The following is a 61,265-nucleotide window of genomic DNA, read 5'->3' as shown; positions in this document are numbered from 1 at the left end:
TCAGCAGCTACAGTGCAGCAGGCAGAGACCAGTTCTCACTGACCCTACGCTCTGCCAGGCTGTGCAGGGTCTGGCCCCTAGCTTCTCCCACCTGGCTCACTCAGCAGTGGTAGCAGTTGGCAGACACCTGCAGCCCCGAAGCCCCCCATAGCAGCTGTATGGCTCTGGGCACAGAGTGCTGGGCTCAGCACTGCCCATCCAGGCTGGGGCTGCGCTTGGTCACAGCCACTACTCCAGCCCGGCAGGGGTGGGAAGTCCCATCCCTGCATGCCTCATCTGCCACCCCCCTGGAAGATTCCTGGACCACTGGACCAGACCCTGCACAACCTGGTGGAGCGCGGGGTCAGTGGGAACCAGCTTGGGCTGCTGCACTGCAGCCATCAAGCTCTGCCCTGCTCCAGCCACCCAGCCCTACTGTAGCATTTGTCTAGGTCCTGGGGTCCTGATCTTTTCTTTTTTTCCCTCCAGAACGCATCCCCCTTCCCCCTGGTACTGCCGCTGGCCTGCCACCACCTGAGCTCTGAGGAGGTCAATCCTGTTTGGAGCTTAGGCAGGGGCAGTGTGTGCACGTGGAGGGGGGAGACCCTCCAGAGGAAAAAAGGATCGAGCCTCTCGAGCTCAAGCAGTGAGCCAGTCCTTTTTCTAGCTCCTAGTTCTGACCTCACTCACCAAGCCTCTAGTGACAAGTCACAGCTGTGTGGGTAAAGGACAGGCAGAGATAGTTTTTTGTCATAAGGTGTGACTGCTCCACTAAGCGGAACAACACTAAGCCAATTAATACTTGTTCAGCTTACAGAATAAGGTGTAACAAGGCCTAGTTCCAATGCCTCATCTGCACTTTAGGGCTAAACTCATAACACCACCGCCAGCCCATAAAACCAGGGCCTGTCATCGGATGTTGCATGGTCTAGGGACTAGACTTTAAAAGGTGTGTGCCCCAAAACAGAGGTACCCCATAAGACCGTCAAAGACAGTAGGCTTCTTAACTGACATTCTTGCATCCTGAAGACCAATGATTCTTAATCAGGGTGCCATGAGCTCCTTTTAAGGGTGCCACAGGGTGCTGTGCAGTATTAGCACTGGTAGATGTACAAACACAGAGATACAATTTGTAAGATTAAACCCAGAGCTTTCAAATAGGAATTCAGTGTCAAAAAACATTCTGATTGGTTGCGGTCTCTCATCTGTTGAAGTGAATTTGGATTCATGAAAGCTTGTGCTTCCTCCTGCCGCCCTCTCTATTAGTTTATAAAGGTGCATATATCTACCCTGCCTTTGAGTTTTTTGCAATAGAATTTCGCTGTTGTTTTTTTGTATTAAAAATGAGTGAAAGCTAAGAGCTGACATTTTCCCAGGTTGTCCTGACTCCAAGAAGATTGAGAACCACAACTGTAGAGAGCCCCTTTCACATGTGAAGCAGACACAAATTTCATAGATTTCATAAATTTCACAGAATTGTCAGACTGACCTAGGGAACAGCAGCTGTTAATTGCTGTGCCCAGCAGGTCAAGAGCTTAACTGAATCAGCACAAAGAGCTGAAGCATTTAATGCAAATAATTCTATAATAAATGTGTTTATAATTAAAAAGGATTATTTTCTACAATCAATTTGCTTAGGGCATTGTACACAAGAAACATTCTGGCTCTTAGAAGCCTTCCTTTATAAATACATTTCCTCTGGCAACATTTGCAAAATGTGTTTCTTCCCGAGTCTCCAAGAACAGCACATTTGCTTTGCCTTAGGAGTGGGCACAGTAGGTTATAATTTGTCTACAATGTCCATTCTCTAAATATCCAGGAAAAAATGTGCATTTAGAAGGGAGATGTCAGGTAGTGGTATAATACGATTCTTCTGCAGAAGCAGGTGAACTCAGTATTGTAACAGCAACTTTAGCTTTGCCTGAGCTGAAACAGAATCTGTCACGGGCAGGATACGGCAGTAGACATTTGTGAAACAAGATAATTATATCCATGACAAAGCTCCATCCCACTCATGGAAATGGAGACATAGTCCCAGACAAACCTGTAGCAGCAGAAGGCAAAAGCCTGTTCACAATGCTCCCAATGTACAGGTTGGTGTTGTAGGCTAAAGCACAGGCAGATTTATTCTGTTCACAGGCATCATGTCACCCTTGCAAACCACATGGCTCTGACATCTCTGCACAGAGGGAAAGGTCAAGGTTGCTTTCAGACCCCTCTGCATGCACCTAGCCTGGGTTGGGTCTAAGGTGTAAATGGGCAGCTATGCACCCTGCGTGGCAGTGGGTCATGGGACTGCTGTTGTCACTGGGTTGGTGATGGTGACAGCCAAGTCAGTGGCTGCTCTTTCCTCCCCTGCCACAAGTCAGAGCCTGGGGCTAGTGCCCTGGTTGACCTCCTCCCTTAGTTACCTCTTGCCCTAGATGTAATTCAGAGTGGTCTCAGTGCTGCTATCATGCTGTTTTTATGGTCCTCAAAGCAGGGTAGACTAGCAGGCCATGCTGGCCTTCCCCTTCCCTGTGGGGAGCTGCTTAGCAGTCAGATTCTGGCAGGGCTCTCAAAGGAAGCATACTGCAGCCTGGTTTCCCTGCAGGGCCCAAGCTGGTAGGCTGCCTCAGAGCACATCTCGCCCACATGCATATGTGTATTTGAATTCCTACACAGCCAGACTGTGCCTGGCAGAATGACAAGTTCCCAAGGTGCCTGAAGTTTGGCACTTGCCTGAGCAGCTCAGTGCCTACCTCCTACCCAGGCCAAAGCGAGGGGCTTGCAAATCAGGCACTGCTCTGCCTGCATCCTTAGAGCAGGTCCAACATGTGCCAGCAGGACTGGGCTCTACACAAAATGGAGTTCTGGCCACTTTCAGAAGGGAGCTGGAAGAGAAAGTGGTGATGCTCACCTCTGATGCTCTAGCCACAGGGTTAGAGCACACATTCAGGACATGGGAGACCTCCATTTCCTTCCTCAAGGGGTTCAAGCTGCATCTTTCACCTCCCAAGACTATCAGCCTTGGGTACCCTCTGCCCTTCCTGTTGAAGGCAAGTCACTGCACAGAAAGGAATGCAGGGTCCATGGGAGCAGAAGGGCAGAGCACAAGAGAAAGCCGGACTAGTGGCCTAGTGGTTAGGATATTCCCCAGGGACAGGAAGGTCCTGGTGTCTGGTATTTATGGTAAGGGCTGCTTCTGTATTTTACCCTTCAGTCACTGCTGAATGTGAAGCATCATCTTAGGAGTGCCTAGAGGCCTTGGCCAGGCCAGAACTTTTTTTAATGCAGGGCTGATGATATTTCATAGATTTCATAGACATTAGGGCTGGAAGGGACCTCAGAAGATTGAATCCAGCCTCCTGCCCCAGGGGCAGCAGGTCAGCTAGAGTCAAACGATCCCAGCAAGATAGGCATCCAAATGTGTCTTAAAAGAGTCCAGAGTAGGTGCTTGCACCACTTCTGTGGGGAGTCTATTCTAGGCTTTGGGGGCTCAGACAGTAAAATTTTTCCTTATGACCACCCTGAAAAGGCCTTGGAGGAATTTGTGACCGTTTGACCTTGTCATCCCATGGGGCACTCTGGTGAACAGGCGTTCCCCCAGATCCTGATGTACACACTTTATATACTTACAGGCAGCCACTAGGTCCCCCTGAGCCTGCGCTTTTTCAGGCTGAAGATTTCCATGGATCTCAGCCTCTCATCATAAGGCCTGTTCTCCTGCCCTTAAGGAATGCAGTCTGCTCTTCCTTCAGGAAGCAAAGTTTGTTTTTCATTACATCCCTTAGTGGAAGTAGCCTGGGGCCCTTTCTCTGCATTTGTGGAAGGATTCATCTTATCCCAAGACTGCAGTACACTGTACTTCTATGAGAGCACTTTCACCATTCTGGGTATAAAAATTCCCCGAGTTGGATAAACTGACACAGTCCATGGGAAGCAGAGGCAAAATAACCAAACTGAATTCCAAATAACCCAAGTTTTGTTTTTTTTAAACCTTGTTTCCACATTATCAGAACAAGCTCCAAGTAGAGTCATTAAAAGTAGCTAATTAACCCTGTTGCCATCTTCAGTCTAAAAGTCTTCTACATTTCCCCAATTAGACTTTCCGCAGTAGCAGTTATGGACCTTCAAATCAAAAATGTGGTATCGATCATCTTCAACCCATAACCTCTGTGGCATTAATTAGCCCAGAAACTTGGGTACGTTTTTTATCACTTTTAATGACAGGCTGTTCACAGAACTTGCAGAAGAGAGCAATAAAAGGCTACGTCAGATCCCAGGAGATTTTGTGCGTGGGTGTCAGGGATCTGAGTCACTCTGAAGCAAACATAACAGCAAATAAAAGAAATTTGTTCTGTCTGCCAAATGCTGTTCCTGCTTCTTTGGTTTTTCATTAGCTATTATTTTTGGGCATTATCTGGAGCCTTTCCAGAGCCCTAGATCCCAAAAGCCTTGCTTTAGACAAAATTGTAAGATTTTCAAACAGATGCATCTTGTTACAGGGCAATGTTAAAGTGCCTGAGGCCCAAAGTCATCTGAATCTAGCCCTACACATACTCCCAGCTGAACTCAATTGGTGTTGCTTCTGAAAATCAGGTTATTCACACAGGTACTGAAATATGGCCCTAAGAGCCTTTTTTGTAGATGCCCCAGTGCTCAATAAATAAGAAAACAGGCAGAAATTAACTTATTCTACAGCAGAAGTTTTACTTACTCTGCTGAAGGTTCAGAGGCGTGTTTTTAATCCTTCTGCTTGCTTTGCATGTCACCAATTAAGCAAGTATCTGCTACCAGGAGAAAACATGCTTCACTCTTGCAGTGGATGACGACTGCAGTGGAGCAATTCAGCTCCTGTTTTCCAGTACCTTGAAACAGACCTGTGAACAAAGACCCTTAGAGATTTGTGAGGTTTCATTCATCTTCACCCCAGTGAACCCTTTCCCCTTCCACAGATTCTAAAGGGAGAAGGGGCCAAGTTGATCATTTTGTTGAACCACCTGCACAACTTGTCAGAGAACTCCACCCAGCAATTCCTGCTGCAAGGGGAAATTATTTACACCAGATACTTGCATGAGGTCAGGATAAAGGGGCTACTGGCTTATCCACTGTGCAGTGGGGTTTCATGCAAGTTATGTCTTCATGCATTACATATCCATGACATCAGTTTAACAACCAGCCAAGGGATGTTTGCCATTTGAACTTCACTCCATCTTTCTAACTGCTATTCCAAACATTAACTCAGATAGATATTCCCCATCTCTTCAGTAAGGATGGTGAGGAAGGGGTGGGTTGAACTAGAGTTAACAAGAGCTCATTTTTTGTGTGTGTGGAATAGGAGACCGGAACACAGGTTAGGCACTTGGCACTGCTACCACAGAAATCTGAAATATTTCACAAATGTCGTAATTAACTTTTGTGTGGGCTTGCTCTCTGCGCACTTTCCATATCTGCCTCTGTGTCTCTCACATGCACACACCAGAATTTCCTAGTGCAGCAGGAGACTGTACTTCCCCTGATGCTCTTAAATTAAATCACAGATTTTGAACACCGTGCTACAGAAATGACTTCAGCATACCATAAACCAATGCACCCTTCTGATCGACTGGGCAAACATGGCATCAATGGCAATTCTGAACCAAGAGACAAACATTTTTTTCCCCTGTGCAATTCCTCTATTCTTTTTCCATCTGGTTCCCCTCTTTGAATACTATCCATTTGGTAATATTTGAAGGAGAAAAAGCTGTCACACTTTTGTTTGGTGCTTTGGTGTAGAAGAATGACTTGGGTAGTATTCAACTAGCATTAAAAAAGCACTCATCTTCAATAATTCAAAAGATGTCAGAAGCATCTCCATGTTAGCAACAATAACATTCAGACAAAAACCAAGTGATATGACAGACAAACTAAGGGTCTTGCCTATCCGGCCTTTAGCCTCTCTCCTACCGGTAAAGTCACCTTCCATTTAATATTTACCAAACCCTTCATCTTTAGCCACAGCCATCAAGAGAGGAAGAGCAGCAACTCTGATTAAAAGGTCTGTATTTGTATTTAGTAAGACACAGTCCCAAGCTACATTTGCCCATAACCTTAGCACGGCCTACCTGGGTTACAACTGATCATGGGATACTAGAAGTTCATAAGATAAAAGCAGCCCAGTTGGCTGAGGTGGTGGGAAGGAAGGGAAGTCCAAGTAAAACCATCCCATTTTCTCCTCACTCCTATCTGCCCCATACTCCTGCAAGTATTTGTATAGGAATGAGTGTCTTGTTTCATTTTGCTTTTTAAAAAGATTGTTTAATGAGAATGTCAGTCCAGACCCATTATTAGAAATTGCCTTGTGTAGTTCAAATGGAGTAAGAGCCAATGAACAGACAAGAGGTCCTAATCTCAGAGCAGTAACAGGCCAGTAGAATGAGTCTCTCTCCTGCTGTCCTTTCAGTTGCACCCCACATTCTTTAGTCTATCTTCTTGCGTTTCCTCTGGCCCCTAGATGGTTTGTAGGAGGGTAAGGGCACAGAGAGGGTGCCAAATTTGTGATCCTCATCAGCTCCAAGTCCAGAAAGCGTCCCCTTTCTGGAGATCTTCAGCCTCATAGCTTTAGCAATGTCGAGCATTCTGAAAAAGGCAGAATCACATTCATCAGCAAATACAAGAAGGTGCATGCATCATCCCTGGTGTCAGACTGCAGATCTGCAAGAGAACAAACTGGCCTCTCCCTCCAGAGAGAAGGCAACAGTAGCCACAGGCAAGCAGCAATGTGGCCCTATGCCTGTTTTCTCTGAAGCAGTGATGGCTCTGCTGCGCAATAAGGGATCTATTTCTAGAAAAGTTCAGGGTGGCCACAGCTCAAGGATTTAGATGAAACACAGCAAGGGCATGCTCTGGAGGACACCAGGCTTGCTATGCCTCCCACTAGGAAACAGTTTTATCCTTTTCCTTTATTTAGGGTCTCTTTTACACAAATGGGATGACATTATACAATTCACATTAGTTTGGTATTGGAGGGACAAAGAGACCCCCACTGGTACTTCTAAAAGGAAAAATAGGAGCAAGAGCTGACCAGCCTAGAGAGTACTTGGGGGCTGTTTGGTAAACATGCCAAAGGTTTGCTCAGAAAATTATCTTGCTTTTTAGTATAACAGTCAGAACAAGTGCTCCTTCATCCCACAGCTGAGGGGGCATGTGCAAGTAAGTAACACAGCCACCTTGTTATCAGGAACTACAGAATCTTGCTAGCACACATTAGACCACATTTTGACTTCCCACTGGGCTGCCTGGCTGACCCCAGTGCAAGCCAGGTGGCCCATGTTCCAACACACAGCAGAGTCAGTGAGAAAATTGAAATAAGGCCATAAAAGGCAGCACAATCTTTCCAAAAGCCTATTGCTTCATCTTTAAAAACAGGGTCTAATTGACCTCAAACACTGCCATTAAAGCCATTATCCCACATCAGTTCTAAAGAGCAAAATTATTGGAAAGTGCATGACAGTTCACTGCAGCAACATGTACAATTAAAGCATCAACTGTAAAGCTGGAGACAACAAACAGGTCAAATCCTTTACAATTTTCATTGGAATTTCGTATATTTCATAGACATTAGGGCTGGAAGGGATCTCGAAAGATCGAGTCCAGCCCCCTGTCCAAAGGGCAGGAAGTCAGCTGGGGTCATAGGATCCCAGCAAGATAAGCATCCAATTTACTTTTGAAGGTGTTCAGTGTAGGTGCTTGAACCACCTCTGGTGGCAGGCTATTCCAGACCTTGGCGGCTCAGACAGTAAAGAAATTCTTCCTTATGTCCAGCCTGAAACAGTCTTGCAGTAGTTTATAAGCAAACGTTCGATCTCATCCTTTGGGGCGCTCTGGTGAACAAACGTTCCCCCAGATCCTGGTGGTCACCCCTGATAAGCTTATAGGTGGCATCAGATCACCCCTGAGCCTGCGTTTTTCCAGGCTAAAGAGCCCCATGGCTCTCAGCCTGTTGTCGTAAGGTCTGTTTTCCTGACCTTGGATCACGTGCGTGGCTCTCCTCTGCACTCTCTCAAGCTTCTCCACATCCTTTTTGAATTGTGGGGCCCAAAACTGGACACAGTACTCCAGCTGCGGCCTCACCAAGGCCGAGTATGAGGGGAGAATGATGTCCCAGGATTTGCTTGAGAAGCATCTACAGATGCAAGCCAGAGTTTTGGTCGCTTTACTAGCCGCAGCATCACGTTGCAGGCTCATGTTCATCTTGAATTTGGTTTGTGTGGTCAGAAATAATTTTATTACTTATTTATTATTATATAGTATTATATTTATTTCATAGGATTTTGTGACAAGGGCTAATTCATTTCTTGGGCAAGTGGTTCATTCTGAGGAATACAGATTTTGAGATGGATCTCATTGCTGCATCAGTCAAACTCTCAGTTGAAGAACTGAAAACAGGCTCTCCTTCCATGCCACCATCCCACTTGCCCCTCTTCAACGTTGCAGGTCTGCAGTCATTAACTGCACCAGTACTCTCACCTGCTCTCATGGAGTTTCATGTCCCTCTGTAAGAGTGTCAGGTCTGTCTGGAAGTTGTTCATGTGCAAGGCCAGAGCTATGACGTATGCTGTGATTTTAGCCTTCATCGAAGCAGAGATTAAATTCTGGATCCTGGAGAATAAAAAGTCACAAAGGAGGAAAAATTTAACAAAGCCAAAGCATAAACCACTGGGGACTGTGTCTACAAACAGAATGTACGCAGAACTGGAATCAGACCCCAGGAAAATGCGGCCAGTTTTGCCTGCTACAACTTTGAAAGCGTTGTAAATGCTCAAGGGTGTCTGGCCCTAACTGGCCTGCAGAACAACTTTAAGTGGAAACCACATCTGTTCGTCCACAAGTCACTTTTACTAAAGTTAAGAGTGAAGGTGAAATTACTGTATTTACCTCACACAGCACACACACTTTGCTCCCAAACAGCCCTCCAAAATCAGTGTGAGTGTTTTAAGTTGGGAAGTTGATTTTTCTTCATGGGAATAAAAGCATGCACATACTGTGCTCTGATGCTACCAAGAAGGTTACCTTTGGTCTGGCCATAGCAAGCAGAATGGGTGGAGTCCCATGTTAACCCATGCATGGCTCTCTGTAGTTCTTGGACAAGAACTGTAGCTTGTGTCTGAAGCAGCAACTGAGCCAGCTGAGGGCCAGTGAATCGCTACATGCATTCTGTAGCATCTTGAAGAGGCTTGGTATTATTTATAGGAACTTACATACAAAGAGCTGTTTACAGCAAAGAATTAACAGTCTTGCTACTGCTTTTGCAGGGGTCTACAGCCTACACTTATTGCTGTCCAGCTACACCAAAAAGTCCTGCTGCCTTAACCAGATTGTCTCCTGGGATGCTATACTTCCTTAATATCCTGTTTCGAGAAGGGCTACTTTATGTCACACAGTCAGTCATGACTCTGGAAAAATCTTTTCTCTACATCCTGCCTTCCAAAAACAAGGTATGTCTTGTATTTGTAGGCATCTGGTATGCAATGCGATACAGTGATTGCTTTCCAGGTGTCAGGGACCTTCTGGAAGCCTTTCAGGATGCAAAAGACTAACTATTCCTAACAGAAATGTTTGGATTGAAATGGCTCCGTTTATTTGATATTTCCTTGCACAACAATGCAAAGGTTATGAAAGGACAACCATGCTGTTATGGGCAGGACAAAAAGTTGTCACGTTCTCAATGGTTAAGAGAGTTTTTGTACAGAACATGGGAAATGTTAAATCCAGGGCAGTATTCTGGCACCGCCTTCTGGCAACAGCTCAGTTGCTGAAAGGTTTAGCTGTGGCAAGTGGCAACAGAACCCAGAGCCCAGAGGGAGCCACGGCTCCAACACAGAAGAACTTTACTGCTTTGATCAAAACAACCTCTCTGTTCTAGCAGCAAGCTGGGAGAGGCAGCCCCAGCTGGGAGATCTTGGAACCGCAACACGGAGTGGAGCGGTGAAGAGGTGTACCTTGTTAATGTGAGCTTGATGATCTGAAACCAGCCTGTACAACTGAGGCCAGCACTGAGCAGAAACTAGTTACTGGTGACATTTCTCTCAAGTTTTCAAACAATTTTAGTTTAAAGAAGCACTGATTTTGAAACACAAGTCCAGAGTCTCCTTACACACCAGATTGACTCCTCTGACCTTACTCAGGGAGCTAAGAATAATTTTTATACAGATATAAGGATCACCTTTCTGCACTAAAATCCAAAGGCATTAAACAGAGAAGACACCAACGATTCAGATTCCTACAAAGGGCATATGGCTCAAGAGATGCTTTCCCTGTCATGTGTATAGTGGTAGTTTTTTCACTTGAACTTTCCTGTCTACCCCTCAGAAATATGTTAGAGAAAACCCATTCTCTACCTGCCACTGTTGTACGTTAGTGCACTGAAATTTTTTGAGAGTTTTTTGTTAATGATGCGTGGACAATCGGGCCCCATCGGATCTAGAACAAAGAGAATTTTTTCAATTAAGAGATAAATACAAGCAGATTCACAATCATTTTAAGAATTAAAATTAATTAAACAATACTATGCTGGTTTCATACACCTCTTAAGAATACATATATCAATATTTAGTCCAACTTGTTATAGCATTTACAGTAAGACTCAAAAGCAGCTTAGGCACAGTGCTACAATATCCTATGGGTAGGGACTTAGCAAATTCATGGTAGAAGTGGGGTGCACTGTGGCTCCTTTAATTTTGCAGATTCTCCTGCACACCCTTCCACCACTGATTGGTGGAGAGGCCATGCTTACAGCTTGCTCCCAATTGGCAGGGGGGCAAAAACAGCAGTTTTAAATATGGCGCCATTTTAGCCTTCCGCTGCCGATTGGCTGAGGGGCCCCAGAAGCCCTAATGCTTGCTGCTGACTGGCGGAGGCAAAAAACACACCATATTTAAAACTGGATTTTGCTTCTCTGCCTATCAGGAGGGAGTTGTGGGTCCCCTCTGCCAATCAACAGCAGGAGGGGAGGGGTACACCTGGGAACATTAAAGATTAAAAGAGCTGCTGTGCATCCCACTTCTGCTGTGAACTTGGTAGGTCCCTACTTACCGGCTTTCAATCAGACTTTGGAAACCAGTGACCTAAATCATACTTAAAAACAGGACCTCAGAAATGCCTGAACAGTCAGAAATAAATACATGTCATTCGACAGTTTTTTTTTTTAAAAAAAAATTAAAATGACACAGCTTAAAAAAATTCTCATTTCCTTTTTACTTCTCAGACTGTTTACAGAGGTGGTTAGCGGTGCAAGTCTGAACTTGGGCAGAGTAGGGCAAGGTGGCACCTTAGAGACTAAGTGGTTCAGAGAGACATAAACTTTCATAGGCAATGAACCCACTTTGATGAACCTCTGACATCGGCATCTGGCAAATAGCATTGGACAAAGTAGGTTTATTGCCTACGAAAGCTTACGCCTCTCTAAATCAGTTTCAGTACCATCCTGCCCTACTTTCTGCCTTAAAACTGGTTAGTTTTACTTTTGTTTTCAAGCCACCTGTACCACTGCCCATGAGTCAGAAAGTCAATGACATTCCTTCTGGATTCCCAACACACTGGGGGGAGAACAGGGGGAGCAGGGAAGGGAGGTGCAGAATTTCATTATAACGTAGCTTGTTTGTTTAAAAAAAGAAAATGTTTCGTGCTGAAGTTTTCAGAACTGCCTAGGGAATTTTACCTGCACAATTCCCACTGATAATGATGAGAGTTGTCCATTTAAATTCCTTTTGAAAAATCTCAACCTAAAGATTTTCTCTGGAGCCATCAAGAACTGCAATTATTGCATCTTTAAAAGCAAAATCCTTCAGGATGCCATGCTGAGCAAGCTCCATTAGCTGGAAGCAGTGGAACTGAAGCTGGCTGGAGACTAAATATGCAAATGAAGTGGGTCTGCAAGCAGCTGCAAGGGAGCACAGCAAGTGTTGCCACCTGTCAAGACCATATTGAGTTTCTCATGATGTTTGATTTCCAACCAGTTCCAGTCATTACTTTTGTCTTTTGCAGGTTTTAGTGAATCCTGTGGAACATTCAAGATTAGGAAGTCTCATTCACAGGAGCGAGGTACTGCTAAGAATATATACATAAAGTATGAGAAAATTATTGCATGAAAATAGTTTTGGGGGATTCAAGTCCGTGTCCTGACTCATTTACAGGACAGGACTATTTAACTGATAAGGAAAAAGGAACTGCTCAGAGGTAGACAGGATTAAGTCTAATAAAATTTTAACATCAATGAAGAAAAAAGGACATCAAGTTTCTCTGTGTAACTGCCTTAAGGAAAAGAGCTACCAGTCTGTAGATGTTGCCATTTTTCCAAAGACAAAGAAAACTGCAAAGTCTTCAATAATTGTGGCTTTTTCATTTTAAGACTTACTTTTGGCTCACAAGAAAATGCACTTTATATTCCTAAACAGAAGGTTGTTTCATCACTTAAAATATGCCAACATGCAAGCACAACATGCTTCATCACCTGCTTGTGTGTGTGTTGTGGGGGGGAAGATTAGTTGGGAAAGAGACCTTTTAAATCACATTACTTATAGGCTAAGATTCTTAAAATCATTCTAGGGGGATTGAACACCTACATTCCACTAGATGGGATTAAACTCCTTTGACTGCTTTGAAAATATCATCTTAGTACAAAAAATTAGCTTTGTCTGACAGATGCCTGTTACATTACGTCTGTCATCTTGATAGAATTCTAATTTTTCTGGACAAAGGAATCCATTTTACCACATGAATCCCAATGCATTGCTGAAAGGTACATGGGAGAGAAAGTTCTTTTGTTATCAACTTACATTTCTTCTTAATCATCTTCTTGTAACTGAACTTGATAAGGGTATCCAGGAACCACAGGCACCGTGCCTTATGGTCTCGGCTGCTCTCATCTACAGGCATAGACTTCAGTTCTTCTAGAACAAAGGAACAGGGTCTAGAAGAAAGAGGAGACATGCATTAGAACATGAAGCATAAGGAAGAGACCACTATTTTTGGCTCAACAAGACGTTTAGACATCCTTACCTTTCTTCTTCTGGCTTCTTAAGGATCTCTTCAGAAGTAAGATTAGTAAGTGCTGCAGCTGGAGCCTGCAGGGCTTCATATTCAGCAGAGGAGATGACTGGAGAAGTTTTAAGAAACAATAAAGAATAACACCTTGCCCTCTCCTCTGAGGATTAAGAGGCTTTCAAACAGTGAATGTCACTATGCCCCTCTGAGACAAGTTAGTAGCACATATGTAAAAGACAGAAAAGAGTTTGTTTTGTTCATTGCTGTACAGCTTACATCAACAATTTACATCAGTGAGGAATGCTGTTTCCAGCCCTGCTAGCTGGGGAAGACAGTCTATGGGTACGGGAAATGTAATCGTGGGAACTGGGAATTAGGTAAGATGCATGCCCCTGTAGAATTTAGATGTATTCAGAAATTTCTCTTGGCTCACCAGTCCAAATTCTAGCCCTTGCTCTCCATAAATCCATCTGCCATTATAACTGCTTTGGTGCCTACTCAGCAGGTACCATAGGGAAAGCAGAAAAATGACTTACACTAGAAGAATCAGCCCAAGAAGGAAGACAGTGATTTGTAGGTAAATACCTCATAGCAGCATGAAAAATCCTCCACCCCCCGCTCATTGTTCATAAATGGAACTGACTCTCCTCAGCAGACTCATAAAGCACTGTCAGGACCTTCCTTTTCTCCCTGGAGTTTAAACCTTTACCCTGATATGCTCTGGTGAATAAGCAGCATGATGACCCAAAAAGGATACGGTCCTCAAACCTGTAGATGTTCTCTGGTTTGTCAGCCTCTTCATGACACGGAGGCAGGAAGACAGAGACCTCCTCCACATCGTCCTGAGCTGCATCACTGACCAAAGCTTTCAAAGTAAGAGGGAGACAAGAGTGAATACTAATACTTCGCTAATAAGGAATGGAAGAGAAGTTCAAACCAAACACTTCCTTTTAACTCAAAGGGAATTCCTTGCTTAAAACGTGAGGATTGTGGTCTGTGTAACAGAAGCTTTCTATATAAGTTAATAAATCAACTTCTCAATGGTATTTTTCAAAACTTCCATCTTTTTCCTCGCTAAGTATAGAAGAAGGCAGGGCAGAGATGCAGCTTATAGACTAATTCACAGATGCATAAGCAACAGGTCACTTCATCAGAAGTTAACCTCTCCCCAAGCAGAGTTACTTACAGTACACAGAGCATCTTGCATACACAGAACACAGCAATGCATTTCTGACAACTCTCTGGAAGAGGAATCCATCTTTTGGTGGGTGTTTGTCCACAGTGGGGCCCCAATCCCTCATTAAAGTGTCTAACACCACAGTAATTTATGTTTAGAAACTTAAGTCATATATATGCTACTCCAGTTTTATTGCCAGTATTGTCCCTCCACTGCTATTACACCTAAGGATTTGCAATCCCCACTAGGGGCTATGAAGGGAGATTGAGAAGCAATACTTCAAGCCAGCACATAAGAAGAGTCTAGGTTTCTACTGTCCATCTGACTGATCTAAACCTACACTGAAAGAATGGATTATCTGCAGGTTTTAATGTTTCTGGAACAACTGGTCCTTCATGCAGATCTAAAGCAGTATCATTCTTAAGAACTTAGCAAGTATTGTCAGCATGATGGACTGGTCTTTCTATGAGACTAGGTCATGCAAAAGATGGCGAGACTGATTTTCCAAAATCTCATAGTTGGATGCAGGGACTAGTAAGAAAAAAAAAAAAAGGTTCTTTCATGGCTGTTCAAATTTCCCCAACGCCACTCCTAAAGAACAGTGGTTCTTATGGCCTGCAGGTTAAATCTGGCCAACCAAGCAATCATAGAATCACAGAAAATTAGGGTTGGAAGGGACCTGCTCCAGTGCATTACTACCCTCCTAGTGAGGAAGCTTTTCCTAATATCAAACCTAAACTTCCCTTGCTGCAACTTGAAATCAATGCTGCTTGTTCTGTCATCTGCCATCACTAAGAACAGTCTCTAGCTCCATCCTCTTTGGAACCCGTGTTCAGATAGCTGAAGGCTGCTATTAAATCCCCGCTTTGTCTTCTCTTCTCTAGACTACATAGGCCCAGTTACCTCAATGTCTCCTCATAACTCATGTCCCCCAGCCCCTTCACCATTTCTGTTGCCCTCCACAGAACTCTCTCCAATTTATCCACATCCTTTCTGTAATGGGGGCCCAAAACTGGACACCATACTCCAAATGCGGCCTTACCTGTGCTGAACAGAGGGGAATAATCACTTCCCTTGATCTGCTGGCAACACTCCTGCCAACGTAGCCCAGTATGTCATTAGTCTTTTTGGTAACAAGGGCAAATGTTGGCTCATATTCAGCTTCTTGTCCACTGTAACCCCCAGGTCCTTTTCTACACAGCTGCCGTCCAGCCAATCAGCTCCCAGTCTGTCCCAGTGCATGGGACTGTTCTGTTCTAAGTACACCTGTCCTTATTGAACCTCATGAGATTTATTTTGGTCTAAACCTGCAAACTGTCTAGATCTCTCTGAATCCTAACTCTACCCTCCAGCATATCTATTTCTTGCCGCAGCTTGGTGTCATCTGCAAACTTGCTGAGGGTGCACTTCATTCCATCTTCCAGGTCACTGATGAAGACAGTGAACAAAACCAGCCACAGGACTGACCCCTGGGGCATTCCACTTGATACCAGCTGTCAACTAGACATCAAGCCATTGACTACTACCCTCTGAGCCCTGATGATCCAGCCAGTTTTCTATCCACCTTACAGTCCATTCATCCGACTTATGCTTCCTTAGCTTGCTTGTGAGATTGTTGTGGGAGACCATATCAAAAGCCTTGTTAAAGTCAAGGTACACCACATCCACTGTTCTCCCCACATCCACAGAGCCAGTCATCTCATCACAGAAGGCAATCAGGTTGGTCAGGTATGACTTGCCCTTGGTGAACCCATGCTGACTGTTCCTAATCACCTTCTCCTCCAAATGCTTAGAAATGGTTTCTTTGAGGACCTGCTCCATGATTTTTCCAGCAACTGAGTTGAGGTTGACAGGTCTGTAGTTCCCTGGATCCTCCTTTTTTTCCTTTCTTAAATACAGGCACTATATTTGCTCCTTTCCAATCATCTGGGACCTCTCCCAATTGCCATGAATTTTCAAAGGTGACGACCAGTGGCTCTGCAATTACAATTGGCCAACTCCTTCCAGTGCATCCCGTCTGGCCCCATGGACTTGTATATGTCCAGGTTTCCTAAATAGTCCCAAACCTGTTCTGTTGCCAGAAGACTGAGGTACTTCAGCCTTTTCTACATTCTCTGTCACTAGGTTATCTTTCCCATTCAGTAACGGACTCGCACTTTCAATGATCCTCCCTTGTTACTGATCCAGCCTGTGAAACTGGGACCCCTTTGACAATTTGGAGACAGGGGATGTCCATGGCATTTCTGGGGAGGTTGGCACAGCTAGGAGGGAAAGCAAGTGGTAGCACTGAGAGCAGTGGTAGCACTTATGACCATGTTGGCCTGCCTTTGGACTTAGCTCTGTTAAGACGGCCCAAGGCTTCAAAAGACTGCCAATGTCTGACACATTTCATACTCCTGACAAACCTGCCTTCTTCCTCCAATCCTTGGGGTCAGTATACTCTCATAGCATATAGGGGGAAAGAACAGATGCACTGAATCATAAAAGTATTCAAAGATTTTTCTCTATTATTCTCATCACTTACCAGCTACACCCTTTGCATCAATGATGTTTTCTGCTGCTTTAGTTACAGCTATGTTTAAAGTCTCACTGCCAACTCGGTTCATTCTTCGAGAGTTCAGGGCTCGTTTTTGCTTGGTGGTACCAAAAGCTTCAATGCATGAATCCACCTGTATGAGAAAGAAATGCAAATTATTGTGCCTAGAAAAGAAGGTACACTCTTTGGAAAGCTTTGGAGGGAACCTTAGGGAAAACACATCCTGAACTGGAGAAGCTGCCAAGGGGTGGGCAATTATTTCAGCTGGAGGGACACTAAACACATTTTGGAGACCTGTAACTTGCTTCATCTGTTCTCTCATTTCCTCCCTTCTCCCTGCCTCTCTCTGCTCTCCACACCCCCCTCCCTGTCTCTCTCCCCCTTTTTCTTCTCTCTCTATTCCCCCCTCCCCAGTCTCTCCTCTCCTCACCTTTCTCCTCCCCACTCTCCCCTGTCTGTCTACTCCCCCCACCATGCTCTCTCCTCACACACTCTCTCTCTCTCTCTCTCCACTGCCCCAGGATGGGGGTGGGTCAGCTGTGGATGCAGCTAGCAAGTTCTGTGTCTGGGCTCCCAAACCTGCCTGTGGTGTCCACAGCTGACACTGCTGCCCATCAGCTGGGACAGAAGCCCTGCCTGGGTTCACAGCTGATGCTTGATGCTGCTGGGTGGAAGCAGTTTTACCTGCCTGGCACCATGCGGAGGCTGGAACCACCAGCAGCCCAAGAGCTAGTTCCAGTTAATTGGTGGCCATCCACTCATTGGCCAGGTCGAATCTGTTGGCAGGTCAGATTCAGCCCATGGACAATATTTTGCCCGCCTGATATGAAAGAAAGTTCACCCTCTTCCTCTCTTGGAATGAAATACATTTCACAGTCAAAGTTATAAGTAAATAAAGTCAGCTTTAAATCATCATATAAATATCAACCAGAAAAGAAAATATATTGATTAGCTATATTACAAAAGAGTAATTACTATCATGGGGTAGAAATAAGTTAATAAAAATGAACTTAGGACATACAATATCTTGTGAGTAGACAACTCCCATATTGCCCACTCTAGAAAATCTGAACAGTACCCTGCAAATTTATTATTTCATAACCAGACCCAGGTTAGCAAAACTACAGAAGCCCATACATTTTGATGGGATGCAAAACCACTGGTTGGAGCTGGTTGCAGGACCATGGCCAACAGCCCAGATTAAGCGGGCCATTATCTAATGAAATGGTAGATTAGACATGTAAACAGGGATTTCCTACACTAGCACTAAACTAACCAAATACACAACACAGTGGATGAGCTAATGCTCCTTGTTATTAAGCTCCAAACCATTTTTTAGCTGTGCACATGCATGAGGGTTTAATATTTATTACTTCCGATATTGCAGCAGTTTGCTATGTTTGCAAAGAGCCTTCTTTGGGGAAAAGTGCTTTTCCTCAACATGCACTGTGAAAAGTCCCATTATCTCTGAAATTACACACCACAAGTTAGACATGTAAATTTATGTTAGAGTAGAAATGTGGAAATGTTAAATTCAGATGACAATTATAGCTATGCTTTGCTGAGGCAAAGAACCAAACCAGCTTCCTATTTTCTAGTTATCAATTTGTGGACAGAGCCTAACAGGAGTGGATGGGGGGAAAGAGGGGAAGAAGGGGTGCATGCTCTGGTGTAGTCAATGCCCCCCACCCCTGCCCTTTGACTCCTGCTTCACCAAAAAGCTTAAACCAACTGCCAGCAGTGGCAGTAGCATTTCTATTCAGGCATTACTGAGGCAGTCAACTGACTTTATGGCTCATTATGCTCCACCTGATTCCTATTAATCTCTCTTCTCTCTACAGGTGTTAATGACCCACTCTCCTTTTTAATGGTCATAATGTTCCATTAATCATGATATTCTGCAATTTGCTGCCCGTTTGCCAAGAATGGCTCTCTCTCTCTTCTATTAAACAGCCCTTCAGACTGTTTTTAGTTCCAGCTGGAAACAAACTCAGGTGTGGTAATATTTACTTAGGAGGACATTAATTCAGGTGTGGAAATGACTGACAGTGCTGGATGCACTGTAAAGATGCTCAACAAGGCTAGATGTTGTTTTACAAGTCTGAATAAGGGATGTACATTTCACTATCTTGACTACAGGAATAATAAAACAACATCTTTTGATTATTTTTGCCTACTTTATTGTATTTTTAACTTAATTTATAATCAGTGACCATTTCAATAAAATTGTATTTGGTTTTACTTTGATCTTAAACTGAATAATATACTGCTGGGCCCCTAGCATGTTAATATATCTGCTAGCATCTCTTAACTGGAAAAAATATATGTTATGATACATGTGATAGTGTACTACACAATCTGCACCCCCCATTTCAAAATCTGATCTGCCCATTGAGCCCAATCTGTTGGTGGCTTGTCTAGTGGTTATAGCGTGTACAGAACAGGGGCCATACCCCAAATAAAGATAAAGATATTCTATTATATCTCTTCATAAGAACTGCTGAACTTCAGCATAGGTTAAAATGATAACTTACACCCATTAATGACAAAACTGAACACCTCCGTCCCAGGCAAATATTTACTATGATTATCTGGGTAATTATATTAGAAAAAGATTGGGCTTCAACTTTTACCTTCTCTCTGTAGGATTTATTTTGATAATCTGATAGGTCTTCTTCTATTACATCATCTACAAAAGAACAAAAATTAGTACATGGGTCTAACTGGGTCAGTCAGTAGTATTTATGAATTTAGTAACCATACTGTTATATTTGTTACATTAAAACTTAGCAAACCGGTTCTCAATTTCTCATGCTTGACATGATAGCAAATGAGGGCACAAAGGAAACAATTCACTGAGGATAAAGAATATTTTCCTCTTGTTTCCTACTGAAGAACTGCTCTGTCCAAGGGTTATATTTTTACCCAGAATGCTGACAACGTAGTCCTCCATACTAAGCAGAGGACATCATCACCAGTTTTCTTTGGACAAAAACAAGCTCACGGGTTGCTACTGATGTAAATGCTGCTATCTCCCAGCCTTTTAACCTCCCTTCTAAGTATCACTTCATAGCTACAGTTGTCCCTTTTACCACTCTGTATCTTTCTACACTGTACTTACTTCATTAACGTACTGGAAATAAGTGTATTGTAGGGACTTATTCCAAAAATATGGTCTTAAGAAAAATCAATACGCTCTTTTTTGTCTTATATAACGCAACCAAGGAACCAAGAAGGACGCATGTAATGTTGGATACTTAGAATGTGGAGGAACGGTCACGTTCAAAAACAGGCCCCTAGCTAAGTGCAATGTACACTAAGTATAGAGGTACTTCACAGGACCCAGTCAGTGTATTCTTTTCCACCCACCTGACAACAGTGGCTGCATATTGAACAATTCTGCATTATAAACTTCCATCTGTCCAGAGTCCTTGTCTAGCACACCAACAAAGTACCTGTAGGAAATGGTTTGGCATAAGTGAAATATGTTATTAAGATTATATGGCTCAGTACTTTGCATGACCCACTAAACCGCTCTGCAAAGACCAGTTTTTCAATGCTTACAAACATCTAAAACTTCACAGTAGGAAGATCTATAAAAGTTGCATTGAAGGCTTAATTTTTATACTTGTGAGTTAAAACTAAGGCATTGAAATGAACTCTGAAGCACACAAAAAGGGTGTCTAGATGCCAAAGTGCCAGCTTCCATTCTACTCTTTCTTTGCTTTGCCTATAAGGACCTCAGTGATTTCTCTAAATGCAACCCCTGTATGCACAGCCCTTCACTTTGGGAGTCCATGGATTAAGTTTTTTTAAGGCTGCTGGGGGTCAGGACCAGCCACATTCAGTATTTCAAGGACAGTGACATTTAAAACCCGAGTTCTCAAACACATATTTTTTTGTTTCAATGATATCACAAGTTGTGCGGCTCTTCTGCAGTTTCCTTTGGTTCTTGGAGCAGAAATTCAACATGGTTTATTCTTTGGTTAAAAATGCATCTTTGCCTCTATGCCTGGCAGCTTCCCTGAAAGTGATTCCACTAAGGAGTTCCAGGACCTTGTCATTTCTTTTAAAGCAATTCAGAGATACCTTCCTTCACAGCTCCATTTCAGAGGAGGTAAGATAAGGTGATTCACAGATTCAATTATATATCAATCCACTTCTGACCAGACCTCCAGAGCTTGGCAAAATGTGAGCTACAAGTGTCTTCTGATAGAATCCTCCTTCTCCAGCTAAGCGACCACTGGTTTTATGACATACAGGAAGTATACAGTTGCTCCCTGCCATATGGCTTGGGATTTACTTCTCTCTGGGTTACTTTTTAGACTGAAACTAATTTTGGGAAGATGATGCATGATTACAGCGTAACACTAGTCACTCATGTATGTGGGGGTCAAGGGATCAACTCTGTACAATTCAAAATAACAGTTCAGCTGCAGCTATAAGTTCAGATAGATTTAGTCCTATTTGAACTTCTGTTTAAGTCCAGTCCCTTGCTACTACACGTATTACATCATATAATCCCTTTCATAAACCATCTTAAATGCAGCTGTTTTATCCCATTAATTACTCTGGCTGGGAGTTTGTTCCAGAGCCCCACTGCTTTGACAGAACACTCCTTCTAATTTTATGACTACATTAATTTACTATTTTATACCTATTTATTCTTATTCCAAAATTGTCCTTTACCTTAAATAGCTACTCTTCCCTCCCTAATGTTTAATTCCTGATGCATTTATGGATAGCAAACCTATCCGTAGCTATCCTATCCAAGGCTAAACAACCCAAGCTTTGTTAATCTTCTCTTGCATAGGATTTCTACTCCCCTGACCATCCTTGTAGCTCTTCTCTGCATCTTAATGAGTTAAGTAGAATCAATATAATCTGTCTTTAAATCAAATTAAGGGGGTTCTTGCAGAGTTTAGCCAAGGACTAAAAAGAACAAAAATACTAGCTACTTGCTAATAACATTCAGAAGGCTGTTCCAAGGACACACCTGGGCTGATAGCTGTTAGCAGAATTACAGAGGAAATTCCATCATAGGATTGCAAGGAAAATTTAACTCCCAGAAGACAGTGAAGACCAAGAATTAAGAATGGAAGAGTCTGAAGACCTTAAACATAATGACAGAAGGTCAGAAAGAATGGGCAAATTAACAACCCGAGCCCTATGCACTGTGGGGCCTCAGAAAGCCAACTTTCTATCCCTTCTGCTTCAAGAGTTATTCTCACATTAACCAGGCACATGTCTAGGGTCCTCCAGTGACTCATCCACGGATCAATTAAGTCATTAAAACGGTCTCTTAATCATACAAAGTGATCCGAGTGTTCAGAGAAGGGGCCCTAAATCACTATAAAAATGGCATATCATTGATATTTGTAGCATAAATGTTCATTAGACTAATTGGTTCCGAGTTTAATTCTCTAGACAAAGTATAAAACTGTCCTTAGAGTCTTGATGCAACCATGGTATCTTAAATTAAGTGCTGTCAAAATTAAAGTCAGAGCTCTACTCATTAGCTTTGAGAAAGAGAAGAACAAAAATACATGACCAGCATGTAATCTCTTTAACCTTTTAGATAATTATCAGTAGAAAAAGTGTTAGTTTATTTTAATCAAATAATTCAGAACCAAATTACATTGAGAGATTAAAGTTTAAAACAGCGTCTTCTGCCCCATCTCACCTTGCATGACCCTAAACAAAAACCTAAAAGAATTGTTCCCCTCTGCTTTACATGTTTGCTTTCCCCTCTGCTACAATACTTCAGTTGTTAGGAGGCTTGAAATCAGTAATCAGTGCGAGGTGCGCAGATGAAAACAGGACTCAAACATGAAAGATTAACTGGCAAGTTTAAAAGGAAAAGGCAAATCAGATTTGGCCCCCAAATTTAGCTCATAATCAAACTAAATCTTTATAAACAGTCTATGACAAAAATTTACCTTCAGGATTTGAGCTGTGGACCCCACAGGTGGATGCTTCATCTATCTACCTTAAAACAAGTTTAATTTACCTTTTTTTAATCAAATCATTCAGAATCAATTTCATTAACAGAGCAAAAAATTATACCCCTCTTCCATGGCAGGATTTCAGTAGCTACTCAAGGGATCTGGATAGCCAACTCACATCAAGTTTGACCTGACATCATCTCTTAGGGAACATTTTTCATTTTGGATGAGCACATATCACTTCATCTAGTGTTCATGAGAAGGTAAATGTGCAGTTAAAACAGACATTTCACAGTTCTTGGATCCAACTGGATAGGATTATTTCACACTGACCATTCATGTATACACCTATTCTAAACATCTCTGTGAAAACCAGACATTCTCTTACTGTTCCTAAATCAAGCAAGACTTGACTACAGTATTTATAAAACTACTGGCATTATTGCTGGATGCTGCAATAGTCACTCACATGTTTTCTTTTACCGTGCATACACAATTTGAGAACAGTACAGGTTCAAACATGCTCAACTCTTTTGGAAATCTGGTTCCACATAAATGAACTGAAATTCTGAAAAGGGTAAGTCAAAAATCTCAGCTAAGCAGAACAACAGTTTCCCCAACCTGCAACACATACCTGCACAGGGAGTTACATTTCAAGGCGCTAGTGCCAAAGTTGTTTCCCACGTAAGAAAGCCTTTCGGTCTCTGAAGTCTAAAATGCAGGGGGAAAAAAGAGCTTTAGTGAAAGACTACTCTCTGCAATAATTCTCCTCAGGGACTAAGCTTTTTGCCAAGTTATTAAGTCCTGTTTTTCTTTGGTGCCAGATTTGTTCCATGTGAACAGGGTAAATTTATAACCTGTCTAATTTTAGGGAAACTTCTTCATCAATCCTATAGTAATTTCCCAAATAACATCTTTTAAAAGAAAAAGGAAAAAAGAATAAACATCGCCTAAGGCTGAAAGAGCTCCCTCTATACCATAAGGTGTGTTCCAATGATGAATTGCCCTCAATTTACCAAGGATTATAGTGGATTTTTAATAACTGGCAAGTTATAAATTAATATTGAATGTTTTTTCTTAGTAGATACGATGCTATTCAAGTAATTCAAGAAAGTCTTACGACCAGCATGATACAGGAGGTCAGACTAACTCAGTAATTCTCAACCAGAATTTTGTGAGATCCTTTGAAGGGTGTTCCCTTTAAGGGTGCACAGCTCCTACATGAGGAGGTAACTGCTTGCTCTCCTCCCCCTACCTGGCACCCTGTGCCTGCCCCAGCATCCTGAAGACAAGCAGTGCCCACAGCTGCTCTTCTGGAGAACTCTTGCTTGTGCTGCTGCCCCACCCTGCCCACATGCTGGTCACCACTGAGCTTTGAGCAGTACACTTTGCTCCAGGTGGGCGGGAAGGCATGCATCTGTGCTTTTGAGCCTAGCACATCCCCTCCACTACTCCTCCCATGCTCCTGGAGCCTTGCTCACCCACTCAAGTACAGATCAGAGCCAGGGTGGAGGCAACTACTATCCTGGAATTCTTAAACAATGTGAAAGCAAATATTTGTTAATGCTAGATACTTTTTATATGCATCCTCTTGTTTCTGACTCACTTTCAGTGCTGAACTAGTGAAGACACTGTTGACTCTGCCTGAATTAGAACAGAGTTGTCCAACTTCTAAGCAGCCAGGGGCCACATTGTGTGGGCTGCACCAAGGGGCCACGAGTGCCCTGGGCCACAGGCCACACAGGCACCCCCAGCTCACTGGCCATGGGCTCCCCAGCCACAGCATGCTGTGAAGGCACTGCGGCCACAGGCTCCCCTGGACACTATAGACTGCGCTGCCCTACCTTGCCCTCAGGACAGGAAGGGGAAACCAGAGGAGGGAGAGGGAGCCCACATTACAGTGACTCTAGCTGCTGCAATCAGAGTGATGGGGGGAATGAGGGACAGGTAGGATTAAATTAAGGTAGGCTATAAATTAACTCCTTGTAGACCATGAGTTGGATAGCCCTGAATTAGAAGAGAGTTAACTGCTGCAGTGATTTCTGCTGGCTTTTCTTTCTTTCTTTTTTTGACTAAAGGATTTGTTTCTTTTTTATGCAATTGTAGAAATGTATCAAAGCAATATTCAGTTTGTGATGTCGGTCATAAGAGACATTTGACCAAGTCAGCTAATATTTGGTTGTTATGACATTACGAAGAAATGTTTAGGATGACATAACATCTTCACAGGACCACTCAGTCCACTGCAGGGCCATTTTAATCCATCCTATGCATTGTGGCAGGATTTCATTGTGCCAAAAACAAATTCTGAAGGTTGTCAGTTCTCAGCTTGAATGGCAATAATACAATAGCTAATGCTGTTGAATTTAAGTAGTTTTAAACCTGGGGTGCTGTGAGATACTTCTAAGGGTGATGCGAGGTGTAAGGAAGTAAACACCTTAATGAATTAATGCTTTAACTGTGGTGCTGCAAAAATTAGAAAAGTTATGGAGGTTGTACCTTGAGTCTAAAAAGGATGAGCACCACTAGACTAACTAATCAAAACCTAGCCTTATAATCTAGTGTGAGGGCGCGCGCGCTAGGGGCGGCCGTGAACCCCCTAGCGCCGCCTACCGTCACGTTAGGGTGACGTAGCACCCTCAGAACCTCGCCCGCCACGACTTTGATGGTTAAATATATAACGTGGAGGCTGCCAGTTTCCCTAATGGACGGTCTTGTTGTTCGTCCCTATTCCGGACTGGGGTTATTTATATGCGTCCTGCCTTAAGGGCAATGCGTGCCTCCAAGCCTCCCCCTCAGCACGCCCCAAGCCTCGCTGCTGTTCTGGGGGACGCTTGTATGGTCCCTCGCCCCTCGGGTGCCCTTGTTCTCACTCTCGGGCACCGGGGCTCTTCGCCCACCTGGCGCCTCCTTGGGTCGGGCCCCAATCTCTAGCCCGTTCCCCGCGCCCTGGGCCTGTCACGCTGGCGCCCAGCTACTTGCTGGCGCCTCCTGGGTCAGCTCGCCAGCGCCGCTCACTACCGGCGCCCCCTGGGCCGGGTTCTAGCCGGCGCCTGGCTAATCGCCGACTCTCCTTGGAACTGGAGCGTTTTCGCCGCCCTAGTCTCGGCGCCCTTGGGCCAGCATGCTCTCGCCGCCCTAGTCTCAGCGCCCTTGGGCCGGCACGCTCCCTCTGCCCGGATCTCGGCTCTATCACCGCCCTAGTCTCGGCGCCCTCGGGCCGGCTCACTCTCGCCGCCCTAGTCTCGGCGCCCTCGGGCCGGCTCACTCTCGCCGCCCTAGTCTCGGCGCCCTCGGGCGGCTAGCTAGGCTGCTCTCGCCGCGCTAGCCTTAGCTCTATCGCCGCCCTAGTCTCGGCGCCCTCGGGCCGGCTCACTCTCGCCACCCTAGTCTCGGCTCACTCTCGCCTGGCGCGCTAGCCTTAGCTCTATCGCCGCCCTAGCCTCGGCGCCCTTGGGCCGGCGCTATCGCCGCCCTAGTCTCGGCGCCCTTGGGGGGCTAGCTAGGCCTGGCTATTCGGCCCCTCTCTGGGGCCTTGCCCCTCAGGGGCCTCTACCGCGCTCCCTGCGCTTCGCCCCTTTGGGCTTCCCCACTCTGGGGCCGACACGCCACGCGCCCCGCGCCCTGTCTCTGCCCTGCTCCGGGGCTTTGCCCTCTCTAGGGCTGACTCCGCGCCTCTTGCGCCCTGTCTCTGCCCCGCTCTGGGGCCTTGCCCTCTCGGGGCTGACTCCGCGCCTCTTGCGCCCTGTCTCTGCCCCGCTCTGGGGCCTTGCCCTCTCGGGGCTGACTCCGCGCCTCTTGCGCCCTGTCGCTGCCCCGCTCCGGGGCTAAACACCGCCCTTATGGGCTGGGGTCTGTAACCCCGCACACTGCGCCTCCCTGGCGCAATATAATGCCCAGCAGCACCGACACTAGTGCCCCTGGCACTGTGCCTCAACTGGGCACTGGGAACCCCCAAGCTGTTGGGGAAGCTCCCCTTGAGGCCTCCTCGCTCCCCTGCAGCCTCACCCGGTCCTCCGGTGTAAACTGCAACATAACCTCAAGCCATCTGGCTACAACATAAACAGAGGCTCCACACGCCTAACAATACCTCCAAGCCCCGCCAGGGCTCTCAATCCTACCTTCCGTCAGGGCGGTCTTGTTCCCTGCATCATCGCGGCCTGTTAGTGGGGTAAGGCTGCAAGCACTAACTCAGGCCACTCAGCTGAGCCGCAGAGCTCCTGCTCCTGCAGCAGCCAGAAGGGAACTGTGTTTCCAGCTCCGGCCTCAGCTAGTTATAAAGGCCAGGCCCTGCCCTCTTCTGGCCATGTGACCACCTGGTTGTCCTGGCAACCAGGCACCTGAGCTGCCTGGGTGATTGACAGCTCTGCCAATCACCCTCACAATCACGGAGCACCTCTGTGACTCCGTGACATCTAGCAACCTAAAAACCTGAAAGGAAGGCAAATGTTATATGGGAATTATTGCCTTCACAGGTCAAGTTAGTATGTGGGTTAAATTCTGAGCGCATTTATTGTCATAATGAACTCTGGCATCTCAGTAATGTAACTCATGGTTAGACACCTAAGTTCTCATATCTTGGAAGTCATGGTTTGTGGTAGTAACACTGTAACTAATTAGGATAAATATATTTTTAAACATAATCCCCCTTGGTATTAATTTGACATGTTATTGCCAAAGCTTTAGTTGCAAATAGCCTTCCAGTACAATTTTTCAAAACATCTTGAAAATTAATTCTTCTCCTGGATGGAAAATTGTGGCTCCCATCTCAGCCCAAAGGTGTACTTTTGGGGAAATAGGAATGACAGTAAAATCAATATGGCAATATAACAATGCAAGCTACAGCATAAGTTTCACTATGCACATACACAGACCTGGACACATTCTTAATAAAATAAACCTCTCTACGTGCCCATCAGAATCATAAACTGGTTGAACTTTAAAACTATCATTTAAGAGACCAGCTCTGCAAACTGGCTGCAATTTATCCACATCCAGCAACTCACAGACTTAGGGGTTAGATTTTTATATATTTGTGCATCCACAGTATAAAATTTCTATCAAGTTTTTGATGGAATAATTTATAGAACCACTGAGTTGAATGCCTATACAAAGCTGTGTAACTCCACAGTTAGCACAGCTAAAGCTTTTACTTTTCTGGTATAACTTGTTTCTCATTCCATTAAAATCAACCCAAAAGAACACTTTTGCATAAGACAATTTAATCAAAACAAAGATTACAATATTAAAACGTGAGAGTACATAAATGTAAAAAAAATTCCATATATTTTTGCAATCATTATAACCTGTATACTCAGTAAGAAATTGTTAAAAAAAACTATTATTATTATTAAACATTCACCCCGATATGTATAGGCTGAATCACTGTTACTTTAAGAATCCCTAACTGCACACATTTCATTTTCCATTCTTACAGTTGCAATAATATTTTATTTTTAATATACAGTCCAAGGCTATTCAAAACTGAAGCATACTGCATTAGTGAACATTTGATCCTAATTGGTATAAGCATATAATCAATAATAACTTCATTTCGTAATTTATCTATTGTGTCTTTTAAATTCAATTTTAAAAATTGTAGCTAAACTCCACAGTCTACACAAAATATTGAACTAGCAAAAGTATGGAGTTTCATTCTATTCATGCATCTGTTTCTAAGCTTTAACACAAGAATATTATGCTCTAATACCAGTCAGAAGTCTGATGTTCAGTGATGCTTCTTAAGATTACACTGACATCTTGTGGCTTTGTATACCAGACTCCACATGTACACTTTATGGAACAGGGAAGTTTCAAGCCTCAATGTGTGAACCATTACGTATATTAACAAGGGACATGCAGACAGCTTACTCAAAAGGTTCAGGCAAAGCCTTCACTTACTCCATCGCTCCAAATTTTCCACGTAAATTTCTGCCCCCGCCTTTTTGTGCGTTCAGTCCTATACCTATTGCTAAAACCAAACAATCTTGCAGCCCTGAGTGGCAGGGTTTTATTTTAGGACAGTGCTTCTCAGCCTTCTTAGGCTTAAGACATACATACATAACTTTTCTTAAGTTAGTGGCACCCCATTTAAAAAAAATAATGTATGCATTAAAGTGTGTAAAATAACCTAAATGGAAATGAACTTTTAAACAAACTGAAAAAACCCATGCAGGAATAACGATAATATTATAACTGATCTGATACATCTGCATAGTTGGGCTCCATTTGAAAATCACAGCTGTAGAAAGATACTATTGTAGCTCCTGTCACCATGAGGTCTTAACACCTTAAATCTTTAATGTATTCATCCCTGAAACAATATGACAAGATTAAGGGTCAGATTCTACAATGCTCTGAAAGTGTGAAATGGTACTCAGGGGTTTAAGTATGAGGTACAGAACTTGAACTCTTCAATGGAAAATAAGATTCCTTCAAGGAACAAAGGCTTTGTGCAAAATATCACAAGTTGTAAGATTCACAAGAAAACCACAAGTTTGTCTAGCATGGTGCAAACTGCTCATTTTCAGCATATTGCCTAAAAGTGAGAGGAGAGAAAGGGTGGGGAGAAAAAAAACCTCAGCTCTATAAAATGAGGAGGGGAGGTTCTGTCCTACAGGGAGAGATGCCTTTGCATGGCAGATGGGTCCCTACTACAGAAAGGGACCAGCCCATGAGGTGTGGTACAGTGCAGTGCAGTGCAGTGCAGCACGGCTGCATAGCAGTTCCCACTGGCTTGCCACAGGCCCTGTTCAAGACTCCCTTTGAGAAGAACCACCTGGAGTGGAATCTGCTGCCTTTCCCAGCGACCAGGGCAGAAAGGCTCAGCTTGGCTCTCCTAGCCAAGAGCTCCAGCCTGACTCTTAACCTTCAATTGCAGCTTCAGCCTGGTATCTGAAGGAAAGAAAAACAAGTGCAATTCCTGCACTGGGTCCTAAAGAGACAGGCAGGATCCTGTCTTCAAAACGGCACTGATTTATGCTGCAGCCACTTCCAGGCTTAACCCAGCACTGTATCCTGGAAAGAGAAGTACAGCAGGATTGGCACAGTACCCTTGAAAGGATCTCATGACACTCCAGGGTGCCATGGCACTCTGATTAAGAATCACTGTTTTAGAGGCTGAGTTTGCTTTTAATACACCCAAGGGTTTTACTGCCTATTTTCTTCTGTAAATGGATGCACTCATTTGAAATCTAGCTTTTGTTTTAAAAAGTTCATTAAAGTAGCTTCAGCTACTGTGGATGCCTTGATCTCTCTGCAAATGCAGGGTGTTTCACAATTAGATTTTTTAAGAAATATTTTAATGGCTCTCTTAATCCTGGTTCTGTATGGAAAACAAACAAGAAGCCCCAACTAAACTAAACCTGATTCTATGTCAGACCCTCAAGAGCAGAAGCATACAGCTGGGCCCAATTTTATCAGAAATGATGGCTTTCCATGAAGTTTCTATTCTAGACTTATTTAATCTGGAGAAGAGAAAGACTAAGGAGAGATTTAATAGCAGCCTTCAGCTCCTTGAAGGGTTGTTACAAAGAGGATAGAGCTAGACTGCTCTCAGAGGTGGCAGATGACAGAACAAGGAGCAATGGTCTCAAGTTGCAGCTAGGGAGTTTAGGTTAAATACTATGAAGAACTTTTTCACGAGGACGGTTGTAAAGGACTGGAGCAGGTTACCCAGAGAAGTTGTGGAATCTCCAACCTTGGAGGTTTTTAAGACCCAGCTAGACAAAGCCTTGGCTGGGATGATCATGTTGGAGGTGGTCCTGCTCTGAGCAGGGGGTTGGACTAGATGACCTCCTGAGGTCCCCTCCAACCCTAATTTTTCTATGATTCTATGACCAGGACCCAAAACTCACTATACAAGAGCCACTCTGAGGGGACTGACAAGAGCCACTTCCACATAGTGATCCCTGGTAATATCTCTGATAGCCAAGAGCTTCCAAATTGACAAAATTGCCGAAGTACCCAAAGATAAAGATACAGAACCATTTTTGTTGTACGAAAGAAGCCACTGACAATGGCACAGGAAACACAAAAACCTGATTAAAAGGGGGGGAGAGTATCCTCCCACAAGGAACATGGGAATTATCCAACCGGATCAGACCCAACCCCACTCTCATCCAATATCCTGTCTCCATATATGGGTAACATCAGATGTTCCAGGGGAAAACCCACAGTTTCATATGAGGGATAATCTACTTCCTATTTTAGGGTTCTTCTTCATTCCAAATATCTACACATTGGTTTAAACTGAAAGCATAAGGTTTCATCTCTCTTCCAAAATGTGTTCTTGTTTATCATAGGCCCAGATACTGTATATCTATATAGAGTTTCTTTGAAGTCTGATAATTTTAGGAGCTATCATTGTAACAACAGTATATATAAAAAGTCAGACAGAAGTGTTTTAATTTGACAATGTCCCCTTAAATATTTCTACAACCTCCTGTCAAAAAATAGCCTTGCTTAAAAGCACAAAAACCTGGTTATAAAAGAGGGCCTGTTTGTTTCTCAACTGCAGAATAGAAATAGCTTGTACAACAATGAATAAACTTACCAGGATTCTCCTGTCCTTCTTTCTGGGATTAGTAGTATCTTTGCTTTTGTACAATGTGAAATTCATGTCTTCAGAATTCTGCAGTCTCCCATTTGAAAACTGAACTGTAATAGATTAGGAAGGAGAAAAATTTGAAATGGTTTAACAGCAATAGCATTCTTAAAATAAAAACTTTTATAACAACGCCAGGAAAGATCTTAATTTTATGATTAAAAATCTTGGGCAACCTCTCCTATATAAAGCTTAGTCTTAATTAATTCCAGAAGATATCATCATAACTAACTTGACCAGAGGTAGAATCCCATGAATTTATTTTCTTCTCTCCTATGTCTATTTCACTCACTAAATAGTGGCATCTTCTAAAGGTTTGCTTATGCACGAAAGGAACCAGCTAAAAGAGATAATGAAGAACAAAATGTCTGAAAATAGCTCCTTGTGTGAATGTGGTTCCAGAGTAAAGCAATTTTATTTCAAAAAAATTACGCTGCTTTGGAAGTCCATTGATTATTTTTGCATGATTATTTTTGCAATAACGTAACTTTTATTGTGCATTAGTATCTGCATGGAGATATTATCTACTATTTCCATCAGTTTTCCAGGACTGCAAGATAATGAAGCAGTAAGAGCAGACAAAGAAGCCTGACATCACTGTTGTGCAACTGAGATAACAGTGATTTTGCCTCAGGCGTTAGATGCCTTAGATTACCACTTGTGACGCTAGACAGCAGTAACGGACATCACCAAACATGACTTTGAAGACTGTTATTTGCACCAACAGAGAACATAACTGCGTGTGCGTGTATGGAGGGAGAGGGAGGGGCATATAAATATAAAAGATGAGACCATCTATCTCCTGAGCTGCACCGTTTAAATTAGTATTTTGGATGCTGAAAGCAGTTATATTTCCTCAATGCTTAAAAAACTATGGAAATGTTGTTCCATTCATCTCTGCATGTGAGAATCTTCAAAGGGACCTCTCACAAGCAGGTGCTTCCCTGCTTCCTTAGGTCAGTGAAAAAGCTGCAAACGCTTGCTGCCATAACAAAGCTGATATCAGAGAACAGCTGACTTAAAGACAGACAACCTGTCTACCAAACCACCTTCTAATTTTATGCGTCTTTTACTAACCATAGCTTAGGATTGCTGGAGGGTTTCTTGTTTAACCGCTAAAAACTTGTTTTCTTCTTGAAATCCCATTGCGTAACATTTGTCACACATCCAAAGTCAAACCAGTACTGCTTGTACAGTGGTCCATGTCAGGAGGCCTATGTGAGGTACCAGTCACCACCTCTAACATGAGAAACAAGCTGGTTCTAGCTATTAGACACGCCACTGCTTTGCCTTCCACCCTACTCTCTCATTTGGTGGCAACAGAGTGAGACCTGCCCACGCAGATTCAAAGAAGTTTAGGGCTGGAAGGAACCTCGTGAGATCATCGGGTCCAACCCCTCTGCTGTAGGCAGGAAAAACTGCTGGGATCAAATAACCCCAGCAAGGTGTGTGTCCAGTCGCCTTTTGAAGATCTCTAAGGTAGGTGCCTGTACCACTCCTGCCAGGAGTCTATTTCCAGGGTCTGGTCACAAACTGTGTAGAAGTTTTTCCTTATATCCAGTCTGAAACCTTCTTCTAGTTTATAACCACTGCTCCTGGTTTTCACTCGGGGCGCTTTGGTGAATAGTTGTCTGCCTAGCCACTGATGCTCACCCCTGATATATTTGTAAGCTGCCACCAAATCCCCCTGGAGCCTTCTCCTTTTCAGGCTGAACAGTCCCATATCTCCCAGCCTCATATGGCTCGCTCTTCAGGCTTTTAATCATATGAGTGGCTCTTCTCTGGATTCTCTCAAGCTTCTCCACATTGTTCTTAAAGTGTGGCGCTCAGACCTGGATGCAGTACTCCAGCTGCGGTCTCACCAATGCTGAGCAGAGCGGGAGAATCACTGTCTTAGTTTTGCTTAAGATGCATAGGTTCATGCATGCCAGCATATTGTTTGCTCTGCTAACTGTAGCATCACACAGGAAGAGAGGGCCCTGCCAGTTCAAATTTAAGCTGGCTAGAAACCAGTTATAAAGTTGTGACACATTTTCAAGCACTAACCGTGCAGCCTGTTGGCTCTTTTTAGAGCTGGGTGGTTATTTTTATGGCATGATAATTATTTTGGCCCGGAGGGGGGCGGGGGCGGTTGTCTATATTTTATTTATTGAATAATATATTTCGTGTACCAGGTCAAATTAGCCAAATCAGTTCCAAATCATATCAATTGAGCAGAACTTGATCGTTCCAAAAAAACATATTGATTGAGCAGGCAGAACTCAATCATAGATTTTCATAGACATTACGGCTGGAAGGGACCTCGGGAGATCATCGAGTCCAGCCCCCTACCCAAAGGGCAGGAAGTCAGCTGGGGTCATAGGATCCCAGCAAGATAAGCATCCAATTTACTCTTGAAGGTGTTCAATGTAGGTGCTTGAACCACCTCCGCTGGCAGACTGTTCCAGACCTTGGGGGCTCGGACAGTAAAGAAATTCTTCCTTCTGTCCAGCCTGAAACGGTCTTGCAGGAGTTTGTGACCTTTCGACCTCGTCATCCCTTGGGGCGCTCTGGTGAACAGACGTTCCCGCAGATCCTGGTGGTCACCCCTGATAAACTTATAGGTGGCCATCAGATCACCCCTGAGCCTGCGCTTTTCCAGGCTAAAGAGTCCCATGGCTCTCAGCCTGTCATCGTAAGATCTGTTTTCCTGACCTCTGATCATGCGCGTGGCTCTCCTCTGGACTCTCTCAAGCTTCTCCACATCCTTTTTGAATTGTGGAGCCCAAAACTGGACGCAGTACTCCAGCTGCGGCCTCACCAAGGCCGAGTACAAGGGGAGAATGACGTCCCGGGATTTGCTCGAGAAACATCTATGGATGCACGCCAGCATTTTGGTCGCTTTACTAGCCGCAGCATCGCATTGCAGGCTCATGTTCATCTTGTGGTCAATGATGACCCCCAAGTCTTTTTCTTCTGTAGTGCTAACCAACGTAGCACTGCCGAGCCTATAAGGATGCTGCAGGTTTTTCCTCCCAAGGTAGAGAACCTTGCATTTTTCATTCTAAACACCAAGTATGCTGCTACAACCAGCAAGTGTCCTCCATCCCAGCCTCTCACCCTGGCATTTTAGGTACTCCCAGCTTCACTGGCAGGCATCCTATGTGCAGGCCCAAGCCCAGAGGTTGGAATTTGGATGCCCCCAGACATAGGCTGCGAAATCGGGTGGGCCACCCAGGCCATGGCCCAACCAACTTTTAGCATGTTAATTTATAAAACCAACAAATGTGCAATTTTGTCATTCAGGTTAAAACTGTATAGCTATTTTTTTTAACTGCATAGCTAGCTAAATGACAAGCTATACTTCAGCTTTGTTTGCACCTGATGTGATGTTTCTGACTGACGTGTCATTCTGTAAGTTGCCTGTGCATATGTCCCAGCTAACGTCACGAAAATGCATTAGTGTAAACATAAAGTAAGAAATCAGCGGTGAGAGCTGGAGGGGGGAACGGTTTGTTTGCCCCCCCAACCAAAAAAGGTGTTTTGCGGCCCCCACCCCCAGATACTACAGGTAAACATCCTCCGTCCCAGACTCTTTAGGCCAGGACTTCAGATACTTCCTACACTGGACCATGAGAACAGATTTACTTTTTCCGTAAACTTTAACATTTTCTAATCATGTTAAAGTTTAAGATTACAAAGTTCAAAGCAAAGGAAATAGAAAAGCACCCCAGCAAGGGGCTACATAGTAGAGGACAGGGGGTAGGGAGGGAAGCACACAAAATTGCATATAAAACACACAGGCAATCTGAACTTGATGTTGTTACATGCCGCCCATTTGACATACAAAACATGTGGCCACCTTAAACTTCATCTGGCTACGTGCAGCCCATTTGAGCAGGTTCACTTTATTAGAAAATGCTGAGTGAGAATGACAAGGCCACATGGGGAAAAATCCAGAGTGCCCCAGGAGGGACTATCATAAGAGGGATGGGGCTGAGGAAGGGCTCATACACTTAATCTTATAAGGGCCGCCAGAGGCTGAGAACATTTATTGGGCAGTGAACGGGGCAACAACCTAAGGCAAAGGCCAGAGAGAGAGACTCCGGCTCCAAGCCCACGCAGCAAGGGTGGCTCAGGGCGCCCCCCGCCCAAGCACCTCCACCTCTGCACCGCAGCCAGGCCGCCAGGAGGCCGCCAGGAGGCCGCGAGGCTCCGGTCTGCTCCCGCTGAGCCAGCCCCGCGGCGCCGCTGCCGGCCCCGAGCCCGCCCGTGGGGTCCGGCACGTGGCGCCGCCCGCAGGGCGCCCGCACTCACCCAGCAGCGCGCTCTGGTCGTCGCGCGGGCCCCCGCGGTAGCTCCAGCCGGCGACAGCTGCCATAGCGCAGCCGCCGCCTCCTCCTCCTGCGCCGGCGGCCGGAAAGGGAGGAGTCTACGCCGGCAGCCGCCCGCCCCGTCCCGCGAACAAAAGGGGCCCGGCTCCTGCCTAGTCCGCGGGGCTTATGAGCGGGTTCTGAGTTTTTGCTGCTCTGCTCGCGGCAGCAGAGGGCGCGTGCCTGGCCGCGCTCGGACAAGAGGAGTCTCGCGAGGAGGATGCCCCTTGCCCGGTGTGGCGCGAGGGGCTTGTCTGCTCCTCGGCGCGGCAGGATCCCCGCGCGGGCCCTGCTGTCGGGACGGGACGGCTTATGGGACCCTGCGAGCCGCGTGTGTCCGGCGGGAGGAGGAGCCGCTTCTTGCAGTGCTTCCCAAGTTCTGACCTCGCAGGGGAAACACCACGGGCTTGACCAACGGGTTTTAAACCCGAAAGCTTGCTAAAAAAAATGGGCTTTTTTCAGCTATTTAAGTTGGTCTAAGAAAAGATCTCAGATTCACCCGAAGAACTTGTTTGTCTGGGTCCACGGAAGCAGTTTTCCTTAAGTGCTCCCCGTGATAACTGTTTTTTCTGGCGTGGTTTAGTATCCCCTGAGGTGTTGGGGCTTAAAGCTGAGGGCAGGCAACACTGGGCAGTCTCCAAACCCTGAGCCTCCAGGCTTGGGCCTGCACATAGCACGCCCGCCAAAAGACTTTGGAAATATCTGAAGCCTCTGGTGGAGGTGGAAGATGTTTGCCGGGCCACTTACGGTTCTGGACTGACTGGGATTTATTTGGCCTTGATTTGGCTGGAAACACAAAATATTTCTTTAAAAAAAAAAAAGCTTTCAAAGTTCACAGGCTAAAGGCCTCTCTTCTCCTTTGAGGCTACGTTAGTTCAGTGCACACATAATGTCCTTTGACAGCTCTTCAGCAAAACCACATCCGTTTTGAATTGCTGCTTTCTGTGTGCCAAGTCTTTGGAACCCCCAAACCAATCTGGAAAAACAGCAACCTGGCCTTTCAAATTGAACCAGGTATATTTGACACCAGTGTAAGGGTGGCTTTACTCTATGGTAGTGATTCTCAACCAGGCTCCCGGGAGATTCTTTTAAGGGAGCTGCACAATATTAGCACTGTTAGGTGTGCAAACACCTACACGTGGTTCACAGAATAAACCTAGAGATTTCAACTAAGAACTTCTTTCCATCTACTCAGTTGGTCTAATAAAAAATATGACATCTACTCAAAGAACCTTGCCTAGCGAGATTTCAACTAGGAATCCATGGTCTCAAAATCATTCTGACCTGCTGTAGTTTTTCTGAGTTATTTACAAGAGAATCACTCTATCAATTTTCCATAGCAAAATAAAGAAATATGTTTTTAAAATGGGGTTCTCTAAATTCAAAAAAAGTTCTGGGGAGGAGGTGGAGGGCTTAAGTCTAAAAAACTTAAGCACCTGGTATAAGATCAGGTCTAGGACCTGTCTATGGTACCAAGTAGATTTAGTAGAGCAGTGTCCTAGCTGCAGTGAATGTGGGACCTCTTCTGTGTTACCTTTATGCAGTTACAAATAGCAGACTGACTTAGGGTTTTATTTGGGGGGGTGTTCTTTTTCCTTTTTTCTTTAAAAAAAAAAAAAAGCTCTTTTTCCCAGTGATCAAAGTCCAGCCAATTTAAGCTTTGTTCTAGTGCCCTGAGCATAGTTTAGCTTTCAGCAAGGATGTTTTCTTCTGCTCTTCCACCATGAGGATGCACTGACATCTCTTCCCGGTTCCTATCCTTGCATTATCTTTGATGTACTATGGAAGGGGAAAAAAACCTCTTTTTGTTGCACCCAACAAAATCTATGGAACCTTGTATTTTATCTGGAGAAGTACAAGAGAAGCCAAAGCAAGTTCACCCAAACTATACACAGGTGCACTGGACTATTAGCAACCAGGCAACATTACCAAGAGCAGCTACACAGAACAGGCAGATGTAGTCACTACTGAGTTGCCCACTTGTGTACCAAGCTGCTTCTTAATAGCCTCTAACATGCTATCAGAGTCTCTCAACATGCAAGGCATAGTCATGCAAATATGAATATGGTGTTTTCCAACAGGCTTACTATTATATATAGAAAATTGCAACTTCATGGGAGGCATTCACAAGACTCCAGCAACCTGATTCACAGCTAAGCTGGGCAGCTATCCATGCGGTCTCTGGGCCAGATCTAGTGCTGCTGTCACAACTCCAGATTTACCTCCCTCTAGGTAGCTGCTTACTCTTGCTTCTAGTCTGTCATAGCTTTCAGGTGTGAAGTCAGAGTATCTAGGTTATTTCAGGAGCATATCTCTGTGCACAAACAAGACATATCTGCCCTTGTGGTGGAGGCAAGACCCAGCCTCCCACCCTTGTGCAGGGTTGCCAGGTCATAAATAACAAATTATTGTATTGGAAACTCAATATATCGTATTTGCTGAAAAACTATGGTACACTGAAAAAAAGATGCAAATTAGTATGCAGATAAGTCTTTATTTACTTCTTGCTGATCACTATAAGCCGCGAGTGAGTGAGTGAGAACTGGATCGTCAGGGTACTGCCCCCTTGCCACGTTCCCAGTTTTCCTCTGCCAGTAGAAAAACCATCTTGGTGGTCCCAGTATTTCCCCTGCCTGAGTTACCCTCCCACTAGGGACTTCCAGTGGGAGGATCTCAGCTACATGCTGACTTTATGGAAATGGAGGTGGGTGACTCCTCCCTAGCTTGCTCCTGCGGCCATATGGTGGAGGACAAGCAAAACTTGGGGGTGTCCAAATCCCAAGTCTCCAAGGTTGGGCCTGCAGGTAGGATGCCTGCCCAAGGATCTGGAAGCATTTGAAGCCCCAGGCAGGGGTGGAGGACACTTGCTGGTAGCAAGACCCACGTGTGGCTCTTGAATGATTTCCATTGATTTGGGTTTGATTTGACCTGGGACACAAAACATCTTCCATAAAAAACAAAATACAAACTAAAAGTCAGTTAAGATTCCCCGAGAACTGGGTTTTGGACATTTTAGGTTTCGCAATTAGCTCCTTCAAAAACCATCATCTACTTTGAACTCTTAGTATTACAGACCGTACATCCCACAAGGGCTGGAACTGTCCTACAGATACGATAATTACGGTGCCCCTCGCAACAACAGCCTTGTGCTTGCGTGCCCCCGGGGGGGCGGTCACCTGCGCCCGATCCCTGAACCGGACAAAACTGCCCTACCCAGGACCACACAGCTTAACTGCTGCGAACGCTCGGGCGCTTTCCCCTTGTTTTGGACGGGCCCAGCCAATCAGCGGCCGACGTCTTGATAAACCCTAGTGGCACCGCGGAGTTATCAGTAAGCAGCCGCGTGACTGGCTAGGCGAGTCCCTTCGGGCTCCAAGGGCCGCGAATTGTGGCCTGTGATTGGCCAGGACGCCCGTCTCCCGGGTGGGCTCGGACGCTTCCCTCCCCCCACTCCACCTCGCTCTCCCTGGAGTGGCCGGGACACGATGGCGTCATTTCCGGCTGCCGGCGAGGCCGCCGCAGAGTAGGAGCTGGAGGGGGTGGGGGGAGGAGAGCGGCGCGCGCGCCGGAGAGGGAGCTGCCCGGGCGGACCCACAGCAACGGGCGCCGCCGGCCGCCGCCAGCCCCTGGCCTAGGCCCCTCCCGCCGGGAGAGCGCGAGCCGCGGGGGGAGGGGCTGTGGTGCGCAGGTGAGGCGAGGCGACGCTGGGGGCGGGGGAGCGCGCGTGTAGGACAAGGAAGCGGCGGCGGCGGGCGGCGCGCGAGCCCCGCGGCGTCAGGGCCGCGCGAGTGCGCGTGCGCGCGGCGCGAGGCAGACGGCGGGCGAGTCTCCTTTGCTGCGGTTGTCTGCGTGAGGCGGCCTCGTGCGCATGCGCCAGGAGCGCGGCGGGTGCGAGGCCGCGGAGTGCGCTGGTGACAGGCGCGAGACGGGGTGGGGTCGCGCCCCCCCTCCCCCCCTCCCGCCGGCGGCGCGCGGCATGGGCCGGTGAGTGACGGGGCCTTGGGCCCTGCCTGACAGGCGCCCCCGGGGCCTTGGGGAGGCCCCGTCCTCTGGCCCCCCACAGCCTCCGCAGCGGCTCCTCGTGCCCCACCCCACCCCCTTCCGAGTGCCTCCGGGCCTTTGTAACTTGAAATTGAGTAAAAACAGAGGCGGGGGGCGCTTCTTGCTCCTGCAGGCTGGCTTCCCTGCTCCAAACACTTGTTAGTTTGCTTGGAGCCCTGTTCTCGCACTTCTCGTTCCCCCCCCCCCCAATCGGTTGATGCCCAGTTCCTGACTGCCCCCCCTCCAACACACATAATGTGGAGGCTGGTGTGTCCTCACTGGGCTAACGGCCAGAGCCCCGTGCGTCAGATAGCTCTGGCTGCGTCCCCACTACCTAGTAGCTGAGTAGGGCTGAGGTGGGGGGGGCTTGGTGAGAGGATCCCTTGGGTGCTGCTTTGGAAGAAGGCTGTGCAGTGGAGTCACCTGGGCTGGAGCTGCTGCAAGCAGGTGGGGTCCCTATCTGGGGAGCGGGGTGTGTGCAAATGCATTTGTTATCGGGAACCATCCCTGGGAAAAAACTTTTCCAGGTTTCTATTTGGCTTCTCAAGTGGTGTGTCTGGAAGTGACATCAAAAAATAGTTAACAGGGTAGATCTTGTGGCACTAAGGTGAAAGGTCCTGGTAACTTCAGGGTGGTTGGTTGCTTGTGAGGAAGGGGCACTCAGGGCCTAGTCTTTGAATGCTGCTGGGCGAGCGGTGGTCACATGTAGTGGCTGTTGTCAAGAATATAAAACTGTAGTGTGCTCATATTTAAAACCATTGCTAAATAATAGTGTCATTCCCACCCAAGCAGGAAGAGTTTTATTATACTCATCTGAGCCTTTGTGCTCACATTTCAAAGATTTCTGTCTTGCCAGATTGAAGTTTTTGTCAGCTCAGACAAATCTGTCACTTTCAAAGCATCAGTCATGTCATAGCTAGTTCATAATGAAATATCTCAAGACAATATTTGACATGTTGCAGACTGCTGAAATTGAAGGTGGAGTTCCGTCTCTGCTGTAGGACTCCGAGACACTTTTTAAAAAAATATGTGATGCTAAGCAAGTCAAGCGTTAAAAGCATGTAGCAAAATAATGTGAGACATTGCATTCAAAACAATCTACTGCAGGATTGTTACTTCTCTTTGGGAAGCTGTCAAATAGGATTAGTAAAATGTAATGCTGAATATTGAGAGAGAGTTTCAGGTACTACTTAAAATTTTATGGAGTCGGTATAGTCTTTACCTTAGTAATGAACTGTTTGAGCCAGTGCAAAGCAAATCTTGTATTCTGCCTGATACTAGCTAGCCTGTCTCTGTTTTCCTCTCTCCCCTCAAATTCTGCTTTTGATTATTTGGGATTTCAGTAAGCATAAAAATAAAGTTGGGTGACTTTTCTAGAAAGGTTACTAGCTAGTATTTATGATGTATATTGAATTGTTCATAATGTGATAGAAGATAATACTTCACAAATGCCGTGCAGTACATTACAGAACAAGCTGTCATTGCACAAACGTTCTGTAGGCAGTCTGCTAATTGTATAAAGTTGGTTTGTTAACTGCATGTGGCATTTATCTCACTGACATAATTAGACTTAGCTTTTCTTATACATTTGTATTAACAAGGACAAGCTCTGCAAAGGTCAGATCATTACCCATGTAAGCTGCCCTATTCCATTTGTCATAAAACTAATATAGAACAAAGCAAAGGACTTAAGTATATACTGCTGGTTTTCTGATTTTTTTTTTTTTCCAAGTCGGATTATCTATTAGTGGCCACTTTTTTCCTCCACTGGTAGTTTTAATTTATCAGTTAAGTCCCTTTTTCAAAGATTATAACAGAGTTTGTTTCTAACTTTTTCCTATAAATAAAAATAATTTAGACAAAAGTTGATTGCTTGTACTTTTGATGTTTTGAACTTTTTTCCCCTAAAACTGATGCATGAGATCTTCCAAGAGTCAAGAAATGCAGTGTTAGCGTAGTTCAACAAAAATGTCATTCAATCTAAATGTGCTGTAGATTTATATAAACTTTTATAATGTACACACTTCGCTACTAGTGGTGGTTCAAATGACACTCCCATCAGCAGAGATGTTCTTGAAATATTTTTTAATACAAATGGTTTTGGGGTGAACAGAAGCAGACACATGACAAATCTCACTTAAAGTTCAGCATTGATCCACTGGATCAATTTGTGGATAAAATGATGTGCTTTGGAAGTTAAAATAATGTAAAAAGGCTGTATCATGTATAGTGAAGGTGGCATAATTGTTATCTGATGCTTTGATATGGGCTTTCTTTTGAATTACAAGTGTACTTCATACAGAGTTAAACTAAATAATCACTGGTTGGATAAGACTAGGATTAAGAAACTGCAGGCAAAGGCTGCTTCAAAATCAGCAAGGGATGAGAGAAGAGTCACTAGAGTTGTTGAACTTCCATTAAGTAGGAAATATAGAGGTTGAAGGTATTGTGCTGAGAGGTATCTGTGGCTGGTCTTTTTCCTTGGATGCTGAATTGCAGCTCTTTGGCTCCCCATGGTATGTATGACTGGATTCATGCATAGGGAGTTTTTTGCGTTGGGTTCCTTTCTCCTCTGGGCAGATGGTCAGTGGCAGAGATGCCATCCTAGGCCATGAACAGGTGTTCATTTCTACCAGTGGCAGTTTCTTAGAAATTTTCACGATAGAAATCTTTCTGGGAGAGGGAGCATACAGGCATTCATTCTACAGTTGCCCCTTCTCCTGTGCTTTCACCAAACTGGGGTGATCCTGGTGTAGGGAAGGCATGGGGAGTAGTGGCTACTCATCTCCTACACTTTACTCCCATCCCAGATGAGTCAGAAGCCCTGCTCCTTCACCCTCCTCTTGTACCAGACAAGAAGAGGAACGTATACATGTTCTTTCTTGCCAGAGATTCTCTTGCAAGGGAGAACTTACCCAAAAGATCTTTCTCCTTCTGGGTGCATTTTCCCCCAGGAAAAACTGAATGAATGCTGGTATGCTACTCTCCTAGTAGAAATTAGGAGCAACTCTCCTGATAGAAACGTAACAACTAGGAGCAACTCTCCTTGTAAATCTGTTTGCTTTTCAGATCGATATGAAAACTGAACATATGTTTATATTAAAGTGTAGCAGTACTGATATTATAGTTAAAAGAAAGTTTCGATGGGCTTGTTATTAGGTTTTAATTTAACAAAAGGGATGTGAAAGTGACAAAACATAAGAGTTAAAAACTGATAAATCATTGGAAGTTTCCTTGTTTGGTGTAGATCAAACTGATACACTTGACATAATATCTTGGAATGAGAAGACAATAATGAGCATTTAATATTTGTGAATAAGGTATCCTACCATTTATCCCTTTTTGTTAAAGTAGATGTTCCTTGGACAATATTTTTACATAACATTACCTTACATCTGCTAAATAGGACAGTACCACTCAGCAGTAGGTATTTCTTTTTAGTTTCCTTTTTTATGCCAGTTTGATTGCTTACTGGTTCTTATGTACTGCAGAAAGCAGGATAGATTTGCACCTTGTAGAATAACTAAATCAGAGATGCATAATTGTAGAATCATAGAAAATTAGGGTTGGAAAGGACCTCAGGAGGTTATCAAGTCTGACCAAAGAGAACCGTTCCCAAATAGATCATCCGAGCCAAGACTTTGTCTACCCAGGTCTTAAAAAAACCCTCTGAGGGTGGAGATTCCTCAACCTCTCTCGGTAGCCTGTTCAAGTGCTTTACTACCCTCCTAGTGAGAGAGTTTTTCCTAATATCTAATCTAAACTTCCCTTGCTGCAACTTGAGACCATTTCCACTTGTTCTGTTATTTGCTACCATTGGGAACAGTTTAGCTCTGTTTTCTTGTTAACTGCCTTTCATGTGGTTGTAGGCTGTGGTTTAAATCCCCCTCAGCCTTCCCTTCCCCTTCTCCGGACTAAGTAAGCCCAGTTCCCTCAGCCTCTCCTCATAAGTCATGTTCTCCAGCTTTCTAACCATTTTTGTTGCCCTCTGCTGGACTCTCTCCAATTTGTCCACATCTTTTCTGGACCTCCCACTACAGAACTGGACACAATACTTCAGATGTGACCTCACCAGTGCCGAATAGAGGGGAAGAATCACTTCTCTCAGTCTGCTGGCAACACTCTTACTAATGCAGCCCAGTATGCTGTTAGCCTTCTTTGCAACAAAGGCATGCTGTTCACTCATGTCCAGCTTATTACTCACTATAACACCCAGGTCCGTTTCTTCAAAGCTGCTGCTTAGCCAGTCAGTCCCCAGTTTGTGTGCAGGATTGTTCCAGTCTAAGTGTAGGGCTTTGCACTTGTCCTTATTGAACTTCATAAGATTTCATTTGGCCCAGACCTCCAATTTGTCAAGGTCTCTGTGAATCCTACACCTACTCTCCAGCATATCTACTACTCCACCCAGCTTGGTGTCATCTGCAGACTTGCTGATGGTGCCCTCCATCCCATCTTCTAGATCATTGATGAAGATATTGAACAAAACCTGACCCCTAGATCACTCCACTTGATACTGGCTGCCAGCTAGACGTAGAGTCATTGATTACTACCCTTTGAAGCTGAAGATCCAGCCAATTTTCTCCCTATCCACCTTACAGTCCATTTATCCAACTTGTATTTCCATAGCTTGATTGTGAGCATGTTGTGGGAGACCATATTAAAAATCTTGCTGAATTCACAGTATATTGTGTCCACTGCTCTCCCCACATCCACAGAGCCAGTTAACTCATCATAGAAGGCAAACAGAGTAAGTCAGGCATGACTTGCCCTTGGTGAATCCATGCTGACTGTTCCTAATCATCTGCTTCTTCAATGCTTAAAAATGGATTCATAGAGGACCTGCTCCATGGTTTATAACTGAGATGAGGCTGACTAGCCTGTAGTTCTCTGGATCCTCCTTCCCTTTTTTAAAGATGGGCACTATATTTTAATTTTTCCAATCATCCAAGACTTCTCCCGATTTTCAAGGATAATGGCAGGTGGTTCTGCAGTCACGTCAGCCAATTCCCTCAGGCACCGTAGGGTGAATCAGGTCAAGCCCCATGGCCTTTTATATGTCCAGCTTTTCTAAATAGTCCCTGACCTGTTCTTTCACCACTGTCTGCTGCTCGCCTCCTCCCCAAACTGTGCACTCAGGTGCAGTAGTCTGGAAGGTGACCTTGTCTGTGAAGACTGAGGTAAAAAAAGGCATTGAGTACTTCAGCCGTTTCTGTGTCCTCTGATACTAGGTTGCCTCCCCCATTCAGTAAGGGACCCACACTTTCCTGACCTTCCTCTTGTTGCTGACATACTTCTAGAAACCCTTCGTGTTACCCTTTATGTCCCTTGCCAGGTGCAACTTCAATAGTACTTTGGCCTTCCTGGTTTCATACTTGCATCCCTGAACAATACTCTTAAGGTAATCATATGTCCTGGTTTGGCTGGGATGCTCCCTCGTTCTGTAGGCTTGTCCCAGCCAGTTGGTCAAAAGACGCAGGCTCTAGTCCGGTGGGGATGCAGAATGGCATGGTGCACCAGGCAGTCAGCTGGGCAGACGCCTCTGCTGCTGTGCAGGAGCAAGGATATGCCACATGCAGGTGGGGTGGTACCTATTCCAGTCAGCCTGCCTTGCTCCCACACAGTAAGAGCAGTGCCTGCCTGGCGCACCATGCCACTCTTACCTTCCTGCCAGACCTTGGTACAACTTTTGAACAACCAGCCAGGACTGGCTTATGGAATTTGGGAGTGTCCCAGCCAAGATTGAGTATATGGTCACCATACTTGTACTGCTCCCCAGTCGTTTGTCCCAAGTTTCCACTTGTAAGCTTCCTTTTTGTGCTTTAGGTCATTGAAGAGTTCCCTGCTAAGTTAAGCTGGTCTTCTGCTGTACTTGCTAGCCTTCCTGCACCCTTAGTAAGTAAAAGCTTTCTTTCTTTCTTTGAAGTAAAAGCTTTTGTTGTAAGCATCAGCTCGCTTCATTAGGGCAATACCAGTTAGCAGTAGGTATTTCTTTTCAACCTCCTTTCTTTATGCCGATATAATTGTATACTGGTTCTTTTAGACTTCAGAAGGTAGGGTAAATTACACCTTGTAGACTACCCTGCATTCTACCTGGCTAGAAACAACTACCATGCTTGTTACTAGTGAAGAGCAGGATTAATCCATCATGAACTACCACCCTGACTGCTCCCATTATAAATAAAAGTAATTAAACAAGGTCATGTTGGCCATATTACTGGAGACCCAGGTCCCCCTCATGCCATAGCCCAAATCATGTCTTCTGGACCATTGGTTCTCAACTGGGGGCTCCGTGAGCAGGTTTCAGGGGATCTGCCTGGCCCAGCCTGGTGGGGGAGAAGCCTCCTTGGCTCCCCCCGGGGCTGGGGTGAGTCCTGAGGATGGGGTGGGGGCACAGCTTCCATTTTGCAGGTGGGGGGGTGAGTGAAGCTCTGTGGTGCTGCTGCTGTTGCCCATGTGAGTGGAGGTCTGAGCCTCCTCATTGCTGAGTTTCACCTACTGTACCTGGGGCCATTGGGGGAGACTGGGGATCTAGGCCAGTCCTCAGGAAGAAAAAGGTTGAGAACCCTTGCTCTGGACTATGCTTCCTTCCAGATTTGACTGTTCTTCATGTGGGGGTTGTTTATTTTCTCTCTAACAAATGTGTAACTGCCTCATTTTTGGATTCAGAATTCAGTAAACTGATAGAAACTGGCACTTTCTTAGCAAAAAATAACAGTTTTAGCAGATTATATACTTTGCCATGATGCACTAAAATATGGGTATTTTACATTTTAGTTTTATGCTGGAGACATGGTCAGTAGCTAGAGCATCACAATAGGATTTGATATATTATCAATAAGCAGTAACATGAGAAAGTCAAGGCCACCAGTATTGGGCTAGACCAGATATAGGTAGTTGCCTTTTTCAAAAGTACTGATAGTAATTAAAGGTAAAAGTTGCAGTAACTTAATGCTTTTATCTTCTGATGAGAAGAATTGAAATGTGTAGCTAGTTAGAATCCTATTAAAATGAGAATGTGTTCTTGTTAACTGAATATAGAATGGCAGCAATATATAATCGCTTTTTGCATCTAATGACACGAGCTCAGGCTCACAAAAGCTAATGCTATAAATCTCTAATTTAGTTGGTCTATAATGTCCAAATCTACCCTGCCTTCTAATCACTTTTATGCCAGCCTTGGCCATTTTGAGGAAACTATGTTAAAAGTGTGGTTGAAGCAGAAAGCCCCAAAAGCCTGTTTCTGAGTGACCTCAGAGTAAACCTTTGAGGACATGATCTTTGGTAAGAACAGGAAAGCAAGGAGTTATTGGGCACTTTTACACTTGCTCCAGGGTGGGGGGAGCCACTGTAATTTAAAACACCACCACATATCCTGTATCAGCCTCCCACGTTTGAGCAGGCTTTAGTTTGAGCACCCCCACTGCCACTTTGAAGCACAGGAACGGTGATACACAAGATGCAGGAGGCTGCTGGGGGGGGGGAGGCAAGAGAGAGAGATGGGTAAAATGCATGCCTTCATGGAGTGTATAGTCATATTATAGGCAATATGGCAGTGTCAAAAAACACAAAGACTTCCCATGTTTTTAAGGTTTGGGCATGGGTTATGGGGTTTTTTAGTAACTGCTGTGCTAAAAGTAAGCTCAGTAAGAGTGCATTCTGATATATTTTGTAAAATGTAACTTTATTAGCTTAAGTTCTTTAATGTCATTTTGGCACTTTTTCAGGTAGTAGTTAATCTGCTAAAGATTCCTACAGACTTGGCATCCAGAACATCAAGTATGTTTTAAAAGCAGGTGGATGTGGAGGCAGAAATCCAAGCAGTAAACTCCACCACCAGCTTACTGGGAAGCTAGAGGTGAACAAATAGTAATACTGGTTCCGACTTATGGGTTAAGTTTAACTGTATGCTTAGTTCCGTTTTATAGCTTTCCGCTTAACAGTGGCATATTTGAGATAGTTGAGAATATTTCCCCCATCCCCTTTCATGCAGACACATTGTACTGTACATGTCAGTAACCTAAGTGAAAATGTGTTTGTTTTTTTTGTTGGTGGTGTTTATTTTCGGGGGATTCTAGGTTCTCTAAGTAACTTGTTTTGGAATAAGGCATTGTGATCCCTACAGTTTGATCAGATAGCTGATTTATAGGAGCTTGGAGTGTCTTAATTTTTGCACTGGCTTCATACAGTTTGTAATTGTAGTTTGTTCTTTTTGCCCCACAATTTGGTCCTAATAGGAGTTTTTATGCTGTCAAGACCTAATCCAAAATTACTTTTATCTGCTGTTAAAAGTGTGATCTTAGACACTGATCCTGCAGTGACTTACTGGTGCAGGCATACCATTACATATGAATTTAGTTTCTGCTCCTGCATAACTTGGGGCTGTTATGACTGAAATATACATTTCCCTGGTGTTATTGATATACATTGTTTAGTGAATATATAAATCATGCTTTAGAAAAGTGTAAATATTAACATTCTAGTATAGTAGTTTCAAGAAGTTTTTAAAACTTTTATTATGACTCAAAGCATATAAGTAACTTGAATTAGAGTATGTTATTTTGAATTTTACAAGAAACAACGATAAAGTATTTTCTCTCTCTTTGGCCTCCTCACTACAAAATCCTCTTCCCCTTCCCCCCACCACCCCGCCCCAAAAACCCCAAGCCCTGCCACTTGTAGTTGTTATGGTTGCAAAGAATGGATTTTTATATTGAAAGCTTAACATCTCTGAAACTGATAGCTTATCTTGATTGATTTTTTTTTTTGAAAAAAAAATTTTTTAACTGGATAAAAAATCTTACCACTTGCCTCTGGTGGGTAGGCATATTAATCTTTCAAACCCTTGCTAAACATATCCTATAGAAAAGTTCTGATTTAATATTGTGAATATTATAATCAAAAATAAGTGGAAAGGGAAATTTTGATCAACTTACTAGATGGCTTGAGAGTTTCAAGAGCAAATTAACTGGATAATTTTCTTTAGGAAAGAACTGGGTTTATAATGAGTATCCTTTGAAGATTATAACTGACTGTAAAAGTGAGTGTTAGAATTAATATATCTATGACTAAAAGAACTGCACTAAGGGATAAGTGACATGCACAAAAAAATGCAAATTATTTGGCTGACATAATTTCACTGTATAATTGCACAGATTGCTACATTAAATCATTCCCATTTCTTATGCTTGTCAACAAACCATTGAACTATGTTTGTATTATGATCAGTTTGCTGAACAGCGCCCAAAAAGGTGAAATCATTGAGAAAGTGAACACACAAAAATTAGATGATGCTAAATTGAGCATTTGTATACCAGCATTGACTTGGCCACCTTGGAGATATAAAGTAGTTAAATGTGGAGTAATATATTGGATACAATATGTAGGGGAGGGATGGAGGTGGTATGTGGGTGTCCCAAACAAACCTGGTGAATTTCTAATCATTTCATGTGTTGAGATTTCAAACTTATCTAAGATAGCTTTGCATCATACTAGGACTCACTTGCCTGTTTTGCTGAGCACCCCTTGCTGTTCAGGGATCATGTTGAGGTGGCATCACCATCTTGTTACTGCTGACATGCATCTAGGATTGGTTCATTTGAAGCTGCATGATCCTGGATTCAGATACCTCAGCATTATGTCCATGAGCAGGTTTCACCTCAGCATATGTTGTTACATCAGCCCTACCTTTTGCAATTGTCTGCAGCAATATAGAGGTTCTGGATTGCCTTTCCATTTGGAAAGAGGTGATGGTGTGGGCCTGCTTCAAGAGCCACTACAAGAAGCAGATAAATGATCACCTACCCTAGTAAATGGCCAAGAGCAGTGGTGATCAACCTTCAGCCCGTGGGCCAGATCTGGCCTGTGAGGCTGCCCACTGATTCAGAAATTTGGTGTCAGGGCAGCAGTGGCAAGTAACAGTGCAAACAGTTCCTTCCCACCCACCCACTGGATTTCCAAGCCCTGTGTACTAAATGACATGGTCCCATGCATGGGGCGGGACTGTGGGTATGATTTGGTGTGGGGCTGGAGCTGGGCTCATGGACTGGGGCCAGCCTAGTGTGCCAGATCAGACCCATGGGCCTGACTGGTTGGGCACATCGGCCAAGAGGGATTGTTCCTAGGATGCTGCAGTAAGGACAAGCAGTTCAGACAGGCATATAAGAAAGCAAAGAACAAAAAAGAGATTTCTTGTGTTCTAGCTACCTGATCTTACAATAAGGAGCCAGTACTTTTTCTGGGAAGTAATACCAAACCTCAGTTTGTGGCACACAACAGTGAAGGTGCTGATGAGGCCACCAACTAGGGCAGGGGGTGGGTGAAATACAATTTACGGGTCGGATCTGGCTTACTAGCAGATTTAGCCTGCCTGCCCTATGGGTGGAATGCCACAAAGTCATTGGATCTGGTTGATAGCTTCAGGTGGTTGGCAGCTCTGGCTGCTACATGGTTTCAGGCAAGCAGGTGGGACTGCTTCTGCCCAGCAGCACCAGGCATCAATTGCAGGTGCGGGTGGTGGCATCAGCTCTGGACACCACACATGGGTTTAGGAGCCTGGATGCAGAACCTGTTGCCCTCCTGGCTCAGTGGAAGCTCCCACCCAGAGCACTGGCCCAGAACCTGACCCTTAAACTAGAGCCAGAGGGAGATCTTTTGTTAGACCAGAGAATTAGTCTGTGCAAGACCAGAAATAGGAACTAACGGAAACAAAGAGGTATGGTTTTTGGGAGGGTACTTCAGCTAGTAAATTTTGTGGAAAGCTTTATAAAAATGCACTTTTCTATAAACAAACAACAAAGCCTTTTCTAAGAAATCTTTGACAAAGTGTTTCCAAATTGTCTACAAGTGGATGCACAAATTAATGAGACCCTGCCAGAAAACATAATAAAATATCATTACAGTATTACCAGCCAATTGCTACAAGGTATCTTGGTTCCCATTGCCATTATAATTATTGGTTTGGAAAAAACCTCTCAATGTTTTGTGTCCTGAAACTGCACCTTTGTCTCTTCCCTGAGAGTCTCTTTTTCTGTTGCACCCTGTGCAAACTACAGAGAACAGTTATAGAGACATGTATTGCTTGTTCAGTAGCTTCTGCCCTTATTAATAGATGTCTGTACTCTTGCTTTGTCTTCCAAGAACATTCTTTATTGTTACTGAGTAGTTACTTAGGGCATAACTGAGCAGGTCCTTTATCCTATCTATGTGTTCTGTAAAAGGCTTTAGAAGCCAAGGATGCAGAGCATATTTTGAGTCTCCCACAATGACAGGACAGCTTTCAGGCTACTATTCTCCGTGATCATCCTGAGAGCCAAAGTTCCTTTTTTCAGTAAAGAAAAGGTAAAGAGTTTCTAAAGATCACAGTACCATGGACCTTTCCACACTCCCCATGCATTAACGGTGATCTGCGGTGCCTGGAGGTGCCACACGAAACGAATGGCAACACTTTTTCCCTGAAGCTTTGTGTGGAAAGCAAAGGCTACTATTGATGGTTCCTCCAGTTTGTGAAGTCTGAGTGGCAGAACCACGATTAACCTTCTGTGTATTGCAAAGCCTTATGAAGTGTGCCTTTAACATCTTTTCCACAGCTGCGTGCACCTCTCTAATAGTCATCCCAAGCAGTTGATCTGCCACTGTCAAATTGATTACCTGCTGACACATAGCAATGGGAAGTTGCAGGCTTATGGGTGATCACAGTCATATGATTCCCTGTGCTCAGGTGACTTTCACTGGTGTGTTGCTGCTGCTACATCTATGTTGTAAGGTCTGTACAGATGCCTAAGAAGGTAGCTTTTATTGTCCTGAAAAGCCCACACGTTGATTTAACAAATTCTGTACTTAATGCAAAATTACTGTCTTCCTGATGCTCATTTCAATGTCCACTGTAGTATGACAGTATCTTGTTGTTAACACAGTTCTCTCCACAACACCTCTAGTGAACTAAGGACCAATATTATCAAGTGTCCATTAGTTCTGAATGGCTGACTTGTGATCCTAACTTTTTCAAAGATATTTGTATTTGTACAGCAGTCTAGGTTCAAAGCACAATTCCCATTTACTTAAGCTGTAGTTGTGAATGCACAGCATTTTTTCAAATCTGACCACAGGAATCTTAGATTGGGCCCTCATAAAATGAGGAGCATACAATCAGTGATTGTGTTGTGAACATCTGGATTTACGCAAAATATCTAGCATCACAAAGGAATTCTGTGGCAGAGACGGGTAGAATTCGGGGTGGCATTTCACATCCTGAACCCTAAGATAATTGTTTCTCTTCCTGTAGTTTGCGTTTGTAGTTTTGCAGTGTGAAGTAGTGCTCTTGAAGAAAGTAGCCTTGTTTACTACACAGCTCTTTATTCTCAGAGCACTGTTCATTCTGCACACTGAAAGAGCTGGTGGTCCTCTGATTAAAAGATATTATATGCCCATTTTAATTGAAAACTGTACAAAACTATACAACGCACAAGGAGGCAGAATTAAGTTATAGGCAGCCTACCTTCTGGCATTTCCTAAACTTCTGCATTCTTGACTTTTTTCCGTCTTTATGTTCATTACTTTGGCAATAAGTAATTTCCTATCTTTCAAAATTATTCTCCTCCCTCACCCCCAATTTACATCACACAGAGTTATTACCAGTAGTAGGTTTTGGACATCCAGATTCACAGTACAGTCCTTGACTCCTTGAGCTATGGAGAAACTGGAAACACTAGTATGCAGTTATCCCTGCTGAAAGGGATAACTGCATATATGTTTCAATCCCAGGTTTTGTATGGAAATATTACTAGTTAGTCCTTCCTGTGGCTAGTATCCACCTCTGTTCCTGTCTCCCTTACATGCTTACCTTTCCCTCTTCTTCCACCTCCTTGCTTTTTGCAGTCCCCTCTCCTCATTATTGTAGCTTACCTCTTCCTTCATACTTCCTTACTGCGGGGCGAAGGGCCTTTGAAAACAGATGAGAGAGATTGCCTTTTTTCTTGCTTAGCCCTAGGATTAGTTGACTAAAGGGGGAAAAGTTTTAGGGATAACCATTCTCAATCAAAATGAACAGTTAGTTTGTCAAAGTTTATTTTCATAATTGGCAGGCAACCTTAATGATGAGCATCTCTACCAAATTAGTCTATAACATATTTAATTCTGGGCTGGGAACTTTTAGATCCTGTGGCAAATAAAATCAATCCAGCCAAGTCTAGTTTTCTGCAGTATACTGGCAGAGGTGTGATATCAGCGTAGTACTGATTAATTAAATCAGTTGCTGTTATTAGTTTATCTTTGAGCCACCTTCCTTCAGATATTAACCAGTGACTCACTACAATCTCAATACATCTTCAACTTTTTGTCTTTTTTTCTGTTTTGTAGAATCATGGATTTCCCAGGACACTTTGAACAGATCTTTCAGCAGTTAAACTACCAGCGTCTTCATGGCCAACTTTGTGACTGTGTGATTGTGGTGGGGAACAGGCATTTCAAAGCCCATCGCTCAGTTTTGGCAGCATGCAGCACTCATTTCCGAGCTCTCTTTACTGTAGCAGAAGGAGATCAGACCATGAACATGATCCAGCTGGACAGCGAGGTGGTGACAGCAGAAGCTTTTGCTGCTCTGATTGACATGATGTATACTTCCACACTCATGCTTGGGGAGAGCAATGTTATGGATGTCTTGCTAGCAGCCTCCCACTTGCATTTGAACTCTGTTGTGAAAGCCTGTAAACACTATCTTACTACAAGGACACTACCAATGTCTCCGCCTAGTGAGAGAGTTCAAGAGCAGAATGCTCGCATGCAACGATCCTTTATGCTCCAACAACTTGGGCTGAGTATAGTGAGCTCTGCATTGAATTCTACTCAGAACACAGAAGAACAGCAAAATACTATGAGCTCATCAATCAGAAGTAACATAGAGCAGCGCACTACTTTTCCGATGCGGCGTCTCCACAAGCGGAAACAGTCTTCTGAAGACCGAGCCAGACAACGAATCAGGCCTACCTTAGATGAATCCATTTCAGATGTAACTCCAGAGAGTGGGCAGTCAGTAGTTCATTCACGAGAAGAATTCTTTTCACCAGATTCACTAAAGATTGTGGACAATTCTAAAGCTGATGCTGTTACTGATAACCAGGAAGATAATGCAATCATATTTGATCAGTCTTTCAGTGCCCAAGAAGATGCTCAAGTGCCCAGTCAATCTGACAACAGTGGAGGGAACATTTCACAAACATCCATGGCATCTCAGGCAACACAAGTAGAAACCAGCTATGACCAAGAGGCTACTTCTGAGAAAAATAGTTTTCAGTGTGAAAATCCAGATGTTAGTCTAAATGAGAAAGAACACATGAGGGTAGTAGTGAAATCTGAGCCCTTGAGTTCTCCAGAGCCTCAAGATGAAGTGAGTGATGTCACTTCTCAAGCAGAAGGCAGCGAGTCTGTTGAAGTGGAAGGAGGAGTGGTGACTGCAGAAAAGATAGAATTGAGTCCTGAAAGTAGTGACCGTAGCTTTTCTGATCCACAGTCTAGTACTGATAGGGTGGGAGACATCCATATTATGGAGGTGTCAAATAATCTAGAACACAAGTCCACTTTCAGCATCTCAAATTTTCTGAATAAGAGCAGAGGGGGCAATTTTGTTGCTAATCAGAACAATGATGATAACATTCCAAATACCACTAGTGACTGCAGAATGGAGGGAGATGCCTCTTATTTAATGAGCCCAGAGTCTGGGCCCAGTAACAGTCATTCCTCTGCTACTGTCTCTCATATAGAGAATCCATTCAGTGAACCTGCAGATTCCCATTTTGTTAGGCCTATGCAAGATGTAATGGGTCTTCCATGTGTACAGACTTCCGGTTACCGAGCTGCTGAACAGTTTGGGATGGATTTCCCAAGGTCTGGTTTGGGGCTACACTCTTTATCAAGGGCAGTGATAGGCTCTGCCAGAGGTGGAGCTAGTAGTTTTCCTGGGTATCGTCGCATAGCCCCCAAAATGCCTATTGTGACTTCTGTCAGGAGTTCCCAGATGCAAGATAGTGCATCAAATTCCCAGTTGATAATGAATGGGACCACTTCCTCTTTTGAAAATGGGCATCCTTCACAGCCTGGTCCACCCCAGTTGACCCGGGCATCTGCTGATGTTCTTTCAAAATGCAAGAAGGCCTTATCTGAGCACAATGTCTTGGTTGTGGAAGGTGCTCGCAAATATGCCTGTAAAATCTGCTGCAAGACTTTCTTGACCTTAACAGACTGCAAGAAGCACATCCGTGTGCACACGGGGGAGAAGCCTTATGCCTGTTTAAAATGTGGCAAGCGGTTTAGCCAGTCCAGCCACTTGTACAAACATTCCAAAACCACATGTCTGCGGTGGCAGAGCAGCAACCTACCCAGCACTTTGCTTTAGCCCTTCCCCATCACCCCTTCAAACTCACCAGGACGGACTGTAGGAACCAGAACCGAAACGCTTCTGGCATACTAACGTTATTTTGTTCTAGGCTTCAGGTTAGGAAGCTGTCCTTGAAGACTAGTGAATACTTAAGTGTGATTGTGCCACACACACAAAAGTCTTGGCTCTGTAAAATGGGGGTAATACCTTAACCTACCTCACAGGGGTGTTGTGAGGCTTAAACAACAGTTTGTGAAGCGCTTTGAGATCCTCAGAAGGAGACACTGTAACAATATTCAACATTATTATTATTATGTAAATGCAGGCCTTGGGCTTATAGGGATACAATCCCTAAAATTGAGTAGTTCCTTTGTGGGGGGTGGAAGTGGGGAAGAAGGGGTGAGCTTGAACGTAGTTAGCTCCTGAGGATGTTAAAGTAGCACGTTTCGAGAATGAGAAACTGAAGTGCACATTTTTTTTAGGATTTTTTTAAAAATTGTAACAGCATTTAATTAAATTACCTAGAAAAGAAATTGATATCATGAATATGAACCGTAATGCAAAAAGCTCTTTAGTGCAGATTACATATCTTCAGAAGAAAAAATGACTTTGGATGCACCCATCTGCCATAAAATGCTTTAAAATATGTTAATTATGAAAATAGTTTTAGGGGTTCTGAATGTATTTTTGGCTGTTTTGCAGTAACGGACACTGTGTAATGAAGGTGCTTACACTGAGTCCAAGATGAGTAACTTTTGGACTGTTAGATGTATATATACTTTGAATACAGCAAAATCTTCTAGGTGTTTCACCAAGTTTTTTCTGTAAAAACTTGTATTGTGTGATAAGTGAAGTACTGTTTCTGTATGTGCTATTCTTAGCGGTATTTTAACCAACTTGTATTTCATATGTTAAGATTCCATATACATAGAAGTCTGAAAAGAGTTTGTCTTTGTCTGCTTTGTTATTTTAAATGGGAGATATGATTTTGTGGTGGCTTCTTTTACTGTGTACCCTTTCCAGATTCTGACAGTCATTCTGATCCAAATTTATTGTATAAGCAGACTATCCTTTTCTGATGCACTTATCTTCAGGCTTTAATTTCCCTCTCCATATACTTAGTGTTCTTCCAACAATGAAGCATTCCTGAGATCACAGTAGTCAGGAATGAGCTCATTTTGCCATATTCTTACGCATCTCTGTGTAAAATGTAGCAGTCAATTCTAATTCTCCAGTTTAGAGAAATATCATAAATATACTTTACCGAGTAAGTAAAAATCCAGGTCAAATTTAACTGAAAAAAACAGTATTGTAAACTTTGTAAAATGGAGGTCAGTAATCTTTATGCTTCAAGTGAATCGCATAGATCTTGTTTTAATTTCCTCCTTTTTGATACCATGGTAACTAATACTATTTGAAGATGTTTATGATGCACGTGAACTTAACTACTTAATTTCAACATTGGTTTTAAAAAAAACCTTTCTAAAAACCTTTTTGGAACACTTGTACTGATGGATCAGTGTTTCAGCATCTCTGTCAAACTCAGAAGAAAATGGATCATTAACGTCTTTAGCTAACTCACAGAAACTGTTGAGGTTTTTTAATATTAAAAATCATTTTGCAGACTTTCCAACCTTCTACTTTCTGTGGTGTTAGTAGTATCTGATTTATTTTCTTCTGCTATTTATTAGGGGTGTTGGCCTTAAATTTAGGTGTCCTGAAAATAAAATTCTTATTCCATAGTTCAGCCTTGATGAGTGATCAAGATAGCAGGAGTGTGGGAACTTAGATTGTGATTGTCAGATAAAAAGAAACATGGAATCCTACATGTGGTCTCTGTGAAACAGTAGTTGGTTAATAAGGAAATACAACTTACTTTCTTTTCCCACTAAGCTTGTAATGAAGAAAAAATCCTGCCTCTTTTTCTCTTAACACTTGATTTCTCACTTGAGCATCCAAAGTTAATGGGAGAATGGACCTATTGCAAATGACACACAATAATTTAAAAAAAATGTGGAAGCTCAATGAGAGTTATTTTGATGGTCATATTTCTGACTGTTGGCTTTCAAGGCCCTAAAGAAATAGGCCACATTTATAAATAACAGTAGAAAATACTGTGTTTTGTTTGGAAATCATATTGATTTTAAACAGCTAACAACATTGAATATTATTAAGCATTCTTACTGGAACACCAATATAGTTCTGCGTACCCTCCCCCAAGTTGCCATCTGGGGCTGCTGCCCCTGTTGCCCCACCGTAGTTATGCTACTGAGGATGAGTTGCCTTATTAGTAAAGTTTTGCCTATTTTTTTCATCTTCCTTTCCTGTTCAGGATTCTGTTCAAAAGCTAAATTCTTTTTCTGTTCTTAGCTGTTTCTTGTATCAAGTATATGCATCTGAAACTAGCATTCAGAGGAAAAAAAAGGTTGAGATGGGGCAGGAAGATGGAATTGCAATTAAAAAGAAGAATATCATCATGGACATATTTAACTCTACTTTGGCATGAGCTTTTAAAATAAAAACTTCATGGCTTTGGAAAAGGCTAGAGTAATGGAGGAATATTCCCTAAACCAAATAAAATATAATAAACTTAAAGTTTGGGTATCTTTTGGATGCAATAAACTTTATTTTCATAATTCATTAAGTTCTGGTATTTATAGGGGAACATGCTACACATTCATCAGACTGCTGTTGCTTTCTTGGCCTTTTATGAAGTAATATCAATGATATTACTATCTAGTTGACCAATGTCATGCAATGATTAACCTCTAATTTCCAAGCCTGATAATTATCATAAAAATGTCTCATCCCACTTCTGTTCAAGACTTACTAGCTGAGCCTGATGGTTAGATCTCATGTGAAGATGTCAATATGTTTAGTGTTATGAAAAATGTCTGAAAAATAAATACTACATTTTTGTGCTGGTGTGTCTGATTCGATTTACTTGTTGATTTAATTCTGATTTTTATGTTAGAGTCTACCAGCCAGTGTATTGGGATCTGCATTAGCTGCCTCTGTTCTTGGAGTGGAGGTGAAGGTGTTAAGCATGACCTAAAACATCCCAAATAATGTGACTGGCCCACCTGAAATTGTCTCTTTCTGTGCTGTACTACACCCATAACAGGTGCCTGAGCTTAGCTCTTCCTCATAACAAAGTAGGGTGGCTTTAGAGTGTTTTCTCTCAGGGCAGCAGGTTTCTAAAAGTTCCTTCCCTCCTTGGCCCAATATATTAAAAGTGGGGTAACCTGGGTATGCTGCAAAAGAGAAGTTCTAAAATATTTTTGGAGAAGACTAAGGGTGCCTTAAAAATGAAAGGGCATAAAATTGTAGATGGGCTGTATTACCCTTATTTTAATACCGCTGTGATTGAATAGCATGGTTAGTGGTACATTAGTGTATCTCAGGCCTTTTTAGTTGCTTCTAGATACAAAGCAAAGTACCATAGTAGTACCTACCTACTTTATAATTTTAATTATCTTGCTTTTCTTGGAAGGCCGTCCCCTAATAGCCAACTCCCTTGTTTAAGGAAGTATGCTGGATCAGAAAAGAAACAAGGTTGAAGTATTGGACTAAGAATTGGTCATAGAAGAAAATGACTTTGAACCAGTTTAAAATGTCACTGGGCAGAAGTTGTATGAACTTTCTACAGATGCAAAGTTCAGATTCTGCAGGGAAGTTCACTTCATTAAGCACTTGAGCTTCCTTATGTCAATTTTAATTGTTTACAAAACTAGCTATCTTCAGAAGATTGCTGCTGAAAATTGGGAAATATTTACAAGTTAGAACATGTTTGTTTTTGTTCCCTGCCAGTTGGCATTTAACATACACACCACTGTATGTTGCCTTGGTTTAACTGCCTGTTCTTTGTCTAAAGCAGGGGTCAGCAAGGTTTTCTGGTGAGGCAGAGGAGAAACTGGAGGGGTCCATCAAGACCCAACTGTATCGCTGCTGCTTCATGCTGTGAATCCCTGCCCCCAGCTGCAGCATAGTACAGGCAGAGCTACCCTCTGCTGGAGCCCCCGATGGCTGACTGTGGGGTAGCATGGGACGAACACCCCTGTGACTGAAAACATGGGTCCGTGGGCCAGATCCAAAGGCTCTGTGAGCTGTGTAGGCTTCCAACACCCGTTTTAAAGCAAAATCGGGAAAGTTTTACTGAGATTTCTCTAGTTACTAGAGTCTAGTGGCATTACTAACTCCTGATGCCAGCTTGGCTTAAAGGCAACTAGAGAAAACCTCTGGTGCCTTCTATCTATGAAGTCCCAGCCAACATGGTAAGTGTAAGCAATGAGCATTCAAATACCTATATATCTTTTAGTGTACTTTAAGAGTGGTGCAGCCACAAAGGTCCAGAAATGATAGAATAGTAGAAAATGAGGGTTGGAAGGGGCCTCAAGAGGTTATCTAGTCCAACCCTCTGCCCAAAGCAGGACCCTCCCCAACTAGATCATCCCAGCCAAGGCTCTGTTTACTGGAGTCGTAAACATTTGTTAGGATGGAGAGTCCACCACTTCTGGGTAACCTATTCCAATGCTTTACTACCTTTCTTGTGAGAGATTTTCCTAGTATCCAACCTAAACTTCCCTTGCTGCAACTTGAAACTGTTGCTCCTTGTTCTGTCATCTGCCACCACTGATAAGTCTAGCTCCATCCTCTTTGAAACTACACTTCAGGTAGTTGAAGGCTGCTATTAAATCTCCTCTGTTTTCTCTTTTCCAGACTAAATAAGATCAGTTTCCTCAGCCTCTCCTCATAAGTCATGTGCCCCAGCCCCCTTACCATTTTTGTTACCCTCTGCTGGACTCTCTCCAACTTGTCCACATCCGTTTTGTAGTTGGGGGCTCAAAACTGAACACAGTACTCCAGAAGTGGCCTTACAGGTGCCAAATAGAGGGGAGGAATCACTTCCTCAATCTGCTGGCAATGCTTCTGCTAAGTATTAATGCAGCCCGGTATGCCACTAGCCTTCTTTGCAATAAAAGCATCTTGTTGGCTCATATTCAGCTTCTTGTCCACTGTAATCCCATGGTCCTTGTTTGCAGAAAATGGTATTAAACAGGAGTCCCGGTCCTGAAAGATCTTGGATTGTCAAAGAATGGCTTGCATTTGAGTGCTTGTCTAATTTAATTCCAGCTACATAGTTGGTCCAATAAAAAATATCACCCTAAGAAATCTTTGCTTCTTGCATAGCTAGCTTTTAAATATTTGCCTGCTATGGATGTGATACTACTACTTACTGGTCAACTACCCCCTGATGGCCATCTATCTATCATCTCACAAAACACTGGGATTAACCAACTGTTGGTTGATTTTTTATTTTTTATTTTTTTTCAGTCAGGAGCTGAAATGAGCACAGTATAAATATAAGTTTTGCTTAGGCCAATGGAACTAAGAGCTTTACTTATTGCTAAACAACCCTGATTTCTGTTGTGCATACCTGGCTGTGTGGCAAGATTACTGTGCTATATCCCAAAATCTGTTAAGGTTTTTCAAATAGGTATTTCTGAAGTGTTAGTGTGTTTTTATTACTGCGCAAAAATAGTTTTGCTTGAATCATCTATTGGCTGTGATCTAAACATTGTTGTAAAAATGGCACTCTTAATAGATCTGTTCCTTTTATGTATCCAGAGATGGATCCATTCATGTAAGGTTTCTTTTGTGTGCTTATTTCTACTATGATCCAACTACCTCTGAAAAAGAAGTTGAAGATGAAAGCATAGTGCTTTGTAAATTGATTCAGGATCAACAGATGAAAAGGGCCATGGATGAGCTAAATAGTTATAATTATGTAGCTAATGAGCAAATTATCAGTAAAGAAAATTGTACCATGGTAGCAAAAGCAAAGACCAAACTCCTACACATTCAGATTAACAGAACTAGTGAAGCTATCTGCTGAGTTTCAATAATGTCTTTTTGTGCTAGCTTTGCTTTACACAGATGAGAGAGTGCCAAAGATACTGTGCTACCTTGTGCATTAACAAAATGTTCATGAGATCAGCTATACTTCTATTGCTATTCTGGCAGAATGGTATTAAACAAATATGGCTCAGGGCATTAGGTGGCAAGAGAGAGAGGTAGCAGAGTTGTGTGTCACAATATAATATTGCCTCTACTGTTTGTGGGGGACAGTGTAAGCCTGCAGCAGAGAAAGAGGTAAAGAGCCTGGGCTGTATTTGTTGGACGGGCACTTTTGAAGCAAGTCTTTTTACTTATAGATGTTCCAAACGCTGCTTGAACATAATAGAGAAGCAAAATCTT

General features: G+C 43.7%; 2 protein-coding genes across 6 annotated transcripts; one reads left to right on the top strand and one right to left on the bottom strand.

The window, feature by feature from the left end:
* Positions 1 to 6,241: 6,241 nt before the first annotated feature.
* On the bottom strand, positions 6,242 to 35,701 carry POLR1E (RNA polymerase I subunit E). Its single transcript, XM_090039070.1, has 12 exons — positions 35,544 to 35,701; positions 31,197 to 31,300; positions 23,277 to 23,353; positions 20,067 to 20,152; positions 19,331 to 19,386; positions 16,686 to 16,830; positions 13,742 to 13,849; positions 13,000 to 13,096; positions 12,777 to 12,910; positions 10,341 to 10,422; positions 8,470 to 8,601; positions 6,242 to 6,579 (listed from the first exon to the last, which is right to left on the bottom strand). Exons 1-12 carry the CDS (start codon positions 35,605 to 35,607, stop codon positions 6,420 to 6,422), a joined length of 1,245 nt encoding a protein of 414 aa, XP_089895196.1. The 5' UTR covers positions 35,608 to 35,701; the 3' UTR covers positions 6,242 to 6,419.
* Positions 35,702 to 39,101: 3,400 nt separating this feature from the next.
* Positions 39,102 to 57,928, top strand: ZBTB5 (zinc finger and BTB domain containing 5). 5 transcript variants are annotated; one of them, XM_090039066.1, is made up of 3 exons: positions 39,129 to 39,287; positions 45,464 to 45,532; positions 52,994 to 57,928. In XM_090039066.1, the coding sequence occupies exon 3, from the start codon at positions 52,998 to 53,000 to the stop codon at positions 55,023 to 55,025; it is 2,028 nt and encodes a 675-aa protein (XP_089895192.1). In that variant the 5' UTR covers positions 39,129 to 39,287; positions 45,464 to 45,532; positions 52,994 to 52,997; the 3' UTR covers positions 55,026 to 57,928. The 5 variants fall into 5 exon arrangements, with proteins under 5 accessions (XP_089895189.1, XP_089895192.1, XP_089895190.1 ...); XM_090039063.1 differs by lacking the exons at positions 39,129 to 39,287; positions 45,464 to 45,532 and adding an exon at positions 39,102 to 39,122; XM_090039064.1 differs by lacking the exon at positions 45,464 to 45,532.
* The last annotated feature ends 3,337 nt before the right edge of the window (positions 57,929 to 61,265 follow it).

The sequence above is a fragment of the Crocodylus siamensis genome, chromosome 3 (assembly GCF_052110815.1).
Source record: "Crocodylus siamensis isolate JL-2025a chromosome 3, ASM5211081v1, whole genome shotgun sequence".
NCBI classification, from domain to species: Eukaryota; Metazoa; Chordata; order Crocodylia; family Crocodylidae; genus Crocodylus; species Crocodylus siamensis.
The sequence above is the reverse complement of the archived record's forward strand: the minus strand, read 5'-3'. Positions and strand labels throughout refer to the sequence as shown.

Excerpts from the sequence above, each read along its gene's own strand:
- ZBTB5 (XM_090039062.1), top strand. The coding sequence starts at position 39,468 with ATGCGCCAGGAGCGCGGCGGGTGCGAGGCCGCGGAGTGCGCTGGTGAC. Across the intron at positions 39,584-52,993 it reads GCGGCGCGCGGCATGGGCCG|AATCATGGATTTCCCAGGAC; the intron begins GTGAGTGACGGG and ends TCTGTTTTGTAG.
- POLR1E (XM_090039070.1), bottom strand. The coding sequence starts at position 35,607 with ATGGCAGCTGTCGCCGGCTGGAGCTACCGCGGGGGCCCGCGCGACGAC. Across the intron at positions 23,354-31,196 it reads AGAAGGACAGGAGAATCCTG|ACTTCAGAGACCGAAAGGCT; the intron begins GTAAGTTTATTC and ends CCTGCATTTTAG. Across the intron at positions 10,423-12,776 it reads GAAGATGATTAAGAAGAAAT|ATCCGATGGGGCCCGATTGT; the intron begins GTAAGTTGATAA and ends TCTTTGTTCTAG.